At 47.3% G+C, this 72,089-nt stretch overlaps 1 protein-coding gene across 1 annotated transcript; it reads left to right on the forward strand.

Moving 5' to 3' along the window:
* Window positions 1-13,401: 13,401 nt before the first annotated feature.
* On the forward strand, window positions 13,402-31,979 carry LOC109884803 (motile sperm domain-containing protein 1). Its single transcript, XM_031832705.1, has 6 exons — window positions 13,402-13,491; window positions 14,024-14,311; window positions 14,462-14,537; window positions 31,064-31,275; window positions 31,527-31,679; window positions 31,759-31,979. The coding sequence occupies exons 2-6, from the start codon at window positions 14,071-14,073 to the stop codon at window positions 31,785-31,787; spliced, it is 711 nt and encodes a 236-aa protein (XP_031688565.1). The 5' UTR covers window positions 13,402-13,491; window positions 14,024-14,070; the 3' UTR covers window positions 31,788-31,979.
* The last annotated feature ends 40,110 nt before the right edge of the window (window positions 31,980-72,089 follow it).

The raw sequence follows: 72,089 nt of genomic DNA on the forward strand, positions 1-72,089 counted from the left end.
GGTCAATATGTTGTAAAGGCTCTGCATGGTCAATATGTTGTAAAGGCTCTGCATGGTCAATATGTTGTAAAGGCTCTGCATGGTCAACAATATGTCTTAAAGGCTCTGCATGGTCAATATGTTGTAAAGGCTCTGCATGGTCAATATGTTGTAAAGGCTCTGCATGGTCAATATGTTGTAAAGGCTCTGCATGGTCAACAATATGTCTTAAAGGCTCTGCATGGTCAATATGTTGTAAAGGCTCTGCATGGTCAACAATATGTCTTAAAGGCTCTGCATGGTCAACAATATGTCTTAAAGGCTCTGCATGGTCAATATGTTGTAAAGGCTCTGCATGGTCAATATGTTGTAAAGGCTCTGCATGGTCAATATGTTGTAAAGGCTCTGCATGGTCAACAATATGTCTTAAAGGCTCTGCATGGTCAACAATATGTCTTAAAGGCTCTGCATGGTCAACAATATGTCTTAAAGGCTCTGCATGGTCAATATGTTGTAAAGGCTCTGCATGGTCAATATGTTGTAAAGGCTCTGCATGGTCAATATGTTGTAAAGGCTCTGCATGGTCAACAATATGTCTTAAAGGCTCTGCATGGTCAATATGTTGTAAAGGCTCTGCATGGTCAACAATATGTCTTAAAGGCTCTGCATGGTCAACAATATGTTGTAAAGGCTCCTCATGGTCAACAATATGTCTTAAAGGCTCTGCATGGTCAACAATATGTCTTAAAGGCTCTGCATGGTCAACAATATGTCTTAAAGGCTCTGCATGGTCAACAATATGTCTTAAAGGCTCTGCATGGTCAACAATATGTCTTAAAGGCTCTGCATGGTCAACAATATGTTGTAAAGGCTCTGCATGGTCAACAATATGTCGTAAAGGCTCTGCATGGTCAACAATATGTCTTAAAGGCTCTGCATGGTCAACAATATGTCTTAAAGGCTCTGCATGGTCAACCCGTCCTCGGACCCATTTACTGATCATACTTTGCAGAGCAGTTGTGAAGGAAGTGAGTTTGTGTTTACACAGGACTTCTCGCCACCACCTACCATCAACCAATCATGTCAATGCAGAGCTCTTCAGAGCCCTCCACAAATTACCACACACACACTGACAGGACCCTACACACTGACAGGACTCTACACAATGACAGGACCCTACACACTGACAGGACTCTACACACTGCCAGGACCCTACACACTGACAGGACTCTACACACTGACAGGACTCTACACAATGACAGGACCCTACACACTGACAGGACTCTACACACTGACAGGACTCTACACACTGACAGGACTCTATACACTGACTGTCACTTTAACACAGACTCTCACTCCTTCATCTGTTCACTAACACATAATATGCACATACATTTATACTGACTCTATACACCCACAAGCTGCTGCTACTCTGTTTATCATATATCATGATACCTAGTCCCCTTCCCCCTATACATATCTACCTCCATCACTCCAGTATCCCTGTCACCTTCCCCCTATACATATCTACCTCCATCACTCCAGTATCCCTGTCACCTTCCCCCTATACATATCTACCTCCATCACTCCAGTATCCCTGTCTCCTTCCCCCTCTACATATCTACCTCCATCACTCCAGTAAATCAAATCAAATCAAATTTATTTATATAGCCCTTCGTACATCAGCTGATATCTCAAAGTGCTGTACAGAAACCCAGCCTAAAACCCCAAACAGCAAGCAATGCAGGTGTAGAAGCACGGTGGCTAGGAAAAACTCCCTAGAAAGGCCAATACCTAGGAAGAAACCTAGAGAGGAACCAGGCTATGTGGGGTGGCCAGTCCTCTTCTGGCTGTGCCGGGTGGAGATTATAACAGAACATGGCCAAGATGTTCAAATGTTCATAAATGACCAGCATGGTCGAATAATAATAAGGCAGAACAGTTGAAACTGGAGCAGCAGCACAGTCAGGTGGAAGTTGAAACTGGAGCAGCAGCATGGCCAGGTGGACTGGGGACAGCAAGGAGTCATCATGTCAGGTAGTCCTGGGGCATGGTCCTAGGGCTCAGGTCAGTTGAAACTGGAACAGCAGCATGGCCAGGTGGACTGGGGACAGCAAGGAGTCATCATGTCAGGTAGTCCTGGGGCATGGTCCTAGGGCTCAGGTCCTCCGAGAGAGAGAAAGAAAGAGAGAAGGAGAGAATTAGAGAACGCACACTTAGATTCACACAGGACACCGAATAGGACAGGAGAAGTACTCCAGATATAACAAACTGACCCCAGCCCCCGACACATAAACTACTGCAGCATAAATACTGGAGGCTGAGACAGGAGGGGTCAGGAGACACTGTGGCCCCATCCGAGGACACCCCCGGACAGGGCCAAACAGGAAGGATATAACCCCACCCACTTTGCCAAAGCACAGCCCCCACACCACTAGAGGGATATCTTCAACCACCAACTTACCATCCTGAGACAAGGCTGAGTATAGCCCACAAAGATCTCCGCCACGGCACAACCCAAGGGTGGGGTGCCAACCCAGACAGGATGACTACAACAGTGAATCAACCCACTCAGGTGACGCACCCCCTCCAGGGACGGCATGAGAGAGCCCCAGCAAGCCAGTGACTCAGCCCCTGTAATAGGGTTAGAGGCAGAGAATCCCGGTGGAAAGAGGGGAACAGGCCAGGCAGAGACAGCAAGGGCGGTTCGTTGCTCCAGAGCCTTTCCGTTCACCTTCCCACTCCTGGGCCAGACTACACTCAATCATATGACCCACTGAAAAGATGAGTCTTCAGTAAAGACTTAAAGGTTGAGACCGAGTTTGCGTCTCTGACATGGGTAGGCAGACCGTTCCATAAAAATGGAGCTCTATAGGAGAAAGCCCTGCCTCCAGCTGTTTGCTTAGAAATTCTAGGGACAATTAGGAGGCCTGCGTCTTGTGACCGTAGCGTACGTGTAGGTATGTACGGCAGGACCAAATCAGAGAGATAGGTAGGAGCAAGCCCATGTAATGCTTTGTAGGTTAGCAGTAAAACCTTGAAATCAGCCCTTGCTTTGACAGGAAGCCAGTGTAGAGAGGCTAGCACTGGAGTAATATGATCAAATTTTTTGGTTCTAGTCAGGATTCTAGCAGTCGTATTTAGCACTAACTGAAGTTTATTTAGTGCTTTATCCGGGTAGCCGGAAAATAGAGCATTGCAGTAGTCTAACCTAGAAGTGACAAAAGCATGGATAAATTTTTCTGCATCATTTTTGGACAGAAAGTTTCTGATTTTTGCAATGTTACGTAGATGGAAAAAAGCTGTCCTCGAAATGGTCTTGATATGTTCTTCAAAAGAGAGATCAGGGTCCAGAGTAACGCCGAGGTCCTTCACAGTTTTATTTGAGATGACTGTACAACCATTAAGATTAATTGTCAGATTCAACAGAAGATCTCTTTGTTTCTTGGGACCTAGAACAAGCATCTCTGTTTTGTCCGAGTTTAATAGTAGAAAGTTTGCAGCCATCCACTTCCTTATGTCTGAAACACATGCTTCTAGCGAGGGCAATTTTGGGGCTTCACCATGTTTCATTGAAATGTACAGCTGTGTGTCATCCGCATAGCAGTGAAAGTTTACATTATGTTTTCGAATAACATCCCCAAGAGGTAAAATATATAGTGAAAACAATAGTGGTCCTAAAACGGAACCTTGAGGAACACCGAAATTTACAGTTGATTTGTCAGAGGACAAACCATTCACAGAGACAAACTGATATCTTTCCGACAGATAAGATCTAAACCAGTGATCGATGGTATCAAAAGCAGCACTAAGGTCTAGATGCACGAGGACAGATGCAGAGCCTCGGTCCGATGCCATTAAAATGTCATTTACCACCTTCACAAGTGCCGTCTCAGTGCTATGATGGGGTCTAAAACCAGACTGAAGCATTTCGTATACATTGTTTGTCTTCAGGAAGGCAGTGAGTTGCTGCGCAACAGCCTTCTCAATTTTTTGAGAGGAATGGAAGATTCGATATAGGCCAATAGTTTTTTATATTTTCTGGGTCAAGGTTTGGCTTTTTCAAGAGAGGCTTTATTACTGCCACTTTTAGTGAGTTTGGTACACATCCAGTGGATAGAGAGCCGTTTATTATGTTCAACATAGGAGGGCCAAGCACAGGAAGCAGCTCTTTCAGTAGTTTAGTTGGAATAGGGTCCAGTATGCAGCTTGAAGGTTTAGAGGCCATGATTATTTTCATCATTGTGTCAAGAGATATAGTACTAAAACACTTGAGCGTCTCTCTTGATCCTAGGTCCTGGCAGAGTTGTGCAGACTCAGGACAACTGAGGTTTGGAGGAATACGCAGATTTAAAGAGGAGTCCGTAATTTGCTTTCTAATAATCATAATCTTTTCCTCAAAGAAGTTCATGAATTTATCACTGCTAAAGTGAAAGTCATCCTCTCTTGGGGAATGCTGCTTTTTAGTTAGCTTTGCGACAGTATTAAAAAGGAATTTCGGATTGTTCTTATTTTCCTCAATTAAGATAGAAAAATAGGATGATCGAGCAGCAGTAAGGGCTCTACGGTACTGCACGGTACCGTCCTTCCAAGCTAGTCGGAAGACTTCCAGTTTGGTGTGGCGCCATTTCCGTTCCAATTTTCTGGAAGCTTGCTTCAGAGCTCGGGTATTTTCTGTGTACCAGGGAGCTAGTTTCTTATGAGACATTTTTTTTAGTTTTTAGGGGTGCAACTGCATCTAGGGTATTGCGCAAGGTTAAATTGAGATCCTCAGTTAGGTGGTTAACTGATTTTTGTCCTCTGGCGTCCTTGGGTAGGCAGAGGGAGTCTGGAAGGGCATCAAGGAATCTTTGTGTTGTCTGTGAATTTATAGCACGACTTTTGATGTTCCTTGGTTGGGGTCTAAGCAGATTATTTGTTGCAATTGCAAATGTAATAAAATGGTGGTCCGATAGTCCAGGATTATGAGGAAAAACATTAAGATCCACCACATTTATTCCATGGGACAAAACTAGGTCCAGCGTATGACTGTGACAGTGAGTGGGTCCAGAGACATGTTGGACAAAACCCACTGAGTCGATGATGGCTCCGAAAGCCTTTTGGAGTGGGTCTGTGGACTTTTCCATGTGAATATTAAAGTCACCAAAGATTAGAATATTATCTGCTATGACTACAAGGTCCGATAGGAATTCAGGGAACTCAGTGAGAAACGCTGTATATGGCCCAGGAGGCCTGTAAACAGTAGCTATAAAAAGTGTCCCCTTACCCCTATACATATCTACCTCCATCACTCCAGTATCCTTATCCCAGGTGATATTCATTTACAACATTTCCACCCTTGGGTCATCAGGCATCCTTATCCCAGGTGATATTACAACGTATCCACCCTTGGGTCATCAGGCATCCTTATCCCAGGTGATATTACAACGTATCCACCCTTGGGTCATCAGGCATCCTTATCCCAGGTGATATTACAACGTATCCACCCTTGGGTCATCAGGCATCCTTATCCCAGGTGATATTCATTTACAACATATCCACCCTTGGGTCATCGGGCATCCTTATCCCAGGTGATATTACAATGTATCCACCCTTGGGTCATCAGGCATCCTTATCCCAGGTGATATTACAACGTATCCACCCTTGGGTCATCAGGCATCCTTATCCCAGGTGATATTACAACGTATCCACCCTTGGGTCATCAGGCATCCTTATCCCAGGTGATATTCATTTACAACATATCCACCCTTGGGTCATCAGGCATCCTTATCCCAGGTGATATTACAACGTATCCACCCTTGGGTCATCAGGCATCCTTATCCCAGGTGATATTACAACGTATCCACCCTTGGGTCATCAGGCATCCTTATCCCAGGTGATATTACAACGTATCCACCCTTGGGTCATCAGGCATCCTTATCCCAGGTGATATTACAACGTATCCACCCTTGGGTCATCAGGCATCCTTATCCCAGGTGATATTCATTTACAACATATCCACCCTTGGGTCATCGGGCATCCTTATCCCAGGTGATATTACAACGTATCCACCCTTGGGTCATCAGGCATCCTTATCCCAGGTGATATTACAACGTATCCACCCTTGGGTCATCAGGCATCCTTATCCCAGGTGATATTACAACGTATCCACCCTTGGGTCATCAGGCATCCTTATCCCAGGTGATATTACAACGTATCCACCCTTGGGTCATCAGGCATCCTTATCCCAGGTGATATTACAACGTATCCACCCTTGGGTCATCAGGCATCCTTATCCCAGGTGATATTCATTTACAACATATCCACCCTTGGGTCATCAGGCATCCTTATCCCAGGTGATATTACAACGTATCCACCCTTGGGTCATCAGGCATCCTTATCCCAGGTGATATTACAACGTATCCACCCTTGGGTCATCAGGCATCCTTATCCCAGGTGATATTACAACGTATCCACCCTTGGGTCATCAGGCATCCTTATCCCAGGTGATATTAATTTACAACATATCCACCCTTGGGTCATCAGGCATCCTTATCCCAGGTGATATTAATTTACAACATATCCACCCTTGGGTCATCAGGCATCCTTATCCCAGGTGATATTACAACGTATCCACCCTTGGGTCATCAGGCATCCTTATCCCAGGTGATATTACAACGTATCCACCCTTGGGTCATCAGGCATCCTTATCCCAGGTGATATTCATTTACAACATATCCACCCTTGGGTCATCAGGCATCCTTATCCCAGGTGATATTCATTTACAAAATATCCACCCTTGGGTCATCAGGCATCCTTATCCCAGGTGATATTACAACGTATCCACCCTTGGGTCATCAGGCATCCTTATCCCAGGTGATATTACAACGTATCCACCCTTGGGTCATCAGGCATCCTTATCCCAGGTGATATTCATTTACAACATATCCACCCTTGGGTCATCAGGCATCCTTATCCCAGGTGATATTACAACGTATCCACCCTTGGGTCATCAGGCATCCTTATCCCAGGTGGGGGTGGAAGGTCCTATATCCAGGGGCAGTGCTGGTGGTTAGAGTGGAGGGGCGGCAGGTAGCCATAGTGGTTAGAGTGTAGAGGTGGCAGGTAGCCATAGTGGTTAGAGTGTAGAGGTGGCAGATAGCCATAGTGGTTAGAGTGTAGAGGTGGCAGGTAGCCATAGTGGTTAGAGTGTAGAGGTGGCAGGTAGCCATAGTGGTTAGAGTGTAGGGGCGGCAGGTAGCCATAGTGGTTAGAGTGTAGAGGTGGCAGGTAGCCATAGTGGTTAGAGTGTAGAGGTGGCAGGTAGCCATAGTGGTTAGAGTGTAGAGGTGGCAGGTAGCCATAGTGGTTAGAGTGTAGAGGTGGCAGGTAGCCTAATGGTTAGAGTGTTGGGCCAGTAACCAGCAGGTAGCCTAATGGTTAGAGTGTTGGGCCAGTAACCAGCAGGTAGCCTAATGGTTAGAGTGTTGGGCCAGTAACCAGCAGGTAGCCTAATGGTTAGAGTGTTGGGCCAGTAACCAGCAGGTAGCCTAATGGTTAGTGTTGGGCCAGTAACCAGCAGGTAGCCTAATGGTTAGAGTGTTGGGCCAGTAACCAGCAGGTTAGAGTGTTGGGCCAGTAACCAGCAGGTAGCCTAGTGGTTAGAGCGTTGGGCCAGTAACCAGCAGGTTAGAGTGTTGGGCCAGTAACCAGCAGGTAGCCTAGTGGTTAGAGTGTTGGGCCAGTAACCAGCAGGTAGCCATAGTGGTTAGAGCGTTGGGCCAGTAACCAGCAGGTAGCCTAGTGGTTAGAGAGTTGGGCCAGTAACCAGCAGGTAGCCTAGTGGTTAGAGAGTTGGGCCAGTAACCAGCAGGTAGCCTAGTGGTTAGAGTGTTGGGCCAGTAACCAGCAGGTAGCCTAGTGGTTAGAGAGTTGGGCCAGTAACCAGCAGGTAGCCTAGTGGTTAGAGTGTTGGGCCAGTAACCAGCAGGTAGCCTAGTGGTTAGAGAGTTGGGCCAGTAACCAGCAGGTAGCCTAGTGGTTAGAGTGTTGGGCCAGTAACCAGCAGGTAGCCTAGTGGTTAGAGAGTTGGGTCAGTAACCAGCAGGTAGCCTAGTGGTTAGAGTGTTGGACTAGTAACCAGCAGGTAGCCTAGTGGTTAGAGCGTAGGGGAGGCAGGTAGTCTAGTGGTTAGAGTGTTGGGCCAGTAACCAGCAGGTAGCATAGTGGTTAGAGTGTTGGACTAGTAACCAGCAGGTAGCCTAGTGGTCAGAGTGTTGGACTAGTAACCAGCAGGTAGCCTAGTGGTTAGAGTGTTGGGCCAGTAACCAGCAGGTAGCCTAGTGGTTAGAGCGTTGGGCCAGTAACCAGCAGGTAGCCTAGTGGTTAGAGTGTTGGGCCAGTAACCAGCAGGTAGCCTAGTGGTTAGAGCGTTGGGCCAGTAACCAGCAGGTAGCCTAGTGGTTAGAGTGTTGGGCCAGTAACCAGCAGGTAGCCTAGTGGTTAGAGTGGAGGGGAGGCAGGTAGCCTAGTGGTTAGAGTGTTGGGCCAGTAACCAGCAGGTAGCCATAGTGGTTAGAGTGGAGGGGAGGCAGGTAGCCTAGTGGTTAGAGTGTTGGGCCAGTAACCAGCAGGTAGCATAGTGGTTAGAGTGTTGGACTAGTAACCAGCAGGTAGCCTAGTGGTTAGAGTGTTGGGCCAGTAACCAGCAGGTAGCCTAGTGGTTAGAGCGTTGGGCCAGTAACCAGCAGGTAGCCTAGTGGTTAGAGTGTTGGGCCAGTAACCAGCAGGTAGCCTAGTGGTTAGAGCGTTGGGCCAGTAACCAGCAGGTAGCCTAGTGGTTAGAGTGTTGGGCCAGTAACCAGCAGGTAGCCTAGTGGTTAGAGTGGAGGGGAGGCAGGTAGCCTAGTGGTTAGAGTGTTGGGCCAGTAACCAGCAGGTAGCATAGTGGTTAGAGTGTTGGATTAGTAACCAGCAGGTAGCCTAGTGGTTAGAGTGTTGGGCCAGTAACCAGCAGGTAGCCTAGTGGTTAGAGCGTTGGGCCAGTAACCAGCAGGTAGCCTAGTGGTTAGAGTGTTGGGCCAGTAACCAGCAGGTAGCCTAGTGGTTAGAGCGTTGGGCCAGTAACCAGCAGGTAGCCTAGTGGTTAGAGTGGAGGGGAGGCAGGTAGCCTAGTGGTTAGAGTGTTGGGCCAGTAACCAGCAGGTAGCCATAGTGGTTAGAGTGGAGGGGAGGCAGGTAGCCTAGTGGTTAGAGTGTTGGGCCAGTAACCAAAAGGTTGCTGGATTGAATCCCCAAGCTGACAAGGTAAAAATTTGTCCTTCTGCCCCTGAACAAGGCAGTGTTCCTAGGCCGTCATTATAAATAAGAATTTGTTCTTAACTGACTTGCCTAGTTGAATAAAAGATCAATAAAAGTCGCTGAAAAAAAGAGCAATAGTCTACAGGCCAGAATGTTGAATACAATGCTATTTAAAAGTACTTTACCGGTTGTCTGTGCTGTTGGTCCTTGTTCCGGTAGATACATGGCTTGTAATTCCAGTGAGTATTTTCAATCATGTGATGCACAATTTGAAAACAATTGCCGAACGTAACCGAATTTTGTCACTAAAGGTCGGATTGATAAAGCTTCCCTGTCGATATTTTGTATCAGATTACCTCCGACATAGGGACCAAATTGGCGGACAACAGGTAAAGTATACTGAAATAAAGTTTATTAAACATTCAGACTTGTAATGGGACTGTTTGGGAAGCCTACATGTTAGAGACAGGTGTGTATTTCCTATGGGAATCGATTATTAGGCAAATCGTTCTTCTTGCAAAGCATGTACACGTTTAAATCAAACTATTATATTAACCTGACTAGCCACAATAATCGTATTGTTGTGTGCATGTAACTGTACTCAATGTAACCATATTGCCTTCCGACCCAAGTGCAGCTTAGTTTAAAGTATCTTCAGGCAATTGTGTGCATGTGATCGTTGAGTGAGGCTTGTAGTAACCCCGGTACCTACCCCGGTACCTACCCCGGTACCTACCCCCCCGGAGGTACCCCGGTACCTACCCCGGTACCTGCCCCGGTACCTGCCCCGGTATCTACCCCGGTGCCTACCCCGGTACCTACCCCCCCGGTACCTACCCCGGTACCTGCCCCGGTACCTGCCCCGGTATCTACCACGGTGCCTACCCCGGTACCTACCCCCCCGGTACCTACCCCCCCGGTACCTACCCCGGTACCTAACCCCCCGGTACCTACCCCCCGGTACCTACCCCTCCAGTACCTACCCCAGTACCTGCCCCGGTACCTACCCCGGTACCTACCCCGCCAAGCCTCCGAAGAGGAACTTGATAGTCTTTGGAGAGGTCATCGGTTTGGAAGATTCAGCCATTTTGTTTCTGTCGGTTACCGGTAACAGCACTGGTTCTGGCCTCACACGGAGCTACAGCTGCTGGTTGGTACTTTACCTCTGGCTGCGGAGCAAGGTGACACACGGGGGTGCGCACGCACGGAGACAGAGGAAGTGGGTGGTCTAATAAGGAACGTCGAGGGGTCTGCAGGGATTGAGCACACAGGATCACATCGACAGTGATTATTCGCAAAATGGGTCGCAGCATCATCTGGATATGTGTGCAACAAAAGTTTAACATTCACCTTCTGCTACCATTTATGTCAAACCGTAAAGCAAACAATTTGATACATACGTTCGATAAATACAATGTACGCACCACACGGAACGCACTGCTTCTGCAATGCAATGCTGCAAGGCAAACGCAGCGTTACATTGGAAATGAATGTAGTTATAGTGTTCAAAACGCAAAACAATGTCGGTGTTATCGAGGCATAGCTTCGTAGTTGAAAATATACTTTCATTCATTAAGGTATATTAGATCTGTCTCAACAATTGTATTGCTTATTCAAGTTGTTTCGAGAATGAATTATGTAACCGTAGACTACAAAACAGGTTAGAGGAGAGTTGTGTATCTTTACATCACTAGAATATCTTTGGTATATATTTTCCCTATGACTAACGTACATTTTTGTGAATTTTGAAAAAAACATAAATCGCAAAGGCTTCATAATTCATAAAGGTCATGTTAATTGACTGATATTATCATAGGACAAAATGTATACGATCTAATCCTGTGTTTATTTTCTATTTTATTTAATTAACCTTTATTTAACTAGGCAAGCCAGTTAAGAACACATTCTTATTTACAATGACGGCCTACCCCAGACGTCGCTGGGCCAATTGTGCACTGCCCTATGGGACTCCCAATCACGTCCGGATGTGTCTCTGGATTCGAACCAGGGACTGTAGTGACGCCTCTTGCTCTGAAATGCAGTGACTTAGACCGCTATATATAAACGGAGTCCATTTATATATCAATAAGATCAAACTTTTCCATAAAAAGTATTAAACCCAAATTCTGATTGGATGGTCTACTTGGGGATGGCCTATCAGATGAATTATTTATAGTAATGTTCAAGTCCCCTCCAATCAATAATAACGAATTGGGAAATTTAGATAACCAATGAAGTATATGTTTCTCTATAGATTCAAGCAACTCATCATTCTCATGTTTGGTGTTGTACCCGTAGAAGTTTACAGTAATGAGTGTAATGTCATTGTAACTGATCACAAGACAAATAAAGTGACCAAAGGGGTCACAGTCCGAGTGTAGAATATTACCACCAAAGGAATGTTTCATTGTAATGACCCCGGCGGAGAGATCAGAGCCATGGGAAAGACAAATATTGTTGCCCCACTGTGACCTCCAGAAGTTGGCATCAGCAGAAATTGAGTATGACTCTTGAAAAAAAAAAACATCTGTTCGAAGTTGTTTCGCAAATAAGAATAAGGCCTTGTGCTTCACATTGTTTCATAACCCCCTTTAAGAGAAACTATAGACAAAGACAACACCCTCTAGCATTAAGAGACACTATAGACAAAGACAACACCCTCTAGCTTTAAGAGACACTATAGACAAAGACAACACAACACCCTCTAGCTTTAAGAGAAACTATAGAAAAGACAACACCCTCTAGCTTTAAGAGACACTATAGACAAAGACAACACCCTCTAGCTTTAAGAGAAACTATAGACAAAGACAACACCCTCTAGCATTAAGAGAACTATAGACAGACAACACAACACCCTCTAGCTTTAAGACACTATAGACAAAGACAACACCCTCTAGCTTTAAGAGACACTATAGACAGACAACACAACACCCTCTAGCATTAAGAGACACTATAGACAAAGACAACACCCTCTAGCTTTAAGAGACACTATAGACAGACAACACAACACCCTCTAGCTTTAAGAGAAACTATAGACAAAGACAACACCCTCTAGCTTTAAGAGACACTATAGACAGACAACACAACACCCTCTAGCATTAAGAGACACTATAGACAAAGACAACACAACACCCTCTAGCATTAAGAGACACTATAGACAAAGACAACACCCTCTAGCTTTAAGAGAAACTATAGACAAAGACAACACCCTCTAGCATTAAGAGAAACTATAGACAAAGACAACACAACACCCTCTAGCATTAAGAGACACTATAGACAAAGACAACACCCTCTAGCATTAAGAGACACTATAGACAAAGACAACACAACACCCTCTAGCATTAAGAGACACTATAGACAAAGACAACACCCTCTAGCTTTAAGAGACACTATAGACAGACAACACAACACCCTCTAGCATTAAGAGACACTATAGACAAAGACAACACCCTCTAGCATTAAGAGACACTATAGACAAAGACTAAACAACAAAGATTATATAAACGTATAAACTGTAGGATGAGTCAAAAACGCAGGAGAGGTGAACGTAATCGATAAGGAACCGAGATCTGCACCATTTAAGTCAACCTGAAGTGAAAATAGCTCATATCATAAACTCTGAGCTAGTTGTTATCCGTTTTTTTAAATTTAACTCGACAGAAAATGATGTTCAAGACCAAACCAAGTGTTCTCAATAGTAAGAGAGAATAAAAACCCTCTTTAGTGTAATCAGGGACTATTCTGAGAAAGAAAAATAAATAAATATAAAATAATCATAAAAAATATAAAGGGGTACCTACTATTCTATATGAAAGATGATCATAAAAAACCAAGAGGTCAAAAAAAGGAAATATATAGATATACAATCCTAAGACGTTTGTCATTTGGAAATAGGTATTCATATGTAAATAGAACAATAACCGTTGTAAATTAAGTCAGAGCAGACCTGTATGCCGCTTTAAAACTGTATCTTAGTTACTGTAATGCAGTTACCCATACTTGAACTCTACGGCAGTCCGTCAGCGCATCACGCCTCTCCAGGCAAACCAATCAGTGGACAGGAAAGGCGGGCGTTGGCGCTGTCACTGCACAAAACGTAAACACGGAAAAACACTCAGATGGACACGAGAAATTACCAATGAAACGGCAGCATTGACTTAGTACGCTTCCTTCATTGGTGCATTTCAAAGGGCGGGTTTTGAAGTAGAACCTGCACAGAAAGATAGGAGAGAGGTACATTGGTGAACGATCTCTACTTTACTGTACTTGTGTATGTTTTAACCGTCTATACAGTAGTGATAATTACTATAACAGGTCAGGGTGTTTTTTTTGTTAGCCTATATATGGCATGTTTTGTGCGCAGAGATCTTCGTTAAAATCGCTATCTGCAGCCTGTTATTAACGTAACGTTACCTTATAGCTACAGACAGAAGTTTGGTTGTAGCGTTCGGGATAACTTGGTGAAGCCAGTCGGTGTGGATACATTGTTTTAATTAACTAGACACACAGATGGCAACCAAGTAACATTAGCTAACTGTGAGATGGAGGAATAACAGCACGATGAAGGAATAGATGCGGAAACGAAGTCCACATCCATCTGCAGGAATCACAAAGAGATGAGGAATAACGTTATCTGAAATAAAGCCCTGTTTTTAAACCTCTCAGACGAGTAACCTTATCTAAAATGAATACCAGATGAAATTACTGTAATTTTCAATAACCGAAAGCGATCTCTCCTCCTGCACCGTCTCCCCCTGGCCGACAGATGTCGCTGTTGTAACGTCACAGCCACTCCGTTTATGAGCCGTCGTCATGAAGCAGCAGCCAATGAAAGGGCAGGAGAGCGGGTCCAGGGGCGGGGCTGAGGTTGGGGTGGTAAAGCGGAAGGCTGAGAGAGATGACCCTGCCTTCCCATCTCCTCCCCCGTCTCCTCCCAGCCCTCTTCCTATCTTCCTGTTTCCATCTGAACTAGTGTTCTACTCTGATCAGAGGAGTTCCCACAGGAGAGTCCTGACTCTCTACAACCCTTACACCTTCACCATCAGATTCAAGAGTAAGAACCATACCTACCTCTGACCTCCAACCCCCTGACCTGTTGTGAACGTCTCTGTATTCTATGGTAGAGGCAGAGAGCAGCCTGAGAGCCAAGTCCTGCGTCGACCTTTAACTCCTGACCTCTAACCTCTGACATCTCTCTCTATAGTGTTGTGTACAGCCCCATCTCTGTATTCAGTGGTGGAGGCAGAGGGCAGTGTCAGAGCCAAGTCCTGTGTTGACCTGTGAGTATCATTAAGCATAATCCAAATACAACACACTGTATGTAGTGCTTATGACGGCTCTATAAAGCCTTTATAAGTTGTTATTGGCTTTATTTGGAATAGCAGAGAGTTGAAATGACGCCCTATTCCCTGGCCTTTATAGGGCAGTACTATTCCCTGGCCTTTATAGGGCAGTACTATTCCCTGGCCTTTATAGGGCAGTACTATTCCCTGGCCTTTATAGGGCAGTACTATTCCCTGGCCTTTATAGGGCAGTACTATTCCCTGGCCTTTATAGGGCAGTACTATTCCCTGGCCTTTATAGGGCAGTACTATTCCCTGGCCTTTATAGGGCAGTACTATTCCCTGGCCTTTATAGGGCAGTACTATTCCCTGGCCTTTATAGGGCAGTACTATTCCCTGGCCTTTATAGGGCAGTACTATTCCCTGGCCTTTATAGGGCAGTACTATTCCCTGGCCTTTATAGGGCAGTACTATTCCCTGGCCTTATAGGGCAGTACTATTCCCTGGCCTTTATAGGGCAGTACTATTCCCTGGCCTTTATAGGGCAGTACTATTCCCTGGCCTTTATAGGGCAGTACTATTCCCTGGCCTTTATAGGGCAGTACTGTTGACCAGGGCCTTTATAGGGCAGTACTGTTTACCAGGGCCTTTATAGTGCAGTACTGTTGACCAGGGCCTTTATAGTGCAGTACTATTCCCTGGCCTTTATAGGGCAGTACTGTTGACCAGGGCCTTTATAGGGCAGTACTGTTGACCAGGGCCTTTATAGTGCAGTACTGTTGACCAGGGCCTTTATAGTGCAGTACTGTTGACCAGGGCCTTTATAGGGCAGTACTGTTGACCAGGGCCTTTATAGTGCAGTACTGTTGACCAGGGCCTTTATAGGGCAGTACTGTTGACCAGGAACTTTATAGGGCAGTACTGTTGACCAGGGCCTTTGTAGTGCAGTACTGTTGACCAGGGCCTTTACAGGGCAGTACTGTTGACCAGGGCTTTTATAGGGCAGTACTGTTGACCAGGGCCTTTATAGGGCAGTACTGTTGACCAGGAACTTTATAGGGCAGTACTGTTGGCCAGGGCCTTTATAGGGCAGTACTGTTGACCAGGGCTTTTATAGGGCAGTACTGTTGACCAGGGCCTTTATAGGGCAGTACTGTTGACCAGGACCTTTATAGGGCAGTACTGTTGACCAGGGCCTTTATAGGGCAGTACTGTTGACCAGGGTTTTTATAGGGCAGTACTGTTGACCAGGGCCTTTATAGGGCAGTACTGTTGACCAGGGCTTTTTATAGGGCAGTACTGTTGACCAGGGCCTTTATAGGGCAGTACTGTTGACCAGGGCTTTTATAGGGCAGTACTGTGACCAGGGCCTTTATAGGGCAGTACTGTTGACCAGGGCTTTTATAGGGCAGTACTGTTGACCAGGGCCTTTATAGTGCAGTACTGTTGACCAGGGCCTTTATAGTGCAGTACTGTTGACCAGGGCCTTTATAGGGCAGTACTGTTTACCAGGGCCTTTATAGGGCAGTACTGTTGACCAGGGCCTTTATAGGGCAGTACTGTTGACCAGGGCCTTTATAGTGCAGTACTGTGACCAGGGCCTTTATAGGGCAGTACTGTTGACCAGGGTCTTATAGGGCAGTACTGTTGACCAGGGTCTTTGTAGTGCAGTACTGTTGACCAGGGCCTTATAGGGCAGTACTGTTGACCAGGGCCTTTGTAGGGCAGTACTGTTGACCAGGGCCTTTATAGGGCAGTACTGTTGACCAGGGCCTTTATAGTGCAGTACTGTTGACCAGGGCCTTTATAGTGCAGTACTGTTGACCAGGGCCTTTATAGGGCAGTACTGTTGACCAGGGCCTTTATAGTGCAGTACTGTTGACCAGGGCCTTTATAGGGCAGTACTGTTGACCAGGAACTTTATAGGGCAGTACTGTTGACCAGGGCCTTTGTAGTGCAGTACTGTTGACCAAGGGCCTTTACAAGGGCAGTACTGTTGACCAGGGCTTTTATAGGGCAGTACTGTTGACCAGGGCCTTTATAGGGCAGTACTGTTGACCAGGAACTTTATAGGGCAGTACTGTTGACCAGGGCCTTTATAGGGCAGTACTGTTGACCAGGGCCTTTATAGGGCAGTACTGTTGACCAGGGCCTTTACAGGGCAGTACTGTTGACCAGGGCCTTTACAGGGCAGTACTGTTGACCAGGGCCTTTACAGGGCAGTACTGTTGACCAGGGCCTACATAGGGCAGTACTGTTGACCAGGTCCTTTATAGGGCAGTACTGTTGACCAGGCCTTTATAGTGCAGTACTGTTGACCAGGGCCTTTATAGTGCAGTACTGTTGACCAGGGCCTTTATAGGGCAGTACTGTTGACCAGGGCCTTTATAGGGCAGGTACTGTTGACCAGGGCCTTTGTAGTGCAGTACTGTTGACCAGGGCCTTTGTAGTGCAGTACTGTTGACCAGGGACTTTATAGTGCAGTACTATTCCCTGGCCTTTATAGGGCAGTACTGTTGACCAGGGCCTTTATAGGGCAGTACTGTTGACCAGGGCCTTTATAGTGCAGTACTGTTGACCAGGGCCTTTATAGTGCAGTACTGTTGACCAGGGCCTTTATAGGGCAGTACTGTGACCAGGGCCTTTATAGTGCAGTACTGTTGACCAGGGCCTTTATAGGGCAGTACTGTTGACCAGGAACTTATAGGGCAGTACTGTTGACCAGGGCCTTTGTAGTGCAGTACTGTTGACCAGGGCCTTTACAGGGCAGTACTGTTGACCAGGGCTTTATAGGGCAGTACTGTTGACCAGGGCCTTTATAGGGCAGTACTTGTTGACCAGGAACTTTATAGGGCAGTACTGTTGGCCAGGGCCTTTATAGGGCAGTACTGTTGACCAGGGCTTTTATAGGGCAGTACTGTTGACCAGGGCTTTTATAGGGCAGTACTGTTGACCAGGACCTTTATAGGGCAGTACTGTTGACCAGGGCCTTTATAGGGCAGTACTGTTGACCAGGGTTTTTATAGGGCAGTACTGTTGACCAGGGCCTTTATAGGGCAGTACTGTTGACCAGGGCTTTTATAGGGCAGTACTGTTGACCAGGGCCTTTATAGGGCAGTACTGTTGACCAGGGCTTTATAGGGCAGTACTGTTGACCAGGGCCTTTATAGGGCAGTACTGTTGACCAGGGCTTTTATAGGGCAGTACTGTTGACCAGGGCCTTTATAGTGCAGTACTGTTGACCAGGGCCTTTATAGTGCAGTACTGTTGACCAGGGCCTTTATAGGGCAGTACTGTTTACCAGGGCCTTTATAGGGCAGTACTGTTGACCAGGGCCTTTATAGGGCAGTACTGTTGACCAGGGCCTTTATAGTGCAGTACTGTTGACCAGGGCCTTTATAGGGCAGTACTGTTGACCAGGGTCTTTATAGGGCAGTACTGTTGACCAGGGTCTTTGTAGTGCAGTACTGTTGACCAGGGCCTTTATAGGGCAGTACTGTTGACCAGGGCCTTTGTAGGGCAGTACTGTTGACCAGGGCCTTTGTAGTGCAGTACTGTTGACCAGGGCCTTTATAGTGCAGTACTGTTGACCAGGGCCTTTATAGTGCAGTACTGTTGACCAGGGACTTTGTACTGCAGTACTGTTGACCAGGGCCTTTATAGGGCAGTACTGTTGACCAGGGCCTTTGTAGTGCAGTACTGTTGACCAGGGCCTTTATAGGGCAGTACTGTTGACCAGGGCCTTTATAGGGCAGTACTGTTGACCAGGGCCTTTATAGGGCAGTACTGTTGACCAGGGCCTTTGTAGTGCAGTACTGTTGACCAGGGCCTTTGTAGTGCAGTACTGTTGACCAGGGCCTTTATAGGGCAGTACTGTTGACCAGGGCCTTTATAGGGCAGTACTGTTGACCAGGGCCTTTATAGGGCAGTACTGTTGACCAGGGCCTTTACAGGGCAGTACTGTTGACCAGGGCCTTTACAGGGCAGTACTGTTGACCAGGGCCTTTACAGGGCAGTACTGTTGACCAGGGCCTTTACAGGGCAGTACTGTTGACCAGGGCCTACATAGGGCAGTACTGTTGACCAGGTCCTTTATAGGGCAGTACTGTTGACCAGGGCCTTTATAGTGCAAGTACTGTTGACCAGGGCCTTATAGTGCAGTACTGTTGACCAGGGCCTTTATAGGGGCAGTACTGTTGACCAGGGCCTTTATAGGGCAGGTACTGTTGACCAGGGCCTTTGTAGTGCAGTACTGTTGACCAGGGCCTTTGTAGTGCAGTACTGTGACCAGGGACTTTATAGGGCAGATACTGTTGACCAGGGCCTTTATAGGGCAGGTACTGTTGACCAGGGCCTTTACAGGGCAGTACTGTTGACCAGGGCCTTTACAGGGCAGTACTGTTGACCAGGGCCTTTACAGGGCAGTACTGTTGACCAGGGGCCTACATAGGGCAGTACTGTTGACCAGGGCCTTTATAGGGCAGTACTGTTGACCAGGGCATTTATAGGGCAAGTACTGTTGACCAGGGGCCTTTATAGGGCAGTACTGTTGACCAGGGCCTTTATAGGGCAGTACTGTTGACCAGGGCCTTTATAGGGCAGTACTGTTGACCAGGGCCTTTATAGGGCAGTACTGTTGACCAGGGCATTTATAGGGCCAGTACTGGTGACCAGGGCCTTTATAGGGCAGTACTGTTGACCAGGGCCTTTATAGGGCAGTACTGTTGACCAGGGCCCTACATATGGCAGTACTGTTGACCAGGGCCTTTATAGGGCAGTACTGTTGACCTGGGACTTTATAGGGCAGTACTGTAACCAGGGCCTTTACAGGGCAGTACTGTTAACCAGGGTCTTTTGTAGTGCAGTACTGTTGACCAGGGCCTTTATAGGGCAGTACTGTTGACCAGGGCCTTTATAGGGCAGTACTGTTGACCAGGGCCTTTGTAGTGCAGTACTGTTGACCAGGGCCTTTATAGGGCAGTACTGTTGACCAGGGCCTTTATAGGGCAGTACTGTTGACCAGGGCCTTTATAGGGCAGTACTGTGACCAGGGCCTTTATAGGGCCAGTACTGTTGACCAGGGCCTTTATAGGCATAGTCGTACTGTTGACCAGGGCCCTTTATAGGGCAGTACTGTTGACCAGGGCCTTTACAGGGCCGAGTACTGTTGACCAGGGCCTTTACAGGGCAGTACTGTTGACCAGGGCTTTACAGGGTGCCAGTACTGTTGACCAGGGCCTTTATAGGGCAGTACTGTTGACCAGGGCCTTTATAGTGCAGTACTGTTGACCAGGGCCTTTATAGGGCAGTACTGTTGACCAGGGCCTTTATAGGGCAGTACTGTTGACCAGGGACTTTATAGTGCAGTACTGTTGACCAGGGACTTTATAGGGCAGTACTGTTGACCAGGGCATTTAGAGGGCAGTACTGTTGACCAGGGCCTTTATAGGGCAGTACTGTTGACCAGGGCCTTTATAGGGCAGTACTGTTGACCAGGGCCTTTATAGGGCAGTACTGTTGACCAGGGCCTTTATAGGGCAGTACTGTTGACCAGGGCCTTTATAGTGCAGTACTGTTGACCAGGGCATTTATAGGGCAGTACTGTTGACCAGGGCCTTTATAGGGCAGTACTGTTGACCAGGGCCTTTATAGGGCAGTACTGTTGACCAGGGCCTTTATAGGGCAGTACTGTTGACCAGGGCCTTTATAGGGCAGTACTGTTGACCAGGGCCTTTATAGGGCAGTACTGTTGACCAGGGCCTTTATAGGGCAGTACTGTTGACCAGGGCCTTTATAGGGCAGTACTGTTGACCAGGGCCTTTATAGTGCAGTACTGTTGACCAGGGCCTTTATAGGGCAGTACTGTTGACCAGGGCATTTATAGGGCAGTACTGTTGACCAGGGCCTTTATAGGGCAGTACTGTTGACCAGGGCCTTTATAGGGCAGTACTGTTGACCAGGGCCTTTATAGGGCAGTACTGTTGACCAGGGCCTTTATAGTGCAGTACTGTTGACCAGGGCCTTTATAGGGCAGTACTGTTGACCAGGGCCTTTATAGGGCAGTACTGTTGACCAGGGCCTTTGTAGTGCAGTACTGTTGACCAGGGCCTTTATAGTGCAGTACTGTTGACCAGGGACTTTATAGGGCAGTACTGTTGACCAGGGCCTTTATAGGGCAGTACTGTTGACCAGGGCCTTTATAGGGCAGTACTGTTGACCAGGGCCTTTATAGGGCAGTACTGTTGACCAGGGCCTTTACAGGGCAGTACTGTTGACCAGGGCCTTTACAGGGCAGTACTGTTGACCAGGGCCTTTATAGGGCAGTACTGTTGACCAGGGCCTTTATAGGGCAGTACTGTTGACCAGGGCCTTTATAGGGCAGTACTGTTGACCAGGGCCTTTATAGGGCAGTACTGTTGACCAGGGCCTTTATAGGGCAGTACTGTTGACCAGGGCCTTTATAGGGCAGTACTGTTGACCAGGGCCTTTATAGGGCAGTACTGTTGACCAGGGCCTTTATAGGGCAGTACTGTTGACCAGGGCCTTTATAGGGCAGTACTGTTGACCAGGGCCTTTATAGGGCAGTACTGTTGACCAGGGCCTTTATAGGGCAGTACTGTTGACCAGGGCCTTTGTAGTGCAGTACTGTTGACCAGGGCCTTTATAGGGCAGTACTGTTGACCAGGGCCTTTATAGGGCAGTACTGTTGACCAGGGCCTTTATAGGGCAGTACTGTTGACCAGGGCCTTTATAGGGCAGTACTGTTGACCAGGGCCTTTATAGGGCAGTACTGTTGACCAGGGCCTTTATAGGGCAGTACTGTTGACCAGGGCCTTTATAGGGCAGTACTGTTGACCAGGGCCTTTATAGGGCAGTACTGTTGACCAGGGCCTTTATAGGGCAGTACTGTTGACCAGGGCCTTTATAGGGCAGTACTGTTGACCAGGGCCTTTATAGGGCAGTACTGTTGACCAGGGCCTTTATAGGGCAGTACTGTTGACCAGGGCCTTTATAGGGCAGTACTGTTGACCAGGGCCTTTATAGGGCAGTACTGTTGACCAGGGCCTTTATAGGGCAGTACTGTTGACCAGGGCCTTTATAGGGCAGTACTGTTGACCAGGGCCTTTATAGGGCAGTACTGTTGACCAGGGCCTTTATAGGGCAGTACTGTTGACCAGGGCCTTTATAGGGCAGTACTGTTGACCAGGGCCTTTATAGGGCAGTACTGTTGACCAGGGCCTTTATAGGGCAGTACTGTTGACCAGGGCCTTTATAGGGCAGTACTGTTGACCAGGGACTTTATAGGGCAGTACTGTTGACCAGGGCCTTTACAGGGCAGTACTGTTGACCAGGGTCTTTGTAGTGCAGTACTGTTGACCAGGGCCTTTATAGGGCAGTACTGTTGACCAGGGCCTTTATAGGGCAGTACTGTTGACCAGGGCCTTTATAGTGCAGTACTGTTGACCAGGGCCTTTATAGGGCAGTACTGTTGACCAGGGCCTTTATAGGGCAGTACTGTTGACCAGGGCCTTTATAGGGCAGTACTGTTGACCAGGGCCTTTATAGGGCAGTACTGTTGACCAGGGCCTTTATAGGGCAGTACTGTTGACCAGGGCCTTTATAGGGCAGTACTGTTGACCAGGGCCTTTATAGGGCAGTACTGTTGACCAGGGCCTTTATAGGGCAGTACTGTTGACCAGGGCCTTTATAGGGCAGTACTGTTGACCAGGGCCTTTATAGGGCAGTACTGTTGACCAGGGCCTTTATAGGGCAGTACTGTTGACCAGGGCCTTTATAGGGCAGTACTGTTGACCAGGGCCTTTATAGGGCAGTACTGTTGACCAGGGCCTTTATAGGGCAGTACTGTTGACCAGGGCCTTTATAGGGCAGTACTGTTGACCAGGGCCTTTATAGGGCAGTACTGTTGACCAGGGCCTTTATAGGGCAGTACTGTTGACCAGGGCCTTTATAGGGCAGTACTGTTGACCAGGGCCTTTATAGGGCAGTACTGTTGACCAGGGCCTTTATAGTGCAGTACTGTTGACCAGGGCCTTTATAGGGCAGTACTGTTGACCAGGGCCTTTATAGGGCAGTACTGTTGACCAGGGCCTTTATAGGGCAGTACTGTTGACCAGGGCCTTTATAGGGCAGTACTGTTGACCAGGGCCTTTATAGGGCAGTACTGTTGACCAGGGCTTTATAGGGCAGTACTGTTGACCAGGGCTTTATAGGGCAGTACTGTTGACCAGGGCCTTTATAGGGCAGTACTGTTGACCAGGGCCTTTATAGGGCAGTACTGTTGACCAGGGCCTTTATAGGGCAGTACTGTTGACCAGGGCCTTTATAGGGCAGTACTGTTGACCAGGGCTTTTATAGGGCAGTACTGTTGACCAGGGCCTTTATAGGGCAGTACTGTTGACCAGGGCCTTTATAGGGCAGTACTGTTGACCAGGGCCTTTATAGGGCAGTACTGTTGACCAGGGCCTTTATAGGGCAGTACTGTTGACCAGGGCCTTTATAGGGCAGTACTGTTGACCAGGGCCTTTATAGGGCAGTACTGTTGACCAGGGCCTTTATAGGGCAGTACTGTTGACCAGGGCCTTTATAGGGCAGTACTGTTGACCAGGGCCTTTATAGGGCAGTACTGTTGACCAGGGCCTTTATAGGGCAGTACTGTTGACCAGGGCCTTTATAGGGCAGTACTGTTGACCAGGGTCTTTATAGGGCAGTACTGTTGACCAGGGCCTTTATAGGGCAGTACTGTTGACCAGGGCCTTTATAGGGCAGTACTGTTGACCAGGGCCTTTGTAGGGCAGTACTGTTGACCAGGGCCTTTATAGGGCAGTACTGTTGACCAGGGCCTTTATAGGGCAGTACTGTTGACCAGGGCCTTTATAGGGCAGTACTGTTGACCAGGGCCTTTATAGGGCAGTACTGTTGACCAGGGCCTTTATAGGGCAGTACTGTTGACCAGGGCCTTTATAGGGCAGTACTGTTGACCAGGGCCTTTATAGGGCAGTACTGTTGACCAGGGCCTTTATAGGGCAGTACTGTTGACCAGGGCCTTTATAGGGCAGTACTGTTGACCAGGGCCTTTATAGGGCAGTACTGTTGACCAGGGCCTTTATAGTGCAGTACTGTTGACCAGGGCCTTTATAGGGCAGTACTGTTGACCAGGGCCTTTATAGGGCAGTACTGTTGACCAGGGCCTTTATAGGGCAGTACTGTTGACCAGGGCCTTTATAGGGCAGTACTGTTGACCAGGGCCTTTACAGGGCAGTACTGTTGACCAGGGCCTTTATAGGGCAGTACTGTTGACCAGGGCCTTTATAGGGCAGTACTGTTGACCAGGGCCTTTATAGGGCAGTACTGTTGACCAGGGCCTTTATAGGGCAGTACTGTTGACCAGGGCCTTTATAGTGCAGTACTGTTGACCAGGGCCTTTATAGGGCAGTACTGTTGACCAGGGCCTTTATAGGGCAGTACTGTTGACCAGGGCCTTTATAGGGCAGTACTGTTGACCAGGGCCTTTATAGGGCAGTACTGTTGACCAGGGCCTTTATAGGGCAGTACTGTTGACCAGGGCCTTTATAGGGCAGTACTGTTGACCAGGGCCTTTATAGGGCAGTACTGTTGACCAGGGCCTTTATAGGGCAGTACTGTTGACCAGGGCCTTTATAGGGCAGTACTGTTGACCAGGGCCTTTATAGGGCAGTACTGTTGACCAGGGCCTTTATAGGGCAGTACTGTTGACCAGGGCCTTTATAGGGCAGTACTGTTGACCAGGGCCTTTATAGGGCAGTACTGTTGACCAGGGCCTTTATAGGGCAGTACTGTTGACCAGGGCCTTTATAGGGCAGTACTGTTGACCAGGGCCTTTATAGGGCAGTACTGTTGACCAGGGCCTTTATAGGGCAGTACTGTTGACCAGGGCCTTTATAGGGCAGTACTGTTGACCAGGGCCTTTATAGGGCAGTACTGTTGACCAGGGCCTTTATAGGGCAGTACTGTTGACCAGGGCCTTTATAGGGCAGTACTGTTGACCAGGGCCTTTATAGGGCAGTACTGTTGACCAGGGCCTTTATAGGGCAGTACTGTTGACCAGGGCCTTTACAGGGCAGTACTGTTGACCAGGGCCTTTGTAGGGCAGTACTGTTGACCAGGGCCTTTATAGGGCAGTACTGTTGACCAGGGCCTTTATAGGGCAGTACTGTTGACCAGGGCCTTTATAGGGCAGTACTGTTGACCAGGGCCTTTATAGGGCAGTACTGTTGACCAGGGCCTTTATAGGGCAGTACTGTTGACCAGGGCCTTTATAGGGCAGTACTGTTGACCAGGGCCTTTATAGGGCAGTACTGTTGACCAGGGCCTTTATAGGGCAGTACTGTTGACCAGGGCCTTTATAGGGCAGTACTGTTGACCAGGGCCTTTATAGGGCAGTACTGTTGACCAGGGCCTTTATAGGGCAGTACTGTTGACCAGGGCCTTTATAGGGCAGTACTGTTGACCAGGGCCTTTATAGGGCAGTACTGTTGACCAGGGCCTTTATAGGGCAGTACTGTTGACCAGGGCCTTTATAGGGCAGTACTGTTGACCAGGGCCTTTATAGGGCAGTACTGTTGACCAGGGCCTTTATAGGGCAGTACTGTTGACCAGGGCTTTATAGGGCAGTACTGTTGACCAGGGCCTTTATAGGGCAGTACTGTTGACCAGGGCCTTTATAGGGCAGTACTGTTGACCAGGGCCTTTATAGGGCAGTACTGTTGACCAGGGCCTTTATAGGGCAGTACTGTTGACCAGGGCCTTTATAGGGCAGTACTGTTGACCAGGGCCTTTATAGGGCAGTACTGTTGACCAGGGCCTTTATAGGGCAGTACTGTTGACCAGGGCCTTTATAGGGCAGTACTGTTGACCAGGGCCTTTATAGGGCAGTACTGTTGACCAGGGCCTTTATAGGGCAGTACTGTTGACCAGGGCCTTTATAGGGCAGTACTGTTGACCAGGGCCTTTATAGGGCAGTACTGTTGACCAGGGCCTTTATAGGGCAGTACTGTTGACCAGGGCCTTTATAGGGCAGTACTGTTGACCAGGGCCTTTATAGTGCAGTACTGTTGACCAGGGATTTATAGGGCAGTACTGTTGACCAGGGCATTTATAGGGCAGTACTGTTGACCAGGGCCTTTATAGGGCAGTACTGTTGACCAGGGCCTTTATAGGGCAGTACTGTTGACCAGGGCCTTTATAGGGCAGTACTGTTGACCAGGGCCTTTATAGTGCAGTACTGTTGACCAGGGCCTTTATAGGGCAGTACTGTTGACCAGGGCCTTTATAGGGCAGTACTGTTGACCAGGGCCTTTATAGGGCAGTACTGTTGACCAGGGCCTTTATAGGGCAGTACTGTTGACCAGGGCCTTTATAGGGCAGTACTGTTGACCAGGGCCTTTATAGGGCAGTACTGTTGACCAGGGCCTTTATAGGGCAGTACTGTTGACCAGGGCCTTTATAGGGCAGTACTGTTGACCAGGGCCTTTATAGGGCAGTACTGTTGACCAGGGCCTTTATAGGGCAGTACTGTTGACCAGGGCCTTTATAGGGCAGTACTGTTGACCAGGGCCTTTATAGGGCAGTACTGTTGACCAGGGCCTTTATAGGGCAGTACTGTTGACCAGGGCCTTTATAGGGCAGTACTGTTGACCAGGGCCTTTATAGGGCAGTACTGTTGACCAGGGCCTTTATAGGGCAGTACTGTTGACCAGGGCCTTTATAGTGCAGTACTGTTGACCAGGGCCTTTATAGGGCAGTACTGTTGACCAGGGCCTTTATAGGGCAGTACTGTTGACCAGGGCCTTTATAGGGCAGTACTGTTGACCAGGGCCTTTATAGGGCAGTACTGTTGACCAGGGCCTTTATAGGGCAGTACTGTTGACCAGGGCCTTTATAGGGCAGTACTGTTGACCAGGGCCTTTATAGGGCAGTACTGTTGACCAGGGCCTTTATAGGGCAGTACTGTTGACCAGGGCCTTTATAGGGCAGTACTGTTGACCAGGGCCTTTATAGGGCAGTACTGTTGACCAGGGCCTTTACAGGGCAGTACTGTTGACCAGGGCCTTTATAGGGCAGTACTGTTGACCAGGGCCTTTATAGGGCAGTACTGTTGACCAGGGCCTTTATAGGGCAGTACTGTTGACCAGGGCCTTTATAGGGCAGTACTGTTGACCAGGGCCTTTATAGGGCAGTACTGTTGACCAGGGCCTTTATAGGGCAGTACTGTTGACCAGGGCCTTTATAGGGCAGTACTGTTGACCAGGGCCTTTATAGGGCAGTACTGTTGACCAGGGCCTTTATAGGGCAGTACTGTTGACCAGGGCCTTTATAGGGCAGTACTGTTGACCAGGGCCTTTATAGGGCAGTACTGTTGACCAGGGCCTTTATAGGGCAGTACTGTTGACCAGGGCCTTTATAGGGCAGTACTGTTGACCAGGGCCTTTATAGGGCAGTACTGTTGACCAGGGCCTTTATAGGGCAGTACTGTTGACCAGGGCCTTTATAGGGCAGTACTGTTGACCAGGGCCTTTATAGGGCAGTACTGTTGACCAGGGCCTTTATAGGGCAGTACTGTTGACCAGGGCCTTTATAGGGCAGTACTGTTGACCAGGGCCTTTATAGGGCAGTACTGTTGACCAGGGCCTTTATAGGGCAGTACTGTTGACCAGGGCCTTTATAGGGCAGTACTGTTGACCAGGGCCTTTATAGGGCAGTACTGTTGACCAGGGCCTTTATAGGGCAGTACTGTTGACCAGGGCCTTTATAGGGCAGTACTGTTGACCAGGGCCTTTATAGGGCAGTACTGTTGACCAGGGCCTTTATAGGGCAGTACTGTTGACCAGGGCCTTTATAGGGCAGTACTGTTGACCAGGGCCTTTATAGGGCAGTACTGTTGACCAGGGCCTTTATAGTGCAGTACTGTTGACCAGGGCATTTATAGGGCAGTACTGGTGACCAGGGCCTTTATAGGGCAGTACTGTTGACCAGGGGCCCTTTATAGGGCAGTACTGTTGACCAGGGCCTACATAGGGCCAGTACTGTTGACTAGGGCCTTTATAGGCAGTACTGTTGACCTGGGACTTTATAGGGCAGTACTGTTAACCAGGGCCTTTACAGGGCAGTACTGTTAACCAGGGTCTTTGTAGTGCAGTACTGTTGACCAGGCCTTTATAGGGCAGTACTGTTGACCAGGGCCTTATTAGGGCAGTACTGTTGACCAGGGCCTTTGTAGTGCAGTACTGTTGACCAGGGCCTTTATAGGGCAGTACTGTTGACCAGGGCCTTTATAGGGCAGTACTGTTTGACCAGGGCCTTTATTAGGGCAGTACTGTTGACCAGGGCCTTTATAGGGCAGTACGTTGAACCAGGGCCTTTATAGGGCAGTACTGTTGACCAGGGGCCTTTAGAGGGCAGTACTGTTGACAGGCCTTTATAGGGCAGTACTGTTGACCAGGGCCTTTATAGGGCAGTACTGTTGACCAGGGCCTTTATTAGGGGCAGTACTGTTGACCAGGGCCTTTATAGGGAGTTACTGTTGACCAGGCCTTTACAGGGCAGGTAACTGTTGACCCAGGGCCTTTACAGGGCAGTACTGTTGACCAGGGGCCTTTATAGGGCAGTACTGTTGACCAGGGCCTTTATAGTGCAGTACTGTTGACCAGGGCCTTTATAGGGCAGTACTGTTGACCAGGGACTTTATAGGGCAGTACTGTTGACCAGGACATTTAGAGGGCAGTACTGTTGACCAGGGCCTTTATAGGGCAGTACTGTTGACCAGGGCCTTTATAGGGCAGTGCTGTTGACCAGGGCCTTTATAGGGCAGTACTGTTGACCAGGGCCTTTATAGGGCAGTACTGTTGACCAGGGCCTTTATAGGGCAGTACTGTTGACCAGGGCCTTTATAGGGCAGTACTGTTGACCAGGGCCTACATAGGGCAGTACTGTTGACCAGGGCCTTTATAGGGCAGTACTGTTGACCAGGGCCTACATAGGGCAGTACTGTTGACCAGGGCCTTTATAGGGCAGTACTGTTAACCAGGGCCTTTATAGGGCAGTACTGTTGACCAGGGCCTTTATATGGCAGTACTGTTGACCAGGGCCTTTATAGGGCAGTACTGTTGACCAGGGCCTTTATAGGGCAGTACTGTTGACCAGGGCCTTTATAGTGCAGTACTGTTGACCAGGGCCTTTATAGGGCAGTACTGTTGACCAGGGCCTTTATAGGGCAGTACTGTTGACCAGGGCCTTTATAGGGCAGTACTGTTGACCAGGGCCTTTATAGGGCAGTACTGTTGACCAGGGCCTTTATAGGGCAGTACTGTTGACCAGGGCCTTTATAGGGCAGTACTGTTGACCAGGGCCTTTATAGGGCAGTACTGTTGACCAGGGCCTTTATAGGGCAGTACTGTTGACCAGGGCCTTATAGGGCAGTACTGTTGACCAGGGCCTTTATAGGGCAGTACTGTTGACCAGGGCCTTTATAGTGCAGTACTGTTGACCAGGGGATTTATAGGGCAGTACTGGTGACCAGGGCCTTTATAGGGCAGTACTGTTGACCAGGGCCTTTATAGGGCAGTACTGTTGACCAGGGCCTACATAGGGCAGTACTGTTGACTAGGGCCTTTATAGGGCAGTACTGTTGACCTGGGACTTTATAGGGCAGTACTGTTAACCAGGGCCTTTACAGGGCAGTACTGTTAACCAGGGTCTTTGTAGTGCAGTACTGTTGACCAGGGCCTTTATAGGGCAGTACTGTTGACCAGGGCCATTTATAGGGCAGTACTGTTGACCAGGGCCTTTGTAGTGCAGTACTGTTGACCAGGGCCTTTATAGGGCAGTACTGTTGACCAGGGCCTTTATAGGGCAGTACTGTTGACCAGGGCCTTTATAGGGCAGTACTGTTGACCATGGCCTTTATAGGGCAGTACTGTTGACCAGGGCCTTTATAGGGCAGTACTGTTGACCAGGGCCTTTATAGGGCAGTACTGTTGACCAGGGCCTTTATAGGGCAGTACTGTTGACCAGGGCCTTTATAGGGCAGTACTGTTGACCAGGGCCTTTATAGGGCAGTACTGTTGACCAGGGTATTTATAGGGCAGTACTGGTGACCAGGGCCTTTATAGGGCAGTACTGTTGACCAGGGCCTACATAGGGCAGTACTGTTGACCAGGGGCCTTTATAGGCAGTACTGTTAACCAGGGCCTTTATAGGGCAGTACGTTGACCAGGGCCTTTATAGGGCAGTACTGTTGACCAGGGCCTTTATAGGGCAGTACTGTTGACCAGGGCCTTTATAGGGCAGTACTGTTGACCAGGGCCTTTATAGTGCAGTACTGTTGACCAGGGCCTTTATAGGGCAGTACTGTTGACCAGGGCCTTTATAGGGCAGTACTGTTGACCAGGGCCTTTATAGGGCAGTACTGTTGACCAGGGCCTTTATAGGGGCAGTACTGTTGACCAGGGCCTTTGTAGGGCAGTACTGTTGACCAGGGCCTTTATAGGGCAGTATGTTGACCAGGGCCTTTAAAGGGCAGTACTGTTGACCAGGGCCTTTATAGGGCAGTACTGTTGACCAGGGCCTTTATAGGACAGTACTGTTGACCAGGGCCATTATAGGGCGGTACTGTTAACCAGGGCCTTTGTAGTGCAGTACTGTTGACCAGGGCCTTTATAGTGCAGTACTGTTAACCAGGGCCTTTATAGGACAGTACTGTTGACCAGGGCCTTTATAGGGCAGTACTGTTAACCAGGGCCTTTGTAGGGCAGTACTGTTGACCAGGGCCTTTGTAGGGCAGTACTGTTGACCAGGGCCTTTATAGGGCAGTACTGTTGACCAGGGCCTTTATAGGGCAGTACTGTTGACCAGGGCCTTTATAGTGCAATACTGTTGACCAGGGCCTTTATAGGGCAGTACTGTTGACCAGGGCCTTTATAGGGCAGTACTGTTGACCAGGGCCTTTATAGGCAGTACTGTTGACCAGGCCTTTATAGGGCAGTACTGTCGACCAGGGCCTTTATAGGGCAGTACTTGGACCAGGGCCTTTATAGGGCAGTACTGTTGACCAGGGCCTTTATAGGGCAGTACTGTTGACCAGGGCCTTTATAGGGCAGTACTGTTGACCAGGGCCTTTATAGGGCAGTACTGTTGACCAGGGCCTTTATAGGGCAGTACTGTTGACCAGGGCCTTTATAGGGCAGTACTGTTGACCAGGGCCTTTATAGGGCAGGTACTGTTGACCAGGGCCTTTATAGGGCAGTACTGTTGACCAGGGCCTTTATAGGGCAGTACTGTTGACCAGGGCCTTTATAGGGCAGTACTGTTGACCAGGGCCTTTATAGGGCAGTACTGTTGACCAGGGCCTTTATAGGGCAGTACTGTTGACCAGGGAATGTAGGGCTCTAAAAGGAAATAAGGTGCCATTTTGGACACAACCTGAGGACTTCCTGTCTTCTGACCTGACTTCCTCTTTCTCCCCACAGAGTGGTGCGTCACCAAGATGTGTCCCCCCGACACTGGGGAAGGAGAGATCGTTTCCGCCTGGAGGTGTCGGGGGGAGGGCAGGGGGCGAATCGGGAGGTGTGGGCTGAGCTCAGGGGAGGAGAGGCCACTGCCCAGAATCGACCCACTAGCCCCCCGAGACTCCTCCCTCCCTCTCTCACTCCTCTACCTTACTTCACATTGCCCCAGAAAGGTGAGTCACTTAGTTAGCCCTCCATACAGGGGGAGAGAGGACACCCCCAGCATAGACCCACTGACTCCCCCCTCCCTCACCCTGTCTCTCAACCTCTACCTACATACTCCTCCGTTAGATCTACATGCACCCTGACGAGATTTCTCCTTCCTGAGGAAATGGTCACATCTCAGTCAACATGTATCATCTCTCTCCCGTTATAGAAACAGTTACATCTCAGTCAACATGTATCATCTCTCTCCCCCCTCTAGTTCGGAGACTGTCCCAGTTTGCAGTGTCGGTGGTGATGGGTGTGGTGTGTGTTGCTTTCTTAATGCTCCCCCTCCACTCTGAGCCCAACAACTTGGTTCCTAGCTATGCCCATGTGACTGTCACACAGAAATTGGTGTGCGCCTACACACTGGGTAAGACATCTGTGCGTGTATGTGCGTGTGTGTGTGCGCGCGTGTGCGTGTGTGTAACTCTTATTTATTTGTCTCTAAGGTCTGCTCACCATGGTGTTTCTACGGTAACCAGAAGAGGAGATGATGTTTCCATGGAGATTCAGACCAAGATCCCCCCCCCCCCCTGTTCATTCCCCAGACCAATCTGGTGTGTTCTAGGGACCAACAGGGCTGATATGTTCTAGGGACCAACAGGGCTGATATGTTCTAGGGACCAACAGGGCTGATATGTTCTAGGGGCCAACAGGGCTGATATGTTCTAGGGACCAACAGGGCTGATATGTTCTAGGGACCAACAGGGCTGATATGTTCTTGGGACCAACAGGGCTGATATGTTCTAGCGTCCAACAGGGCTGATATGTTCTAGCGTCCAACAGGGCTGATATGTTCTAGCGTCCAACAGGGCTGATATGTTCTAGGGACCAACAGGGCTGATATGTTCTTGGACCAACAGGGCTGATATGTTCTAGGGATCAACAGGGCTGATATGTTCTAGGGACCAACAGGGCTGATATGTTCTAGGGGTCAACAGGGCTGATATGTTCTAGGGACCAACAGGGCTGATATGTTCTAGGGGCCAACAGGGCTGATATGTTCTAGGGACCAACAGGGCTGATATGTTCTAGGGGCCAACAGGGCTGATATGTTCTAGGACCAACAGGGCTGATATGTTCTTGGGACCAACAGGGCTGATATGTTCTAGCGTCCAACAGGGCTGATATGTTCTAGCGTCCAACAGGGCTGATATGTTCTTGGGACCAACAGGGCTGATATGTTCTTGGGACCAACAGGGCTGATATGTTCTAGGGATCAACAGGGCTGATATGTTCTAGGGACCAACAGGGGCTGATATGTTCTAGGGACCAACAGGGCTGATATGTTCTAGGGACCAACAGGGCTGATATGTTCTAGGGACCAACAGGGCTGATATGTTCTAGGGGCCAACAGGGCTGATATGTTCTAGGGGTCAACAGGGCTGATATGTTCTAGGGGTCAACAGGGCTGATATGTTCTAGGGACCAACAGGGCTGATATGTTCTAGGGACCAACAGGGCTGATATGTTCTAGGGACCAACAGGGCTGATATGTTCTAGGGACCAACAGGGCTGATATGTTCTAGGGACCAACAGGGCTGATATGTTCTAGGGACCAACAGGGCTGATATGTTCTAGGGACCAACAGGGCTGATATGTTCTAGGGACCAACAGGGCTGATATGTTCTAGGGACCAACAGGGCTGATATGTTCTAGGGACCAACAGGGCTGATATGTTCTAGGGACCAACAGGGCTGATATGTCTTGGGACCAACAGGCTGATATGTTCTAGGGACCAACAGGGCTGATATGTTCTAGGGACCAACAGGGCTGATATGTTCTAGGGACCAACAGGGCTGATATGTTCTAGGGACCAACAGGGCTGATATGTTCTAGGGACCAACAGGGCTGATATGTTCTAGGGACCAACAGGGCTGATATGTGAAACTGCATGTAAAGCATACATATAAACAAGTGTAAACAAACCAACATGTACTGTAAACAAACATACGTGTACACTGACATACATACATGTAAACAACCAACATGTACTGTAAACAAACATATGTGTACACTAACATACATGTAAACAAACCAACATGTACTGTAAACAAACATATGTGTACACTGACATACATACATGTAAACAAACCAACATGTACTGTAAACAAACATACGTGTACACTAACATACATGTAAACAAACATACGTGTACACTGACATACATACAGTCCATTCAGAAAGTATTCAGACCCCTTGACTTTTCCCCCATTTTGTTACGTTACAGCCTTGTTCTAAAATGGATTAAATAGACCCCCCCTCATCAATCTACACACACTACCCCATAATGAGAAAGCAAAACCATGTTTTTGGAAATTTTACAAAAAATATAAACAATTTAAATGGAAAGTCAAGGGGTCTGAATACTTTCTGAATGGACTGTATGTATGTCAGTGTACACTTATGTTTGTTTACATGTATGTTAGTGTGCACGTATGTTTGTTTACAGTACATGTTGGTTTGTTTTAAAAAAAATAAAAATGTTTTCGCTTCGTCATTATGGGTATTGTTTGTATATTGCTGAGGATTTGTATTTATGTAATCCATTTTAGAATAAGGCTGTAACGTAACAAAATGTGGAAAATGTCAAGGGGTCTCAATACTTTCCAAATGCACTGTATGTAGGTTAGGGAGTTAGAGTTATTGATATGTAGGGTTAGAGTTGACTGCATTCAAAACCATGTCTGAGGATTTCACAATTTTCCAAACAACACTTGCCAAGCACTCTTCCAAAGGAGACTACATTGAAAACCAAAAAAGGAGCAATAACATTTGAATCGATGGAATTGAGGAGATAAAGACTGAAACTTGGTATGACACAGAACTCAAGGCCAAGAAACTCCTGGCAGAGCAAACTAGACGCTAAACTCATCGAGATGTAGAGGGCGCATAGAAATGTGTTTTCTCCCCGATGCCCAGATTTAGGTGTCGTGATGTGTGTTTTGTCCTTTCATTTTTAATCCCAGGCCCCCGTCCCCGCGGAGGCCTTTTGCCTTTTGGTTAGGTCGTCATTGTAAATAAGAATTTGATCTTAACTGACTTGCTTCGTTAAATAAATAAAATAAAGATCTATAGTGATGAAACTGGTTCAAAGATATTGATGAAATTCTCAGGAGAGCCAAGTGCCTGAAGGGAACTAAAATCTCCATTTAAAAAAAGGAACTGCTGCCACGACTAATTGAAGAAGTGTGTTTCACCTCATGACCTTTACCACACATTGCCAACTGTCTTAACCCTCTGACAGTGGTGTTAGGTGGACTGTGTCAATGCGCCTTCTGTAGGAAGTGCACCCCTATTGATGAAACGAACACCAATGTATGGTTGTATTGGACATGTGAGGCATACACTTGTTTCTGTTCCACTCAGACTGTGTATCTCTTTAAATTGGGCAAGATATCAACCCTGATAACATGGTCTTTAACCCATTAGATATTAATGAAGCGAACAATAAATATAATGATTGTGTTGATCCAGATTAAAAAATCTATCACTTGTGATTACTATAATGTTAAGCAGATTAACAACACTTACAGCAGTGTATCTAATTCCAAGACAAGATTATTTTCTACCTTTCATTTGGATGTTCACAGTCTTCCTAAAAATCACAACCACCTTCAATATCTGTTTTCTCTCAGTCATGAATGTTCCATTGTTGCCCTTTTCAGAAACCTGGTTGCCTGAAGACACAATCTTTATGACGTCTCCTTATAATGCTGTTCACCACTGGAGAACATCAAGAGTGGGAGGAGGAGGGTCTATATTTGTTCAGAAATGTTTTCAATTCTTTGTGAGAGAGGACCGTGGACTTACGCTTGATAACATTGATGTTGAATCTCTTCATAGAAATTCCCTCGTGTTCATTTGTTGGTGGTCAAAAAGTGGTAGTTGGATGCATCTATCGGCCACCCGACTCTGGGTATTTTCATTGATATCCTTGCATTAACTAGGGATTAATAATGAAGATGTGTTTTAAATTACAACATAAATGTGTTTGAAAGTGAGAACATCTCACTGACATCTAATGTTTTAAATACTTTATCATCTACCAGTTAACCTGACGTATAATCCCACAGATTAACCAGTTAACCTGACGTATAATCCCACAGAATAACCAGTTAACCTGACGTATAATCCCACAGATTAACCAGTTAACCTGACGTATAATCCCACAGATTAACCAGTTAACCTGACGTATAATCCCACAGATTAACCAGTTAACCTGACGTATAATCCCACAGATTAACCAGTTAACCTGACGTATAATCCCACAGATCTACCTGTTAACCTGTATCCCCTCATCTATAATCCCACAGATCTACCAGTTAACCTGTATCCCCTCATCTATAAACCCACAGATCTACCAGTTAACCTGTATCCCCTCATCTATAAACCCACAGATCTACCTGTTAACCTGTATCCCCTCATCTATAATCCCACAGATCTACCAGTTAACCTGTATCCCCTCATCTATAAACCCACAGATCTACCTGTTAACCTGTATCCCCTCATCTATAAACCCACAGATCTACCAGTTAACCTGTATCCCCTCATCTATAAACCCACAGATCTACCTGTTAACCTGTATCCCCTCATCTATAATCCCACAGATCTACCAGTTAACCTGTATCCCCTCATCTATATACCCACAGATCTACCTGTTAACCTGTATCCCCTCATCTATAATCCCACAGATCTACCAGTTAACCTGTATCCCCTCATCTATATACCCACAGATCTACCTGTTAACCTGTATCCCCTCATCTATAATCCCACAGATCTACCAGTTAACCTGTATCCCCTCATCTATAATCCCACAGATCTACCAGTTAACCTGTATCCCCTCATCTATAAACCCACAGATCTACCAGTTAACCTGTATCCCCTCATCTATAAACCCACAGATCTACCTGTTAACCTGTATCCCCTCATCTATAAACCCACAGATCTACCTGTTAACCTGTATCCCCTCATCTATAAACCCACAGATCTACCTGTTAACCTGTATCCCCTCATCTATAATCCCACAGATCTACCAGTTAACCTGTATCCCCTCATCTATAAACCCACAGATCTACCTGTTAACCTGTATCCCCTCATCTATAAACCCACAGATCTACCAGTTAACCTGTATCCCCTCATCTATAAACCCACAGATCTACCTGTTAACCTGTATCCCCTCATCTATAAACCCACAGATCTACCTGTTAACCTGTATCCCCTCATCTATAAACCCACAGATCTACCTGTTAACCTGTATCCCCTCATCTATAATCCCACAGATCTACCAGTTAACCTGTATCCCCTCATCTATAAACCCACAGATCTACCTGTTAACCTGTATCCCCTCATCTATAATCCCACAGATCTACCAGTTAACCTGTATCCCCTCATCTATAAACCCACAGATATACCAGTTAACCTGTATCCCCTCATCTATAAACCCACAGATCTACCTGTTAACCTGTATCCCCTCATCTATAATCCCACAGATCTACCAGTTAACCTGTATCCCCTCATCTATAATCCCACAGATCTACCAGTTAACCTGTATCCCCTCATCTATAAACCCACAGATCTACCAGTTAACCTGTATCCCCTCATCTATAAACCCACAGATCTACCTGTTAACCTGTATCCCCTCATCTATAATCCCACAGATCTACCAGTTAACCTGTATCCCCTCATCTATAAACCCACAGATCTACCTGTTAACCTGTATCCCCTCATCTATAATCCCACAGATCTACCAGTTAACCTGTATCCCCTCATCTATAATCCCACAGATCTACCAGTTAACCTGTATCCCCTCATCTATAAACCCACAGATCTACCAGTTAACCTGTATCCCCTCATCTATAAACCCACAGATCTACCTGTTAACCTGTATCCCCTCATCTATAATCCCACAGATCTACCAGTTAACCTGTATCCCCTCATCTATAAACCCACAGATCTACCTGTTAACCTGTATCCCCTCATCTATAATCCCACAGATCTACCAGTTAACCTGTATCCCCTCATCTATAAACCCACAGATCTACCTGTTAACCTGTATCCCCTCATCTATAATCCCACAGATCTACCAGTTAACCTGTATCCCCTCATCTATAATCCCACAGATCTACCAGTTAACCTGTATCCCCTCATCTATAAACCCACAGATCTACCAGTTAACCTGTATCCCCTCATCTATAATCCCACAGATCTACCAGTTAACCTGTATCCCCTCATCTATAAACCCACAGATCTACCAGTTAACCTGTATCCCCTCATCTATAATCCCACAGATCTACCAGTTAACCTGTATCCCCTCATCTATAAACCCACAGATCTACCAGTTAACCTGACGTATAATCCCACAGATTAACCTGTTAACCTGTGTCCCCTGACGTATAATCCCACAGATTAACCTGTTAACCTGTTAACCTGTGTCCCCTGACGTATAATCCCACTACACTGACCAGTTAACCTGTATCCCCTCATCTATAAACCTACAGACTGACCAGTTAACCTGTGTCCCCTGACGTATAATCCCACTACACTGACCAGTTAACCTGTATCCCCTCATCTATAAACCCACAGATCTACCAGTTAACCTGACGTATAATCCCACAGATTAACCTGTTAACCTGTTAACCTGTGTCCCCTGACGTATAATCCCACTACACTGACCAGTTAACCTGTATCCCCTCATCTATAAACCTACAGACTGACCAGTTAACCTGTGTCCCCTGACGTATAATCCCACTACACTGACCAGTTAACCTGTATCCCCTGACGTATAATCCCACTACACTGACCAGTTAACCTGTGTCCCCTGACGTATAATCCCACTAGACTGACCAGTTAACCTGTGTCCCCTGACGTATAATCCCACTACACTGACCAGTTAACCTGTGTCCCCTGACGTATAATCCCACTACACTGACCAGTTAACCTGTGTCCCCTGACGTATAATCCCACTAGACTGACCAGTTAACCTGTGTCCCCTGACGTATAATCCCACTACACTGACCAGTTAACCTGTGTCCCCTGACGTATAATCCCACTACACTGACCAGTTAACCTGTGTCCCCTGACGTATAATCCCACTACACTGACCAGTTAACCTGTGTCCCCTGACGTATAATCCCACTACACTGACCAGTTAACCTGTGTCCCCTGACGTATAATCCCAATACACTGACCAGTTAACCTGTGTCCCCTGACGTATAATCCCACTACACCGACCAGTTAACCTGTGTCCCCTGACGTATAATCCCACTACACTGACCAGTTAACCTGTGTCCCCTGACGTATAATCCCACTACACTGACCAGTTAACCTGTGTCCCCTGACGTATAATCCCACTACACTGACCAGTTAACCTGTGTCCCCTGACGTATAATCCCACTACACTGACCAGTTAACCTGTGTCCCCTGACGTATAATCCCACTACACCAACCAGTTAACATGTGTCCCCTGACGTATAATCCCACTACACTGACCAGTTAACCTGTGTCCCCTGACGTATAATCCCACTACACTGACCAGTTAACCTGTGTCCCCTGACGTATAATCCCACTACACTGACCAGTTAACCTGTGTCCCCTGACGTATAATCCCACTACACTGACCAGTTAACCTGTGTCCCCTGACGTATAATCCCACTACACTGACCAGTTAACCTGTATCCCCTCATCTATAAACCTACAGACTGACCAGTTAACCTGTGTCCCCTGACGTATAATCCCACTACACTGACCAGTTAACCTGTATCCCCTCATCTATAATCCCACTACACTGACCAGTTAACCTGTATCCCCTCATCTATAATCCCACTACACTGACCAGTTAACCTGTATCCCCTCATCTATAATCCCACTACACTGACCAGTTAACCTGTATCCCCTCATCTATAATCCCACTACACTGACCAGTTAACCTGTATCCCCTCATCTATAATCCCACTACACTGACCAGTTAACCTGTATCCCCTCATCTATAAACCCACAGACTGACCAGTTAACCTGTGTCCCCTCATCTATAATCCCACTACACTGACCTGTTAACCTGTATCCCCTCATCTATAATCCCACTACACTGACCAGTTAACCTGTGTCCCCTCATCTATAATCCCACTACACTGACCAGTTAACCTGTGTCCCCTGACGTATAATCCCACTACACTGACCAGTTAACCTGTGTCCCCTGACGTATAATCCCACTACACTGACCAGTTAACCTGACGTATAATCCCACTAGACTGACCAGTTAACCTGTGTCCCCTGACGTATAATCCCACTAGACTGACCAGTTAACCTGTGTCCCCTGACGTATAATCCCACTAGACTGACCAGTTAACCTGTGTCCCCTGACGTATAATCCCACTACACTGACCAGTTAACCTGACGTATAATCCCACTACACTGACCAGTTAACCTGACGTATAATCCCACTACACTGACCAGTTAACCTGACGTATAATCCCACTACACTGACCAGTTAACCTGACGTATAATCCCACTACACTGACCAGTTAACCTGACGTATAATCCCACTACACTGACCAGTTAACCTGTGTCCCCTGACGTATAATCCCCCTACACTGACCAGTTAACCTGTGTCCCCTCATCTATAATCCCACTACACTGACCTGTTAACCTGTGTCCCCTCATCTATAATACCACTACACTGACCTGTTAACCTGTGTCCCCTCATCTATAATCCCACTACACTGACCTGTTAACCTGTGTCCCCTCATCTATAATCCCACTACACTGACCAGTTAACCTGTGTCCCCTCATCTATAATCGCACTACACTGACCTGTTAACCTGTGTCCCCTCATCTATAATCCCACTACACTGACCTGTTAACCTGTGTCCCCTCATCTATAATCCCACTACACTGACCAGTTAACCTGTGTCCCCTCATCTATAATCGCACTACACTGACCTGTTAACCTGTGTCCCCTCATCTATAATCCCACTACACTGACCAGTTAACCTGTGTCCCCTCATCTATAATCCCACTACACTGACCTGTTAACCTGTGTCCCCTCATCTATAATCCCACTACACTGACCTGTTAACCTGTGTGCCCTGACGTATAATCCCCCTACACTGACCAGTTAACCTGTGTGCCCTGACGTATAATCCACAGATTAACCAGTTAACCTGTATCCCCTCATTCTATAATCCCACTACACTGACCAGTTAACCTGTGTCCCCTGACGTATAATCCCACTACACTGACCAGTTAACCTGTGTCCCCTGACGTATAATCCCACTACACTGACCAGTTAACCTGTGTCCCCTGACGTATAATCCCACTACACTGACCAGTTAACCTGTGTCCCCTGACGTATAATCCCACTACACTGACCAGTTAACCTGTGTCCCCTGACGTATAATCCCACTACACTGACCAGTTAACCTGTGTCCCCTGACGTATAATCCCACTACACTGACCAGTTAACCTGTGTCCCCTGACGTATAATCCCACTACACTGACCAGTTAACCTGTGTCCCCTGACGTATAATCCCACTACACTGACCAGTTAACCTGTGTCCCCTGACGTATAATCCCACTACACTGACCAGTTAACCTGTGTCCCCTGACGTATAATCCCACTACACTGACCAGTTAACCTGTGTCCCCTGACGTATAATCCACTACACTGACCAGTTAACCTGTGTCCCCTGGACGTATAATCCCACTAGACTGACCAGTTAACCTGTGTCCCCTGACGTATAATCCCACTAGACTGACCAGTTAACCTGTGTCCCCTGACGTATAATCCCACTAGACTGACCAGTTAACCTGTGTCCCCTGACGTATAATCCCACTACACTGACCAGTTAACCTGTGTCCCCTGACGTATAATCCCACTACACTGACCAGTTAACCTGTGTCCCCTGACGTATAATCCCACTACACTGACCAGTTAACCTGTGTCCCCTGACGTATAATCCCACTACACTGACCAGTTAACCTGTGTCCCCTGACGTATAATCCCACTACACTGACCAGTTAACCTGTGTCCCCTGACGTATAATCCCACTACACTGACCAGTTAACCTGTGTCCCCTGACGTATAATCCCACTACACTGACCAGTTAACCTGTGTCCCCTGACGTATAATCCCACTACACTGACCAGTTAAACCTGTGTCCCCTGACGTATAATCCCACTACTACCTGGGGACCAGTTAACCTGTGTCCCCTGACGTATAATCCCACTACACTGACCAGTTAACCTGTGTCCCCTGACGTATAATCCCACTACACTGACCAGTTAACCTGTGTCCCCTGACGTATAATCCCACTACACTGACCAGTTAACCTGTGTCCCCTGACGTATAATCCCACTACACTGACCAGTTAATCTGTGTCCCCTGACGTATAATCCCACTACACTGACCAGTTAACCTGTGTCCCCTGACGTATAATCCCACTACACTGACTAGTTAATCTGTGTCCCCTGACGTATAATCCCACTACACTGACCAGTTAACCTGTGTCCCCTGACGTATAATCCCACTACACTGACCAGTTAACCTGTGTCCCCTGACGTTTAATCCACTACACTGACCGGTTACCTGTGTCCCCTGACGTATAATCCCACTACACTACCGGTTAACCTGTGTCCCCTGACGTATAATCCCACTACACTGACCAGTTTATCTGTATCCCCTCATCTATAATCCACAGACTGAACAGTTAACCTGTGTCCCCTGACGTATAATCCCACTACACTGACCAGTTAACCTGTGTCCCCTGACGTATAATCACACTACACTGACCAGTTAACCTGTGTCCACTGACGTATAATCCCACTACACTGACCAGTTAACCTGTGTCTCCTGACGTATAATCCCACTACACTGACCAGTTAACCTGTGTCCCCTGACGTATAATCGCACTACACTGACCAGTTAACCTGTGTCCCCTGACGTATAATTCCACTACACAACCAGTTAACCTGTGTCCCCTGACGTATAATCCCACTACACTGACCAGTTAACCTGTGTGCCCTGACGTATAATCCCACAGATTGACCAGTTAACCTGTGTCCCCTGACGTATATTCCCACTACACTGACCAGTTAACCTGTATCCCCTCATCTATAAACCCACAGACTGACCAGTTAACCTGTGTCCCCTGACGTATAATCCCACTACACTGACCAGTTAACCTGTGTCCCCTGACGTATAATCCCACTACACTGACCAGTTAACCTGTGTCCCCTGACGTTTAATCCCACTAGACTGACCAGTTAAACTGTGTCCCCTGACATATAATCCCACTACACTGACCAGTTAACCTGTGTCCCCTCATCTATAAACCACAGACAGACCAGTTAACTTGTGTCCCCTGACGTATAATCCCACTACACTGACCAGTTTATCTGTATCCCCTCATCTATAATCCCACTACACTGACCAGTTAACCTGTGTCCCCTGACGTATAATCCCACTACACTGACCAGTTAACCTGTGTCCCCTGACGTATAATCCCACTACACTGACCAGTTAACCTGTATCCCCTCATCTATAATCCCACAGACTGACCAGTTAACCTGTGTCCCCTGACATATAATCCCACAGATTGACCAGTTAACCTGTGTCCCCTGACGTATAATCCCACTACACTGACCAGTTAACCTGTGTCCCCTGACGTATAATCCCACTACACTGACCAGTTAACCTGTGTCCCCTGAAGTATAACCCCTGTGTCCCCTGACGTATAATCCCACTACACTGACCAGTTAACCTGTGTCCCCTGACGTATAATCCCACTACACTGACCAGTTAACCTGTGTCCCCTGACGTATAATCCCACTACACTGACCAGTTAACCTGTGTCCCCTGACGTATAATCCCACTACACTGACCAGTTAACCTGTGTCCCCTGACGTATAATCCCACTACACTGACCAGTTAACCTGTGTCCCCTGACGTATAATCCCACACACTGACCAGTTAACCTGTGTCCCCTGACGTATAATCCCACTACACTGACCAGTTAACCTGTGTCCCCTGACGTATAATCCCACTACACTGACCAGTTAACCTGTGTCCCCTGACGTATAATCCCACTACACTGACCAGTTAACCTGTGTCCCCTGACGTATAATCCCACTACACTGACCAGTTAACCTGTGCCCCCTGACGTATAATCCCACTACACTGATTAACCTGTGTCCCCTGACGTATAATCCCACTACACTGACCAGTTAACCTGTGTCCCCTGACGTATAATCCCACTACACTGACCAGTTAATCTGTGTCCCCTGACGTATAATCCCCCTACACTGACCAGTTAACCTGTGTCCCCTGACGTATAATCCCACTACACTGACCAGTTAATCTGTGTCCCCTGACGTATAATCCCACTACACTGACCAGTTAACCTGTGTCCCCTGACGTATAATCCACTACACTGACCAGTTAACCTGTGTCCCCTGACGTATAATCCCACTACACTGACCAGTTAACCTGTGTCCCCTGACGTATAATCCCACTACACTGACCAGTTAACCTGTGTCCCCTGACGTATAATCCCACTACACTGACCAGTTAACCTGTGTCCCCTGACGTATAATCCCACTACACTGACCAGTTAACCTGTGTCCCCTGACGTATAATCCCACTACACTGACCAGTTAACCTGTGTCCCCTGACGTATAATCCCCCTACACTGACCAGTTAACCTGTGTCCCCTGACGTATAATCCCCCTACACTGACCAGTTAACCTGTGTCCCCTCATCATAAACCCACAGACGACCAGTTAACTTGTGTCCCCTGACGTATAATCCCACTACACTGACCAGTTATCTGTATCCCCTCATCTATAATCCCACTACATGACCAGTTAACCTGGTCCCTGACGTATATCCCACTACACTGACCAGTTAACCTGTGTCCCCTGACGTATAATCCCACTACACTGACCAGTTAACCTGTATCCCTATCATCTATAATCCCACAGACGACCAGTTAACCTGTGTCCCCTGACATATAATCCAACAGATTGACCAGTTAACCTGTGTCCCCTGACGTATAATCCCACTACACTGACCAGTTAACCTGTGTCCCCTGACGTATAATCCCACTATACTGACAGTTCACCCGTTGGTCCCGTGACGTATAATCCACTACACTGGACCACGTTTATCTGTATCCCCTCATCTATAATCCCACTACACTGACCAGTTAACCTGTGTCCCCTGACGTATAATCCCACTACACTGACCAGTTAACCTGTGTCCCCTGACGTATAATCCCACTACACTGACCAGTTAACCTGTGTCCCCTGACGTATAATCCCACTACACTGACCAGTTAACCTGTGTCCCCTGACGTATAATCCCACTACACTGACCAGTTAACCTGTGTCCCCTGACGTATAATCCCACTACACTGACCAGTTAACCTGTATCCCCTGATCTATAATCCCACAGACTGACCAGTTAACCTGTGTCCCCTGACATATAATCCCACAGATTGACCAGTTAACCTGTGTCCCCTGACGTATAATCGCACTACACTGACCAGTTAACCTGTGTCCCCTGACGTATAATCCACTACACTGACCAGTTAACCCTGTGTCCCCTGACGTATAATCCCACTACACTGACCAGTTAACCTGTGCCCCCTGACGTATAATCCCACTACCACTGACCAGTTAACCTGTGTCCCCTGACGTTTAATTCCCACTACACTGACCAGTTAACCCTGTGTCCCCTGACGTATAATACCACTACACTGACCAGTTAATCTGTGTCCCCTGACGTATAATCCCCCTACACTGACCAGTTAACTGTGTCCCCTGACGTATAATCCCACTACACTGACCAGTTAATCTGTGTCCCCTGACGTATAATCCACTACACTGACCAGTTAAAACCTGTGCCCCCTGACGTATAATCCCACTACACTGACCAGTTAACCTGTGTCCCCCTGACGTATAACCCACGTACACTGACCAGTTAACCTGTGTCCCCTGACGTATAATCCCACTACACTGACCAGTTAACCTGTGTCCCCTGACGTATAATCCCACTACACTGACCAGTTAACCTGTGTCCCCCTGACGTATAATCCCACTACACTGACCAGTTAACCTGTGTCCCCTGACGTATAATCCCACTACACTGACCAGTTAACCTGTGTCCCCTGACGTATAATCCCACTACACTGACCAGTTAACCTGTGTCCCCTGACGTATAATCCCCTACACTGACCAGTTAAACCTGTGTCCCCTGACGTATAATCCCACTACACTGACCAGTTACCTGTGGTCCCCGGACGTATAATCCCACTACACTGACCAGTTAACCTGTGTCCCCTGACGTATAATCCCACTACACTGACCAGTTAACCTGTGTCCCTGACGTATAATCCCACTACACTGACCAGTTAACCTGTGTCCCCTGACGTATAATCCCACTACACTGACCAGTTAACCTGTGTCCCCTGACGTATAATCCCACTACACTGACCAGTTAACCTGTGTCCCCTGACGTATAATCCCACTACACTGACCAGTTAACCTGTGTCCCCTGACGTATAATCCCACTACACTGACCAGTTAACCTGTGTCCCCTGACGTATAATCCCACTACACTGACCAGTTAACCTGTGTCCCCTGACGTATAATCCCACTACACTGACCAGTTAACCTGTGTCCCCTGACGTATAATCCCACTACACTGACCAGTTAACCTGTGTCCCCTGACGTATAATCCCACTACACTGACCAGTTAACCTGTGTCCCCTGACGTATAATCCCACTACACTGACCAGTTAACCTGTGTCCCCTGACGTATAATCCCACTACACTGACCAGTTAACCTGTGTCCCCTGACGTATAATCCCACTACACTGACCAGTTAACCTGTGTCCCCTGACGTATAATCCCACTACACTGACCAGTTAACCTGTGTCCCCTGACGTATAATCCCACTACACTGACCAGTTAACCTGTGTCCCCTGACGTATAATCCCACTACACTGACCAGTTAACCTGTGTCCCCTGACGTATAATCCCACTACACTGACCAGTTAACCTGTGTCCCCTGACGTATAATCCCACTACACTGACCAGTTAACCTGTGTCCCCTGACGTATAATCCCACTACACTGACCAGTTAACCTGTGTCCCCTGACGTATAATCCCACTACACTGACCAGTTAACCTGTGTCCCCTGACGTATAATCCCACTACACTGACCAGTTAACCTGTGTCCCCTGACGTATAATCCCACTACACTGACCAGTTAACCTGTGTCCCCTGACGTATAATCCCACTACACTGACCAGTTAACCTGTGTCCCCTGACGTATAATCCCACTACACTGACCAGTTAACCTGTGTCCCCTGACGTATAATCCCACTACACTGACCAGTTAACCTGTGTCCCCTGACGTATAATCCCACTACACTGACCAGTTAACCTGTGTCCCCTGACGTATAATCCCACTACACTGACCAGTTAACCTGTGTCCCCTGACGTATAATCCCACTACACTGACCAGTTAACCTGTGTCCCCTGACGTATAATCCCACTACACTGACCAGTTAACCTGTGTCCCCTGACGTATAATCCCACTACACTGACCAGTTAACCTGTGTCCCCTGACTATAATCCCACACACTGACCAGTTAACCTGTGTCCCCTGACGTATAATCCCACTACACTGACCAGTTAACCTGTGTCCCCTGACGTATAATCCCACTACACTGACCAGTTAACCTGTGTCCCCTGACGTATAATCCCACTACACTGACCAGTTAACCTGTGTCCCCTGACGTATAATCCCACTACACTGACCAGTTAACCTGTGTCCCCTGACTATAATCCCACAGACTGACCAGTTAACCTGTGTCCCCTGACGTATAATCCCACACACTGACCAGTTAACCTGTGTCCCCTGACGTATAATCCCACTACACTGACCAGTTAACCTGTGTCCCCTGACGTATAATCCCACTACACTGACCAGTTAACCTGTGTCCCCTGACGTATAATCCCACTACACTGACCAGTTAACCTGTGTCCCCTGATATAATCCCACTACACTGACCAGTTAACCTGTGTCCCCTGACGTATAATCCCACTACACTGACCAGTTAACCTGTGTCCCCTGACGTATAATCCCACTACACTGACCAGTTAACCTGTGTCCCCTGACGTATAATCCCACTACACTGACCAGTTAACCTGTGTCCCCTGACGTATAATCCCACTACACTGACCAGTTAACCTGTGTCCCCTCATCTATAATCCCACAGACTGACCAGTTAACCTGTGTCCCCTGACGTATAATCCCACTACACTGACCAGTTAACCTGTGTCCCCTGACGTATAATCCCACTACACTGACCAGTTAACCTGTGTCCCCTGACGTATAATCCCACTACACTGACCAGTTAACCTGTGTCCCCTGACGTATAATCCCACTACACTGACCAGTTAACCTGTGTCCCCTGACGTATAATCCCACTACACTGACCAGTTAACCTGTGTCCCCTGACGTATAATCCCACTACACTGACCAGTTAACCTGTGTCCCCTGACGTATAATCCCACTACACTGACCAGTTAACCTGTGTCCCCTGACGTATAATCCCACTACACTGACCAGTTAACCTGTGTCCCCTGACGTATAATCCCACTACACTGACCAGTTAACCTGTGTCCCCTGACGTATAATCCCACTACACTGACCAGTTAACCTGTGTCCCCTGACGTATAATCCCACTACACTGACCAGTTAACCTGTGTCCCCTGACGTATAATCCCACTACACTGACCAGTTAACCTGTGTCCCCTGACGTATAATCCCACTACACTGACCAGTTAACCTGTGTCCCCTGACGTATAATCCCACTACACTGACCAGTTAACCTGTGTCCCCTGACGTATAATCCCACTACACTGACCAGTTAACCTGTGTCCCCTGACGTATAATCCCACTACACTGACCAGTTAACCTGTGTCCCCTGACGTATAATCCCACTACACTGACCAGTTAACCTGTGTCCCCTGACGTATAATCCCACTACACTGACCAGTTAACCTGTGTCCCCTGACGTATAATCCCACTACACTGACCAGTTAACCTGTGTCCCCTGACGTATAATCCCACTACACTGACCAGTTAACCTGTGTCCCCTGACGTATAATCCCACTACACTGACCAGTTAACCTGTGTCCCCTGACGTATAATCCCACTACACTGACCAGTTAACCTGTGTCCCCTGACGTATAATCCCACTACACTGACCAGTTAACCTGTGTCCCCTGACGTATAATCCCACTACACTGACCAGTTAACCTGTGTCCCCTGACGTATAATCCCACTACACTGACCAGTTAACCTGTGTGCCCTGACGTATAATCCCACAGATTGACCAGTTAACCTGTGTCCCCTGACGTATAATCCCACTACACTGACCAGTTAACCTGTGTCCCCTGACGTATAATCCCACTACACTGACCAGTTAACCTGTGTCCCCTGACGTATAATCCCACTATACTGACCAGTTAACCTGTGTCCCCTGACGTATAATCCCACTACACTGACCAGTTTATCTGTATCCCCTCATCTATAATCCCACTACACTGACCAGTTAACCTGTGTCCCCTGACGTATAATCCCACTACACTGACCAGTTAACCTGTGTCCCCTGACGTATAATCCCACTACACTGACCAGTTAACCTGTGTCCCCTGACGTATAATCCCACTACACTGACCAGTTAACCTGTGTCCCCTGACGTATAATCCCACTACACTGACCAGTTAACCTGTATCCCCTCATCTATAATCCCACAGACTGACCAGTTAACCTGTGTCCCCTGACATATAATCCCACAGATTGACCAGTTAACCTGTGTCCCCTGACGTATAATCCCACTACACTGACCAGTTAACCTGTGTCCCCTGACGTATAATCCCACTACACTGACCAGTTAACCTGTGTCCCCTGACGTATAATCCCACTACACTGACCAGTTAACCTGTATCCCCTCATCTATAATCCCACTACACTGACCAGTTAACCTGTGTCCCCTGACGTATAATCCCACTACACTGACCAGTTAACCTGTGTCCCCTGACGTATAATCCCACTACACTGACCAGTTAACCTGTGTCCCCTGACGTATAATCCCACTACACTGACCAGTTAACCTGTGTCCCCTGACGTATAATCCCACTACACTGACCAGTTAACCTGTGTCCCCTGACGTATAATCCCACTACACTGACCAGTTAACCTGTGTCCCCTGACGTATAATCCCACTACACTGACCAGTTAACCTGTGTCCCCTGACGTATAATCCCACTACACTGACCAGTTAACCTGTGTCCCCTGACGTATAATCCCACTACACTGACCAGTTAACCTGTGTCCCCTGACGTATAATCCCACTACACTGACCAGTTAACCTGTGTCCCCTGACGTATAATCCCACTACACTGACCAGTTAACCTGTGTCCCCTGACGTATAATCCCACTACACTGACCAGTTAACCTGTGTCCCCTGACGTATAATCCCACTACACTGACCAGTTAACCTGTGTCCCCTGACGTATAATCCCACTACACTGACCAGTTAACCTGTGTCCCCTGACGTATAATCCCACTACACTGACCAGTTAACCTGTGTCCCCTGACGTATAATCCCACTACACTGACCAGTTAACCTGTGTCCCCTGACGTATAATCCCACTACACTGACCAGTTAACCTGTGTCCCCTGACGTATAATCCCACTACACTGACCAGTTAACCTGTGTCCCCTGACGTATAATCCCACTACACTGACCAGTTAACCTGTGTCCCCTGACGTATAATCCCACTACACTGACCAGTTAACCTGTGTCCCCTGACGTATAATCCCACTACACTGACCAGTTAACCTGTGTCCCCTGACGTATAATCCCACTACACTGACCAGTTAACCTGTGTCCCCTGACGTATAATCCCACTACACTGACCAGTTAACCTGTGTCCCCTGACGTATAATCCCACTACACTGACCAGTTAACCTGTGTCCCCTGACGTATAATCCCACTACACTGACCAGTTAACCTGTGTCCCCTGACGTATAATCCCACTACACTGACCAGTTAACCTGTGTCCCCTGACGTATAATCCCACTACACTGACCAGTTAACCTGTGTCCCCTGACGTATAATCCCACTACACTGACCAGTTAACCTGTGTCCCCTGACGTATAATCCCACTACACTGACCAGTTAACCTGTGTCCCCTGACGTATAATCCCACTACACTGACCAGTTAACCTGTGTCCCCTGACGTATAATCCCACTACACTGACCAGTTAACCTGTGTCCCCTGACGTATAATCCCACTACACTGACCAGTTAACCTGTGTCCCCTGACGTATAATCCCACTACACTGACCAGTTAACCTGTGTCCCCTGACGTATAATCCCACTACACTGACCAGTTAACCTGTGTCCCCTGACGTATAATCCCACTACACTGACCAGTTAACCTGTGTCCCCTGACGTATAATCCCACTACACTGACCAGTTAACCTGTGTCCCCTGACGTATAATCCCACTACACTGACCAGTTAACCTGTGTCCCCTGACGTATAATCCCACTACACTGACCAGTTAACCTGTGTCCCCTGACGTATAATCCCACTACACTGACCAGTTAACCTGTGTCCCCTGACGTATAATCCCACTACACTGACCAGTTAACCTGTGTCCCCTGACGTATAATCCCACTACACTGACCAGTTAACCTGTGTCCCCTGACGTATAATCCCACTACACTGACCAGTTAACCTGTGTCCCCTGACGTATAATCCCACTACACTGACCAGTTAACCTGTGTCCCCTGACGTATAATCCCACTACACTGACCAGTTAACCTGTGTCCCCTGACTATAATCCCACTACACTGACCAGTTAACCTGTGTCCCCTGACGTATAATCCCACTACACTGACCAGTTAACCTGTGTCCCCTGACGTATAATCCCACTACACTGACCAGTTAACCTGTGTCCCCTGACGTATAATCCCACTACACTGACCAGTTAACCTGTGTCCCCTGACGTATAATCCCACTACACTGACCAGTTAACCTGTGTCCCCTGACGTATAATCCCACTACACTGACCAGTTAACCTGTGTCCCCTGACGTATAATCCCACTACACTGACCAGTTAACCTGTGTCCCCTGACGTATAATCCCACTACACTGACCAGTTAACCTGTGTCCCCTGACGTATAATCCCACTACACTGACCAGTTAACCTGTGTCCCCTGACGTATAATCCCACTACACTGACCAGTTAACCTGTGTCCCCTGACGTATAATCCCACTACACTGACCAGTTAACCTGTGTCCCCTGACGTATAATCCCACTACACTGACCAGTTAACCTGTGTCCCCTGACGTATAATCCCACTACACTGACCAGTTAACCTGTGTCCCCTGACGTATAATCCCACTACACTGACCAGTTAACCTGTGTCCCCTGACGTATAATCCCACTACACTGACCAGTTAACCTGTGTCCCCTGACGTATAATCCCACTACACTGACCAGTTAACCTGTGTCCCCTGACGTATAATCCCACTACACTGACCAGTTAACCTGTGTCCCCTGACGTATAATCCCACTACACTGACCAGTTAACCTGTGTCCCCTGACGTATAATCCCACTACACTGACCAGTTAACCTGTGTCCCCTGACGTATAATCCCACTACACTGACCAGTTAACCTGTGTCCCCTGACGTATAATCCCACTACACTGACCAGTTAACCTGTGTCCCCTGACGTATAATCCCACTACACTGACCAGTTAACCTGTGTCCCCTGACGTATAATCCCACTACACTGACCAGTTAACCTGTGTCCCCTGACGTATAATCCCACTACACTGACCAGTTAACCTGTGTCCCCTGACGTATAATCCCACTACACTGACCAGTTAACCTGTGTCCCCTGACGTATAATCCCACTACACTGACCAGTTAACCTGTGTCCCCTGACGTATAATCCCACTACACTGACCAGTTAACCTGTGTCCCCTGACGTATAATCCCACTACACTGACCAGTTAACCTGTGTCCCCTGACGTATAATCCCACTACACTGACCAGTTAACCTGTGTCCCCTGACGTATAATCCCACTACACTGACCAGTTAACCTGTGTCCCCTGACGTATAATCCCACTACACTGACCAGTTAACCTGTGTCCCCTGACGTATAATCCCACTACACTGACCAGTTAACCTGTGTCCCCTGACGTATAATCCCACTACACTGACCAGTTAACCTGTGTCCCCTGACGTATAATCCCACTACACTGACCAGTTAACCTGTGTCCCCTGACGTATAATCCCACTACACTGACCAGTTAACCTGTGTCCCCTGACGTATAATCCCACTACACTGACCAGTTAACCTGTGTCCCCTGACGTATAATCCCACTACACTGACCAGTTAACCTGTGTCCCCTGACGTATAATCCCACTACACTGACCAGTTAACCTGTGTCCCCTGACGTATAATCCCACTACACTGACCAGTTAACCTGTGTCCCCTGACGTATAATCCCACTACACTGACCAGTTAACCTGTGTCCCCTGACGTATAATCCCACTACACTGACCAGTTAACCTGTGTCCCCTGACGTATAATCCCACTACACTGACCAGTTAACCTGTGTCCCCTGACGTATAATCCCACTACACTGACCAGTTAACCTGTGTCCCCTGACGTATAATCCCACTACACTGACCAGTTAACCTGTGTCCCCTGACGTATAATCCCACTACACTGACCAGTTAACCTGTGTCCCCTGACGTATAATCCCACTACACTGACCAGTTAACCTGTGTCCCCTGACGTATAATCCCACTACACTGACCAGTTAACCTGTGTCCCCTGACGTATAATCCCACTACACTGACCAGTTAACCTGTGTCCCCTGACGTATAATCCCACTACACTGACCAGTTAACCTGTGTCCCCTGACGTATAATCCCACTACACTGACCAGTTAACCTGTGTCCCCTGACGTATAATCCCACTACACTGACCAGTTAACCTGTGTCCCCTGACGTATAATCCCACTACACTGACCAGTTAACCTGTGTCCCCTGACGTATAATCCCACTACACTGACCAGTTAACCTGTGTCCCCTGACGTATAATCCCACTACACTGACCAGTTAACCTGTGTCCCCTGACGTATAATCCCACTACACTGACCAGTTAACCTGTGTCCCCTGACGTATAATCCCACTACACTGACCAGTTAACCTGTGTCCCCTGACGTATAATCCCACTACACTGACCAGTTAACCTGTGTCCCCTGACGTATAATCCCACTACACTGACCAGTTAACCTGTGTCCCCTGACGTATAATCCCACTACACTGACCAGTTAACCTGTGTCCCCTGACGTATAATCCCACTACACTGACCAGTTAACCTGTGTCCCCTGACGTATAATCCCACTACACTGACCAGTTAACCTGTGTCCCCTGACGTATAATCCCACTACACTGACCAGTTAACCTGTGTCCCCTGACGTATAATCCCACTACACTGACCAGTTAACCTGTGTCCCCTGACGTATAATCCCACTACACTGACCAGTTAACCTGTGTCCCCTGACGTATAATCCCACTACACTGACCAGTTAACCTGTGTCCCCTGACGTATAATCCCACTACACTGACCAGTTAACCTGTGTCCCCTGACGTATAATCCCACTACACTGACCAGTTAACCTGTGTCCCCTGACGTATAATCCCACTACACTGACCAGTTAACCTGTGTCCCCTGACGTATAATCCCACTACACTGACCAGTTAACCTGTGTCCCCTGACGTATAATCCCACTACACTGACCAGTTAACCTGTGTCCCCTGACGTATAATCCCACTACACTGACCAGTTAACCTGTGTCCCCTGACGTATAATCCCACTACACTGACCAGTTAACCTGTGTCCCCTGACGTATAATCCCACTACACTGACCAGTTAACCTGTGTCCCCTGACGTATAATCCCACTACACTGACCAGTTAACCTGTGTCCCCTGACGTATAATCCCACTACACTGACCAGTTAACCTGTGTCCCCTGACGTATAATCCCACTACACTGACCAGTTAACCTGTGTCCCCTGACGTATAATCCCACTACACTGACCAGTTAACCTGTGTCCCCTGACGTATAATCCCACTACACTGACCAGTTAACCTGTGTCCCCTGACGTATAATCCCACTACACTGACCAGTTAACCTGTGTCCCCTGACGTATAATCCCACTACACTGACCAGTTAACCTGTGTCCCCTGACGTATAATCCCACTACACTGACCAGTTAACCTGTGTCCCCTGACGTATAATCCCACTACACTGACCAGTTAACCTGTGTCCCCTGACGTATAATCCCACTACACTGACCAGTTAACCTGTGTCCCCTGACGTATAATCCCACTACACTGACCAGTTAACCTGTGTCCCCTGACGTATAATCCCACTACACTGACCAGTTAACCTGTGTCCCCTGACGTATAATCCCACTACACTGACCAGTTAACCTGTGTCCCCTGACGTATAATCCCACTACACTGACCAGTTAACCTGTGTCCCCTGACGTATAATCCCACTACACTGACCAGTTAACCTGTGTCCCCTGACGTATAATCCCACTACACTGACCAGTTAACCTGTGTCCCCTGACGTATAATCCCACTACACTGACCAGTTAACCTGTGTCCCCTGACGTATAATCCCACTACACTGACCAGTTAACCTGTGTCCCCTGACGTATAATCCCACTACACTGACCAGTTAACCTGTGTCCCCTGACGTATAATCCCACTACACTGACCAGTTAACCTGTGTCCCCTGACGTATAATCCCACTACACTGACCAGTTAACCTGTGTCCCCTGACGTATAATCCCACTACACTGACCAGTTAACCTGTGTCCCCTGACGTATAATCCCACTACACTGACCAGTTAACCTGTGTCCCCTGACGTATAATCCCACTACACTGACCAGTTAACCTGTGTCCCCTGACGTATAATCCCACTACACTGACCAGTTAACCTGTGTCCCCTGACGTATAATCCCACTACACTGACCAGTTAACCTGTGTCCCCTGACGTATAATCCCACTACACTGACCAGTTAACCTGTGTCCCCTGACGTATAATCCCACTACACTGACCAGTTAACCTGTGTCCCCTGACGTATAATCCCACTACACTGACCAGTTAACCTGTGTCCCCTGACGTATAATCCCACTACACTGACCAGTTAACCTGTGTCCCCTGACGTATAATCCCACTACACTGACCAGTTAACCTGTGTCCCCTGACGTATAATCCCACTACACTGACCAGTTAACCTGTGTCCCCTGACGTATAATCCCACTACACTGACCAGTTAACCTGTGTCCCCTGACGTATAATCCCACTACACTGACCAGTTAACCTGTGTCCCCTGACGTATAATCCCACTACACTGACCAGTTAACCTGTGTCCCCTGACGTATAATCCCACTACACTGACCAGTTAACCTGTGTCCCCTGACGTATAATCCCACTACACTGACCAGTTAACCTGTGTCCCCTGACGTATAATCCCACTACACTGACCAGTTAACCTGTGTCCCCTGACGTATAATCCCACTACACTGACCAGTTAACCTGTGTCCCCTGACGTATAATCCCACTACACTGACCAGTTAACCTGTGTCCCCTGACGTATAATCCCACTACACTGACCAGTTAACCTGTGTCCCCTGACGTATAATCCCACTACACTGACCAGTTAACCTGTGTCCCCTGACGTATAATCCCACTACACTGACCAGTTAACCTGTGTCCCCTGACGTATAATCCCACTACACTGACCAGTTAACCTGTGTCCCCTGACGTATAATCCCACTACACTGACCAGTTAACCTGTGTCCCCTGACGTATAATCCCACTACACTGACCAGTTAACCTGTGTCCCCTGACGTATAATCCCACTACACTGACCAGTTAACCTGTGTCCCCTGACGTATAATCCCACTACACTGACCAGTTAACCTGTGTCCCCTGACGTATAATCCCACTACACTGACCAGTTAACCTGTGTCCCCTGACGTATAATCCCACTACACTGACCAGTTAACCTGTGTCCCCTGACGTATAATCCCACTACACTGACCAGTTAACCTGTGTCCCCTGACGTATAATCCCACTACACTGACCAGTTAACCTGTGTCCCCTGACGTATAATCCCACTACACTGACCAGTTAACCTGTGTCCCCTGACGTATAATCCCACTACACTGACCAGTTAACCTGTGTCCCCTGACGTATAATCCCACTACACTGACCAGTTAACCTGTGTCCCCTGACGTATAATCCCACTACACTGACCAGTTAACCTGTGTCCCCTGACGTATAATCCCACTACACTGACCAGTTAACCTGTGTCCCCTGACGTATAATCCCACTACACTGACCAGTTAACCTGTGTCCCCTGACGTATAATCCCACTACACTGACCAGTTAACCTGTGTCCCCTGACGTATAATCCCACTACACTGACCAGTTAACCTGTGTCCCCTGACGTATAATCCCACTACACTGACCAGTTAACCTGTGTCCCCTGACGTATAATCCCACTACACTGACCAGTTAACCTGTGTCCCCTGACGTATAATCCCACTACACTGACCAGTTAACCTGTGTCCCCTGACGTATAATCCCACTACACTGACCAGTTAACCTGTGTCCCCTGACGTATAATCCCACTACACTGACCAGTTAACCTGTGTCCCCTGACGTATAATCCCACTACACTGACCAGTTAACCTGTGTCCCCTGACGTATAATCCCACTACACTGACCAGTTAACCTGTGTCCCCTGACGTATAATCCCACTACACTGACCAGTTAACCTGTGTCCCCTGACGTATAATCCCACTACACTGACCAGTTAACCTGTGTCCCCTGACGTATAATCCCACTACACTGACCAGTTAACCTGTGTCCCCTGACGTATAATCCCACTACACTGACCAGTTAACCTGTGTCCCCTGACGTATAATCCCACTACACTGACCAGTTAACCTGTGTCCCCTGACGTATAATCCCACTACACTGACCAGTTAACCTGTGTCCCCTGACGTATAATCCCACTACACTGACCAGTTAACCTGTGTCCCCTGACGTATAATCCCACTACACTGACCAGTTAACCTGTGTCCCCTGACGTATAATCCCACTACACTGACCAGTTAACCTGTGTCCCCTGACGTATAATCCCACTACACTGACCAGTTAACCTGTGTCCCCTGACGTATAATCCCACTACACTGACCAGTTAACCTGTGTCCCCTGACGTATAATCCCACTACACTGACCAGTTAACCTGTGTCCCCTGACGTATAATCCCACTACACTGACCAGTTAACCTGTGTCCCCTGACGTATAATCCCACTACACTGACCAGTTAACCTGTGTCCCCTGACGTATAATCCCACTACACTGACCAGTTAACCTGTGTCCCCTGACGTATAATCCCACTACACTGACCAGTTAACCTGTGTCCCCTGATCGTATAATCCCACTAGGACTGCCAGTTAACCTGTGTCCTCCTGACCGTAATAATCCACTACACTGACCAGGTTAACCTGTGTCCCCTGACGTATAATCCCACTACACCCTGACCAGGTTACCTGTGTCCCCTGACGTATAATCCCACTACACTGACCAGTTAACCTGTGTCCCCTGACGTTATAATCCCCCTACACTGACCAGTTTAAACCTGTGTCCCCCTGACGTATGAATCCCATACACTGACCAGTTAACCTGTTGTCCCCTGACGTATAATCCCACTAGACTGACCAGTAACCTGCGTGTCCCCTGACGTATAAATCCCACTACACTGACCAGTTAACCTGTGTCCCCTGACGTATAATCCCACTACACTGACCAGTTAACCTGTGTCCCCTGACGTATAATCCCACTACACTGACCAGTTAACCTGTGTCCCCTGACGTATAATCCCACTACACTGACCAGTTAACCTGTGTCCCCTGACGTATAATCCCACTACACTGACCAGTTAACCTGTGTCCCCTGACGTATAATCCCACTACAACTGACCAATGGTCCCGGACGTATAATCCACTACACTGACCAGTACGTGTCCCCTGACGTATAATCCCACTAGACTGACCAGTTAACCTGTGTCCCCTGACGTATAATCCCCTACACCTGCACCAGTTAACCTGTGTCCGCTCATTCTTATAAATCCCACTACCACGGACCAGTTATACCTGTATCCCCTCATCTATAAACCCACAGACATGCACCAGTTAACCTGTTGTCGCCTGACGTATAATCCCACTACCACTGACCAGTTTAACCTGTGTCCACCTGACGTATAAATCCCAACTACGCTGACCAGTTAACCTGTGTCCCCTGACCGTTATAATCCCACTACACTGACCAGCTTTAACCTGTGTCCCCTGACGTTATAAATCCCACTACACTGGACACCAGTTAACCTGTGTCCCCTCAAGTATAATCCCCACTAGATGACCAGTTAACCTGTGTCCCTGACGTATAATCCCACTACACTGACCAGTTAACCTGTATCCCCTCATCTATAAACCCACAGACTGACCAGTTAACCTGTGTCCCCTGACGTATAATCCCACTACACGACCAGTTAACCTGTGTCCCCTGACATATAATCCCACTACACTGACCAGTTAACCTGTATCCCCTCATCTATAAACCTACAGACTGACCAGTTAACCTGTGTCCCCTGACGTATAATCCCACTACACTGACCAGTTAACCTGTGTCCGCTCATCTATAATCCCACTACACGGACCAGTTAACCTGTGTCCCCTGACGTATAATCGCACTACACTGACCAGTTAACCTGTGTCCCCTGACGTATAATCCCACTACACTGACCAGTTAACCTGTGTCCCCTGACTATAATCCCACTACACTGACCAGTTAACCTGTGTCCCCTGACGTATAATCCCACTACACTGACCAGTTAACCTGTGTCCCCCTGACGTATAATCCCACTACACTGACCAGTTAACCTGTGTCCCCTGACGTATAATCCCACTACACTGACCAGTTAATCTGTGTCCCCTGACGTATAATCCCACTACACTGACCAGTTAACCTGTGTCCCCTGACGTATAATCCCACTACACTGACCAGTTAACCTGTGTCCCCTGACTGTATAATCCCACTACACTGACCAGTTAACCTGTGTCCCCCTGACGTATAAATCCCACTACACTGACCAGTTAACCTGTGTCCCCTGACGTATAATCCACTACATGACCAGTTAACCTGTGTCCCCCTGACGTATAATCCCACTACACTGACCAGTTAACCTGTGTCCCCTGACGTATAATCCCACTACACTGACCAGTTAATCTGTGTCCCCTGACGTATAATCCCACTACACTGACCAGTTAACCTGTGTCCCCTGACGTATAATCCCACTACACTGACCAGTTAACCTGTGTCCCCTGACGTATATCCACTTACACTGACCAGTTAACCTGTGTCCCCTGAGTATAATCCCACTACACGACCAGTTAACCTGTGTCCCTGACGTATAATCCCCTACACTGACCAGTTAACCTGTGTCCCCTGACGTATAATCCCCTACACTGACCAGTTAACCTGTGTCCCCTGACGTATAATCCCACTACACTGACCAAGTTAACCTGTGTCCCCTGACGTATAATCCCACTACACTGACCAGTTAATCTGTGTCCCCTGACGTATAATCCCCCTACACGTGACCAGTTAACCTGTGTCCCCTGACGTATAATCCCACTACCACTGACCAGTTAACCTGTGTCCCCTGACGTATAATCCCACTACACTGACCAGTTAACCTGTGTCCCCTGACGTATAATCCCACTACACTGACCAGTTAACCTGTGTCCCCTGACGTATAATCCCACTACACTGACCAGTTACCTGTGTCCCCTGACGTATAATCCCACTACACTGACCAGTTAAACCTGTGTCCCCTGACGTATAATCCCACTACACTGACCAGGTAACCTGTGTCCCCTGACGTATAATCCCACTACACCGACCAGTTAACCTGTGTCCCCTGACGTATAATCCCACTATACTGACCAGTTAACCTGTGTCCCCTGACGTATAATCCCACTACACTGACCAGTTAACCTGTGGTCCCCTGACGTATAATCCCACTACACTGACCAGTTAACCTGTGTCCCCTGACGTATAATCCCACTAGACTGACCAGTTAACCTGTGTCCCCTGACGTATAATCCCACTACACTGACCAGTTAACCTGTGTCCCCTGACGTATAATCCCACTACACTGACCAGTTAACCTGTATCCCCTCATCTATAAACCCACATACTGACCAGTTAACCTGTGTCCCCTGACGTATAATCCCACTACACTGACCAGTTAACCTGTATCCCCTCATCTATAAACCCACAGACTGACCAGTTAACCTGTGTCCCCTGACGTATAATCCCACTACACTGACCAGTTAACCTGTATCCCCTCATCTATAAACCCACAGACTGACCAGTTAACCTGTGTCCCCTGACATATAATCCCACTACACTGACCAGTTAACCTGTATCCCCTCATCTATAAACCTACAGACTGACCAGTTAACCTGTGTCCCCTGACGTATAATCCCACTACACTGACCAGTTAACCTGTGTCCGCTCATCTATAATCCCACTACACGGACCAGTTAACCCTGTATCCCCTCATCTATAAACCCACAGACTGACCAGTTAACCTGTGTCCCCTGACGTATAATCCCACTAGACTGACCAGTTAACCTGTGTCCCCTGACGTATAATCCCACTATACTGACCAGTTAACCTGTGTCCCCTGACGTATAATCCCACTATACTGACCAGTTAACCTGTGTCCCCTGACGTATAATCCCACTACACTGACCAGTTAACCTGTGTCCCCTGACGTATAATCCCACTACACTGACCAGTTAACCTGTGTCCCCTGACGTATAATCCCACTACACTGACCAGTTAATCTGTGTCCCCTGACGTATAATCCCCCTACACTGACCAGTTAACCTGTGTCCCCTGACGTATAATCCCCCTACACTGACCAGTTAACCTGTGTCCCCTGACGTATAATCCCCCTACACTGACCAGTTAACCTGTGTCCCCTGACGTATAATCCCACTAGACTGACCAGTTAACCTGTGTCCCCTGATTTATAATCCCACTACACTGACCAGTTAATCTGTGTCCCCTGACGTATAATCCCCCTACACTGACCAGTTAACCTGTGTCCCCTGACGTATAATCCCACTACACTGACCAGTTAACCTGTGTCCCCTGACGTATAATCCCACTACACTGACCAGTTAACCTGTGTCCCCTGACGTATAATCCCACTATACTGACCAGTTAACCTGTGTCCCCTGACGTATAATCCCACTACACTGACCAGTTAACCTGTGTCCCCTGACGTATAATCCCACTACACTGACCAGTTAACCTGTGTCCCCTGACGTATAATCCCACTACACTGACCAGTTAACCTGTGTCCCCTGACGTATAATCCCACTACACTGACCAGGTAACCTGTGTCCCCTGACGTATAATCCCACTACACTGACCAGTTAATCTGTGTCCCCTGACGTATAAACCCACTACACTGACCAGTTAACCTGTGTCCCCTGACGTATAATCCCACAGATTGACCAGTTAACCTGTGTCCCCTGACATATAATCCCACAGATTGACCAGTTAACCTGTGTCCCCTGACGTATAATCCCACTACACTGACCAGTTAACCTGTGTCCCCTGACGTATAATCCCACTACACTGACCAGTTTATCTGTATCCCCTCATCTATAATCCCACAGACTGACCAGTTAACCTGTGTCCCCTGACATATAATTCCACAGATTGACCAGTTAACCTGTGTCCCCTGACGTATAATCCCACTACACTGACCAGTTTATCTGTATCCCCTCATCTATCATCCCACTACACTGACCAGTTAACCTGTGTGCCCTGACGTATAATCCCACTAGACTGACCAGTTAACCTGTGTCCCCTGACGTATAATCCCACTACACTGACCAGTTAACCTGTGTCCCCTGACGTATAATCCCACTACACTGACCAGTTAACCTGTATCCCCTCATCTATAAACCCACAGACTGACCAGTTAACCTGTGTCCCCTGACGTATAATCCCACTACACTGACCAGTTAACCTCTGTCCGCTCATCTATAATCCCACTACACTGACCAGTTAACCTGTATCCCCTCATCTATAAACCCACAGACTGACCAGTTAACATGTGTCCCCTGACGTATAATCCCACTACACTGACCAGTTAACCTGTGTCCCCTGACGTATAATCCCACTAGACTGACCAGTTAACCTGTGTCCCCTGACGTATAATCCCACTACACTGACCAGTTAACCTGTGTCCGCTCATCTATAATCCCACTACACGGACCAGTTAACTTGTATCCCCTCATCTATAAACCCACAGACTGACCAGTTAACCTGTGTCCCCTGACGTATAATCCCACTACACTGACCAGTTAACCTGTATCCCCTCATCTATAAACCCACATACTGACCAGTTAACCTGTGTCCCCTGACGTATAATCCCACTACACTGACCAGTTAACCTGTATCCCCTCATCTATAAACCCACAGACTGACCAGTTAACCTGTGTCCCCTGACGTATAATCCCACTACACTGACCAGTTAACCTGTATCCCCTCATCTATAAACCCACAGACTGACCAGTTAACCTGTGTCCCCTGACATATAATCCCACTACACTGACCAGTTAACCTGTATCCCCTCATCTATAAACCTACAGACTGACCAGTTAACCTGTGTCCCCTGACGTATAATCCCACTACACTGACCAGTTAACCTGTGTCCGCTCATCTATAATCCCACTACACGGACCAGTTAACCTGTATCCCCTCATCTATAAACCCACAGACTGACCAGTTAACCTGTGTCCCCTGACGTATAATCCCACTAGACTGACCAGTTAACCTGTGTCCCCTGACGTATAATCCCACTATACTGACCAGTTAACCTGTGTCCCCTGACGTATAATCCCACTATACTGACCAGTTAACCTGTGTCCCCTGACGTATAATCCCACTACACTGACCAGTTAACCTGTGTCCCCTGACGTATAATCCCACTACACTGACCAGTTAACCTGTGTCCCCTGACGTATAATCCCACTAGACTGACCAGTTAACCTGTGTCCCCTGACGTATAATCCCACTACACTGACCAGTTAACCTGTGTCCCCTGACGTATAATCCCCACTATACTGACCAGTTAACCTGTGTCCCCTGACGTATAATCCCACTACACTGACCAGTTAACCTGTGTCCCCTGACGTATAATCCCACTAGACTGACCAGTTAACCTGTGTCCCCTGACGTATAATCCCACTACACTGACCAGTTAACCTGTGTCCCCTGACGTATAATCCCACTACACTGACCAGTTTATCTGTATCCCCTCATCTATAATCCCACAGACTGACCAGTTATCCTGTGTCCCCTGAAGTATAATCCCACTAGACTGACCAGTTAACATGTGTCCCCTGACGTATAATCCCACTACACTGACCAGTTAACCTGTGTCCCCTGACGTATAATCCCACTACACTGACCAGTTAACCTGTGTCCCCTGACGTATAATCCCACTACACTGACCAGTTAACCTGTGTCCCCTGACATATAATCCCACTACACTGACCAGTTAACCTGTGTCCCCTGACGTATAATCCCACTACACTGACCAGTTAACCTGTGTCCCCTGATGTATAATCCCACTACACTGACCAGTTAACATGCATCCCCTCATCAATAAACCCACAGACTGACCAGTTAACCTGTGTCCCCTGACGTATAATCCCACAGATTGACCAGTTAACCTGTGTCCCCTGAAGTATAATCCCACTAGACTGACCAGTTAACATGTGTCCCCTGACGTATAATCCCACTACACTGACCAGTTAACCTGTGTCCCCTGACGTATAATCCCACTACACTGACCAGTTAACCTGTGTCCCCTGACGTATAATCCCACTACACTGACCAGTTAACCTGTGTCCTCTGACATATAATCCCACTACACTGACCAGTTAACCTGTGTCCCCTGACGTATAATCCCACTACACTGACCAGTTAACCTGTGTCCCCTGACGTATAATCCCACTACACTGACCAGTTAACCTGTGTCCCCTGACGTATAATCCCACTACACTGACCAGTTAACCTGTGTCCCCTGATGTATATTCCCACTACACTGACCAGTTAACCTGTATCCCCTCATCTATAAACCCACAAACTGACCAGTTAACCTGTGTCCCCTGACGTATAATCCCACTACACTGACCAGTTAACCTGTGTCCCCTGATGTATAATCCCACTACACTGACCAGTTAACCTGTGTCCCCTGACGTATAATCCCACTACACTGACCAGTTAACCTGTGTCCCCTGACGTATAATCCCACTAGACTGACCAGTTAACCTGTGTCCCCTGACGTATAATCCCACTACACTGACCAGTTAACCTGTGTCCCCTGACGTATAATCCCACTACACTGACCAGTTAACCTGTATCCCCTCATCTATAAACCCACAGACTGACCAGTTAACCTGTGTCCCCTTATCTATAAACCCACAGACTGACCAGTTAACCTGTGTCGCCTGACGTATAATCCCACTACACTGACCAGTTAACCTGTGTCCCCTGACGTATAATCCCACTACACTGACCAGTTAACCTGTGTCCCCTGACGTATAATCCCACTACACTGACCAGTTAACCTGTGTCCCCTGACGTTTAATCCCACTAGACTGACCAGTTAACCTGTGTCCCCTGACGTATAATCCCACTACACTGACCAGTTAACCTGTGTCCCCTGACGTATAATCCCACTACACTGACCAGTTAACCTGTGTCCCCTGACGTATAATCCCACTACACTGACTAGTTAACCTGTGTCCCCTCATCTATAAACCCACAGACTGACCAGTTAACCTGTGTCGCCTGACGTATAATCCCACTACACTGACCGGTTAACCTGTGTCCCCTGACGTATAATCCCACTACACTGACCAGTTTATCTGTATCCCCTCATCTATAATCCCACTACACTGACCAGTTAACCTGTGTCCCCTGACGTATAATCCCACTACACTGACCAGTTAACCTGTGTCCCCTGACGTATAATCCCACTACACTGACCAGTTAACCTGTGTCCCCTCATCTATAAACCCACAGACTGACCAGTTAACCTGTGTCGCCTGACGTATAATCCCACTACACTGACCGGTTAACCTGTGTCCCCTGACGTATAATCCCACTACACTGACCAGTTTATCTGTATCCCCTCATCTATAATCCCACAGATTTACCAGTTAACCTGTGTCCCCTGACGTATAGTCCCACAGACTGACCAGTTAACCTGTGTCCCCTGATGTATAATCCCACTAGACTGACCAGTTAACCTGTGTCCCCTGACGTATAATCCCACTACACTGACCAGCTAACCTGTGTTCCCTGACGTATAATCCCACTACACTGACCAGTTAACCTGTGTCCCCTGACGTATAATCCCACTACACTGACCAGTTAACCTAGGTCCCCTGACGTATAATCCCACTACACTGACCAGTTAACCTGTGTCCCCTGACGTATAATCCCACTAGACTGACCAGTTAACCTGTGTCCCCTGACGTATAATCCCACTACACTGACCAGTTAACCTGTGTCCCCTGACGTATAATCCCACTACACTGACCAGTTAACCTGTATCCCCTCATCTATAAACCCACAGACTGACCAGTTAACCTGTGTCCCCTTATCTATAAACCCACAGACTGACCGGTTAACCTGTGTCGCCTGACGTATAATCCCACTACACTGACCAGTTAACCTGTGTCCCCTGACGTATAATCCCACTACATTGACCAGTTAACCTGTGTCCCCTCATCTATAATCCCACTACACTGACCAGTTAACCTGTGATAACATGCGTCTTGGTGAGAGGTGTAGGAGTCAGGCGCAGGAGAGCAGGGATGTCTGAGAAGCGTGTTTAATAATATAGTCCACCAATACAAACGGCACAGAAAAAAATCCCAAAACTACGCTCTCGAATACTCGTGCAAACACACGGAGGAACAAACACAGTTCCGACACTTTACATACACGTGCGTAATAGCGACAAAACAACAAACATCAAATACAATCGAGCGCAATACACACAAGTCTAATCCTGCACGAATTACGGCAGGTAACAGGTGTCCTATATACCAACAGAAATCAAAGCAATTGAAAACCAGGTGTGAAAAGGAACACAGACAAAACAACCAGAAAAAGAAAAAGGGATCGGTAGCGGCTAGTAGACCGGCGACGCCGAGCGCCGCCCGAACAGGGAGAGGAGTTACCTTCGGTAGAAGTCGTGACATAACCTGTGTCCCCTCATCTATAATTCCACTACACTGACCAGTTAACCTGTGTCTCCTGATGTATAATCCCACTACACTGACCAGTTAACCTGTGTCCCCTCATCTATAATTCCACTACACTGACCAGTTAACCTGTGTCCCCTGACGTATAATCCCACTACACTGACCAATCTATCTGCCACCCTTGTTGGCAATACTTTGACTAATTCTTGGAATGATGTGGCTATTGCAGATATTTCATGGGAAACTGTTTATAATCAGGCCGATGTGGAGTCTGCTTACCAGACTTTTCTCACATCTTTCAATGCTGTATTTCTGCTCTGCATTAGTTAAACCATGTAAGAGCAGCAGATGGTTCTGTATTTCACCACTGCTCTGCATTAGTTAAACCATGTAAGAGCAGCAGATGGTTCTGTATTTCACCACTGCTCTGCATTAGTTAAACCATGTAAGAGCAGCAGATGGTTCTGTATTTCACCACTGCTCTGCATTAGTTAAACCATGTAAGAGCAGCAGATGGTTCTGTATTTCACCACTGTTCTGCATTAGTTAATCCATGTAAGAGCAGCAGATGGTTCTGTATTTCACCACTGCTCTGCATTAGTTAAACCATGTAAGAGCAGCAGATGGTTCTGTATTTCACCACTGCTCTGCATTAGTTAAACCATGTAAGAGCAGCAGATGGTTCTGTATTTCACCACTGCTCTGCATTAGTTAAACCATGTAAGAGCAGCAGATGGTTCTGTATTTCACCACTGCTGTGCATTAGTTAAACCATGTAAGAGCAGCAGATGGTTCTGTATTTCACCACTGCTCTGCATTAGTTAAACCATGTAAGAGCAGCAGATGGTTCTGTATTTCACCACTGCTGTGCATTAGTTAAACCATGTAAGAGCAGCAGATGGTTCTGTATTTCACCACTGCTCTGCATTAGTTAAACCATGTAAGAGCAGCAGATGGTTCTGTATTTCACCACTGCTCTGCATTAGTTAAACCATGTAAGAGCAGCAGATGGTTCTGTATTTCACCACTGCTCTGCATTAGTTAAACCATGTAAGAGCAGCAGATGGTTCTCTATTTCACCACTGCTCTGCATTAGTTAAACCATGTAAGAGCAGCAGATGGTACTGTATTTCACCACTGCTCTGCATTAGTTAAACCATGTAAGAGCAGCAGATGGTACTGTATTTCACCACTGCTCTGCATTAGTTAAACCATGTAAGAGCAGCAGATGGTACTGTATTTCACCACTGCTCTGCATTAGTTAAACCATGTAAGAGCAGCAGATGGTACTGTATTTCACCACTGCTCTGCATTAGTTAAACCATGTAAGAGCAAATCAAATCAAATCAAATTTATTTATATAGCCCTTCGTACATCAGCTGATATCTCAAAGTGCTGTACAGAAACCCAGCCTAAAACCCCAAACAGCAAGCAATGCAGGTGGAGAAGCACGGTGGCTAGGAAAAACTCCCTAGAAAGGCCAATACCTAGGAAGAAACCTAGAGAGGAACCAGGCTATGTGGGGTGGCCAGTCCTCTTCTGGCTGTGCCGGGTGGAGATTATAACAGAACATGGTCAAGATGTTCAATGTTCATAAATGACCAGCATGGTCGAATAATAATAAGGCAGAACAGTTGAAACTAGAGCAGCAGCACAGTCAGGTGGAAGTTGAAACTGGAGCAGCAGCATGGCCAGGTAGACTGGGGACAGCAAGGAGTCATCATGTCAGGTAGTCCTGGGGCATGGTCCTAGGGCTCAGGTCAGTTGAAACTGGAACAGCAGCATGGCCAGGTGGACTGGGGACAGCAAGGAGTCATCATGTCAGGTAGTCCTGGGGCATGGTCCTAGGGCTCAGGTCCTCCGAGAGAGAGAAAGAAAGAGAGAAGGAGAGAATTAGAGAACGCACACTTAGATTCACACAGGACACCGAATAGGACAGGAGAAGTACTCCAGATATAACAAACTGACCCCAGCCCCCCGACACATAAACTACTGCAGCATAAATACTGGAGGCTGAGACAGGAGGGGTCAGGAGACACTGTGGCCCCATCCGAGGACACCCCCGGACAGGGATGGTTCTGCAGATGGTTCTGTATTTCACCACTGCTCTGCATTAGTTAAACCATGTAAGAGCAGCAGATGGTTCTGTATTTCACCACTGCTCTGCATTAGTTAAACCATGTAAGAGCAGCAGATAGTTCTGTATTTCACCACTGCTCTGCATTAGTTAAACCATGTAAGAGCAGCAGATGGTTCTGTATTTCACCACTGCTCTGCATTAGTTAAACCATGTAAGAGCAGCAGATGGTTCTGTATTTCACCACTGCTCTGCATTAGTTAAACCATGTAAGAGCAGCAGATGGTTCTGTATTTCACCACTGCTCTGCATTAGTTAAACCATGTAAGAGCAGCAGATGGTTCTGTATTTCACCACTGCTCTGCATTAGTTAAACCATGTAAGAGCAGCAGATGGTTCTGTATTTCACCACTGCTCTGCATTAGTTAAACCATGTAAGAGCAGCAGATGGTTCTCTATTTCACCACTGCTCTGCATTAGTTAAACCATGTAAGAGCAGCAGATGGTACTGTATTTCACCACTGCTCTGCATTAGTTAAACCATGTAAGAGCAGCAGATGGTTCTGTATTTCACCACATCTCTGCATTAGTTCAACCATGTAAGAGCAGCAGATGGTACTGTATTTCACCACTGCTCTGCATTAGTTAAACCATGTAAGAGCAGCAGATGGTTCTGTATTTCACCACTGCTCTGCATTAGTTAAACCATGTAAGAGCAGCAGATGGTTCTGTATTTCACCACTGCTCTGCATTAGTTAAACCATGTAAGAGCAGCAGATGGTACTGTATTTCACCACTGCTCTGCATTAGTTAAACCATGTAAGAGCAGCAGATGGTTCTGTATTTCACCACTGCTCTGCATTAGTTAAACCATGTAAGAGCAGCAGATGGTACTGTATTTCACCACTGCTCTGCATTAGTTAAACCATGTAAGAGCAGCAGATGGTACTGTATTTCACCACTGCTCTGCATTAGTTAAACCATGTAAGAGCAGCAGATGGTTCTGTATTTCACCACTGCTCTGCATTAGTTAAACCATGTAAGAGCAGCAGATGGTACTGTATTTCACCACTGCTCTGCATTAGTTAAACCATGTAAGAGCAGCAGATGGTTCTGTATTTCACCACTGCTCTGCATTAGTTAAACCATGTAAGAGCAGCAGATGGTTCTATATTTCACCACTGCTCTGCATTAGTTAAACCATGTAAGAGCAGCAGATGGTTCTATATTTCACCACTGCTCTGCATTAGTTAAACCATGTAAGAGCAGCAGATGGTTCTGGAAACCTCACTTAAAAAGTTTCTCACATCCCTCTCGCTTGAACTCTGCAAATTACCAAAAGTATAAGAACAATCCACAAAAAATATATTTTACAAACAAATTCCAAGAATCCTTAAATAATATAAAGTCAACTTTGAAAATCATCAATCAACTGTTGACTAAGAAAAAGGCATCTACAACTATTCCATCTGTCTTGTGGGAAGTAAGACCTATAGTGATCCTGATGTTAATTCATAACAATGTAAAACCTTTTTGTAAATGTGGGTTTCTCTCTGTCAAAGAAATGAGAGAAAACTGATAGAAATCCCCAGGATTACATTAAGGGGACATTTCCCTTCTCTGCTTCAGTTTGGTCCTCCTGATGTAATGGAGGTGATGGAGGTCATTGCTAACTTAGAGATCTCAGCAGCAGGTCATAATGAGATTGGTGCCTCTTTGGTGGAATCAATGTCTTCCTCGATCACTGAACCTCTAACGTATATCTTCACCAAATCTATGCAAACTGGTATTGTTCCTAAAGATGTGAAAATTGTCAAAGTTAAATCTGTGGATTCAAGATCCTTTATAAACTATCGCCCAATATCTGTACTACCATGTGTTTCTAAAAGTTGGTGTATAAGAGATGTTAAAACATTTTAATCAACACTGTATTCTATATGAGCACCAATGTGGTTTTCACAAAAACTACTCCACAGATATGTCTCTTTTGCAACTTGTAGATCAAATCTTTACAGCCCTTAACAACAATGAATACGCTCTTGGCATCTTTTTAGATTTATCCAAAGCCTTTGACATGGTTGGTCATGAAATAATACCTTCTAAATTGCATTATTATGTTTTTCATGATTAAACACATAATTGGTTATTGTTATGTTTATGATAGAGAACAATTTGTTTATACAAATGGCTTGGCATCTACCAGGGCCAAGACAACTGGACAGTTGTTATTCCTAATCTATATCAATAACCTGACTGCTGGGTCTACTACCATACTAATCTATATCAATAACCTTACTGCTGGGTCTTCTACCATACTAATCTATATCAATAACCTTACTGCTGGGTCTTCTACCATACTAATCTATATCAATAACCTGCTGGGTCTTCTACCATACTAAACTATATCAATAACCTTACTGCTGGGTCTACTACCATACTAATCTATATCAATAACCTGACTTCTGGGTCTTCGACCATACTAAGCTATATCAATAACCTTTCTGCTGGGTCTTCTACCCTACTAATCTATATCAATAACCTTACTGCTGGGTCTTCTACCATACTAATCTATATCAATAACCTTACTGCTGGGTCTTCAACCATACTAATCTATATCAATAACCTGCTGGGTCTACTACCATACTAATCTATATCAATAACCTGCTGGGTCTTCTACCATACTAAACTATATCAATAACCTTACTGCTGGGTCTACTACCATACTAATCTATATCAATAACCGTACTGCTGGGTATTCTACCATACTAATCTATATCAATAACCTGACTGCTGGGTCTTCTACCATACCATACTCGTCTATATCAATAACCTTACTGCTGGGTCTTCTACCATACTAATCTATATCAATAACCTTCTACCATACTAATCTATATCAATAACCTTACTCCTGGGTCTTCTACCATTCTAATCTATATCAATAACCTGCTGGGTCTTCTACCATACTAATCTATATCAATAACCTGCTGGGTCTTCTACCATACTAATCTATATCAATAACCTTACTGCTGGGTCTTCTACCATACTAATCTATATCAATTACCTGCTGTGTCTTCTACCATACTAATCTATATCAATAACCTTACTGCTGGGTCTTCTATGGATTCTTCCAGGTCC

The sequence above is a fragment of the Oncorhynchus kisutch genome, linkage group LG9 (genome assembly GCF_002021735.2).
Source record: "Oncorhynchus kisutch isolate 150728-3 linkage group LG9, Okis_V2, whole genome shotgun sequence".
Taxonomy (NCBI): Eukaryota; Metazoa; Chordata; class Actinopteri; order Salmoniformes; family Salmonidae; genus Oncorhynchus; species Oncorhynchus kisutch.

Coding starts and splice junctions, on each gene's coding strand:
- LOC109884803 (XM_031832705.1), top strand. CDS start 14,071: ATGAAGCAGCAGCCAATGAAAGGGCAGGAGAGCGGGTCCAGGGGCGGG. Junction 31,276..31,526: donor CTTCACATTGCCCCAGAAAG/GTGAGTCACTTA, acceptor TCCCCCCTCTAG/TTCGGAGACTGTCCCAGTTT. Junction 31,680..31,758: donor GGTGTGCGCCTACACACTGG/GTAAGACATCTG, acceptor TTTGTCTCTAAG/GTCTGCTCACCATGGTGTTT.